The sequence below is a fragment of the Barbus barbus genome, assembly GCF_936440315.1.
Source record: "Barbus barbus genome assembly, chromosome: 2".
Lineage (NCBI taxonomy): Eukaryota > Metazoa > Chordata > Actinopteri > Cypriniformes > Cyprinidae > Barbus > Barbus barbus.
The window spans coordinates 2224523-2296611 of NC_136730.1; the positions used below are offsets into that span (position 1 = coordinate 2224523).

Below are 72089 nucleotides of genomic sequence, written 5' to 3' on the forward strand. Positions count from 1 at the left end.
TTCAAACCCATGTCACAAAAAAAAAAGAACAAACCTTTATAAAATAACCAAACCAATTCACATTATTTTTAAAGCAGGTTGGTTATGCGAGGTTTATTAAATATTCTGCATCTTTATGAAGGCTGAAGATCTAGGGACAAAATGATCTTACCTGTGTCAGATGTTGCAGTAGAATTGATAATTTTGTAATTTTGAAAAAATAAAAATAAATAAATATATATATATATATATATATATATATATATATATATATTTTCATTTATCATTTTATCCAGGGAATATGATTTAAAGAGACATATACTGCACCCACGGTTTTACAGATGAGGCTTAAGCTAGTCCCAGACTAAAATGCATGTTTGAGCTGTCTCAACTGAAAATATCTTGCTCTGACATATCTTAAAATATGTCAGTGTCATTGTTCTGTGTCAAGATGCACACCTGCAATGTTTTCTTCTAAGGCATTTTTATAAAAGTTGCTTAAATATCTTAATTTAACTAAAGCCTAATCCTGGCTTAAGCTAAGCCCCATTGTCTTTTGAGAAGCGATCTGTTTTACCATCTTTGAGCAGACACAACACACGTCTGTGAGCGGAAGCTGAATTATTTCTTCTTAATAAAAGTAAAATATATTTAACTAAGCTTTCCTGTAGCTCAAATAGTATGTGGAGCTGCTCTGATCCGACCAGATTAAAGGAGTAGTACTTGTAGTCCGACAGAGTCCAATCCAAATGGTGGAGGGTCCTGCCATTTAGCAGATTATCGTTATCTTGCTGGTTGCTAACGGTGGCAAGATCAGTGTAATGCTGTCTGCAATACATCTGCACATCGGTCCAGTTCACTTTCTCAGGCACAAAGAAATAGTTATGAAGCTGTGAGAACATCGCATGCATCGGAGCTGAAGAATACAGAAAGAGACAAACATTTCAGTTTATGCATCCAAATTAGTCCTCATGGTGACAGATGCACAAACTGCTCAGCTGGGACAGGAAAGCTTGTGTGGGATCCTTCCACTTTGTGAAGTTTGTGTTAGAAGTCTTGCACTGTTATTCTTTTATGTGTTTTCTATGTGACATCAATTATTCTATGTGGCATCATTGTTGATGCAACTGTTGACATTTCCCAACAGCACAGCTGTAATGACTTTATGAACTATTTTACTTCCAAAATTGATACTATTAGAGATCAAATTGTAACCATGCAGCCGTCAGCTACAGTATCGCATCAGATAATGCACTATAGATCCCCAGAGGAATAGTTCCACTCATTCTCTACTATAGGAGAGGAAGAATTGTATAAATTTGTCAAATTATCTAAACCAACAACATGTATGTTAGACCCTATTCCATCTAATCTACTAAAAGAGCTGCTTCCAGAATTCATAGATCCTCTTTTGGCTATTATTAATTCAGCATTGTCATTAGGATATGTCCCCAAAGCCTTCAAATTGGCTGTTATTAAGCCTCTCATTAAAAAAACACAACTTGGCCCCAAAGATCTAATTAATTGCAGACCGATCTCAAATCTCCCTTTTCTGTCAAATATACTAGAAAAGGTAGTATCCTCACAATTATATTACTTCTTAGAGAAAAATGGTATTTGTGAGGAATTCCAGTCAGGATTTAGACCATATCACTGAGACTGCTCTCATTAGAGTTACAAATGACCTGCTCTTATCATCTGATCGTGGTTGTATCTCTCTATTAGTGCTACTGGATCTTAGCGCTGCGTCCGACAGTATCGACCACAACATCCTTTTGAATAGACTAGAACACTTTGTTGGCATTAGTGGAAGTGCATTGGCATGGTTCAAATCATACTTATTTGACCGCCATCAGTTCGTAGCAGTGAATGAAGAGGAATCATATCGATCACAAGTGCAGTGTGGAGTACCTCAAGGCTCAGTACTAGGGCCGATACTTTTCACGCTTTACATGTTACCCTTGGGAAATATCATCAGGAAACATGGTGTTAGCTTTCACTGTTATGCTGATGATACTCGGTGAAACACACCAAATTGAGAAACTTATGGAATGCATAGTCGATATAAAAAACTAGATGACGAGTAATTTACTGCTAAATTCTGAAAAAACAGAAGTGTTAATTATCGGACCTAAAAGCCCCACAAGTAATAACCTAGAACACAGTGTAACACTTGATGGCTGCTCTGTTCAATTCAAGTTTATTTGTATAGCGCTTTTTACGATACAACTCGTTGCAAAGCAGCTCTACAGGAATTTAAGTTTCCACAATATATATTTTTTTGTCATTTCTTCTTCATCAGTTAGGAACCTAGGTGTGCTGTTTGATAGCAATCTTTCATTTGACAGCCACGTTTCTAGCATTTGTAAAACAGTTTTTTTTTTTCATCTTAAAAATATATCTAAACTGAGACCTATGCTCTCAATGTCAAATGCAGAAATGTTAATTCATGCGTTTATAACCTCAAGGTTAGGTTATTGTAATGCTTTATTGGGCGGTTGTTCTGCACGCTTAATAAACAGCTGGTCCAAAATGCAGAACCAGGAAGTATGACCACATTAGCCCGGTTCTGTCAACACTGCACTGGCTCCCCATCAAACATCATATAGATTTTAAAATCTTGTTAATTACTTATAAAGCCCTGAATGGCTTAGCTCTTCAGTATTTGAGCAAGCTCTTATCACATTATAGTCCTCCACGTCCGCTGCGATCTCAAAACTCTGGCCATTTGATAATATCTAGAATATCAAAATCGACTGAGGGCGGCAGGTCCTTTTCCTATTTATGGAGTGATACAAAGAGAAATCCCATCTGTAAAAACCTTTGACTCTAACGTGTTAACAAAATCAAACAAGAATTTTGAACCTGGCTTTATCCAGTTCATTCACACATTTAAACATAACATTACAGGAAACTTGTACAACAAATAATGTTTGCAATTCCTAATGTAATAAATCAAGTGGGGAAGGATGGTAAGTATCTACTGGTTATTGTTTACCCTATTGCCCTGTGGTGTCTTGCCTTAAATGGCCGATTATACAGTATAATATGCAGCATCTGTAGTACAGTAGGTATTGTGCTCTCTGCAGGTACGCTGGTTTTTAAAGTGGTTAAAAGTTGTTTTTTTTTTGCATTTTTTTAAAGTGCAGATGGATTTATTAATAATTGTTACACCATTTAATCAGTTTGAATGTATTGCAATAAATCAATAAAAAAATATATTTTATATAGATTGCCTGCTACACAAATTGACTGACCAAATGATTTCTGTAGTTATTTAATAGGGACAGTGCACGTTAATGAACATCTGTATAAAAATACAAAATGTGCCAGATTATAACAACATTGTTCATTTCCATCTGTCATCCCTGAAAGAAAAACATGAAAACATGTGGAAGTAAACCCTTTAAGACATATTCTTTGTTGGTCTCTAACACTCGTCATTCTTCCATTATCCTTACATTAATAAAGGAGCATTTGAAAATAAATAACATTAACAAAACATTAAGTGTTAACATTTCAAATTCAGAACTCCTAAAAGCACATTCTAAAGCACAGCTGTAGTTTAAAAATTAATGTATTCATCATTCACACTTGTTGAATATATAAATTATTTTTAAAACTGAAAATACACTAAAAGGCAGATGGGAGTAAAATTGTTTTAGAATCGTAAGAATTTTTTTTTTTTTCCAGGAATATTTTGTTTTGCTCAATATATCTGATCACTATTCAAAACCATTTGTGATTTTGCAGATGCTGCCTGTCATTGTCTTCCTCAGCTTGTCTGTGTTCAATCCTGTTGCTCCAGGATGAGTTCTGTGAGCCGATTGACGTCTCTGACGGTCGGGTGACACTGCAGGATCATGATAATCACACTTTCCTGGCCTGGGAAGATCTGCACTAAAGTCTCCCGCAGCTTCAGCGTCTCCTCTGCTGTCCTCTCACTGACCTCCTGACGCCCCTCGTCCCACTGACCCCTGCTGTGACCCCCCGGGGTCCAGTCTCGGTATTGGAGCACTTCGGTGTGAGCACGCGGTGCTGCAGACGGAGGAGGGACGGATGCAGACACACCTGCGAACGAGTGACTGCCGGGAACAGGTAAAGGACTGCGAGAACAGAGACACAATAACATGAAAGATATCATTTTACAAAGTGATTTTTATAGACTGGCTCAACACTACAGACATGAAACTTTTGATTTCATGACATCATTAATAATTTATGTGACAGATATATAGCATCATTTAGTGGATTTCCTAAACAACAAACCCCAACAATCTCATTACATCAGCGTGTGTCAATGGACTGTTTGCAATTTCAGCGTCAATATTACATGGATTAAAACAAATATGAAAATATATTATACTGATGAAAATACATTTAGTTTGCAAACTTTGCCTAACATTATAATTTCATAATAATTGTTCATATTTATTTATACTGATTGCATTATGTTTTTGTGTTATTGTGTCTAAAGCAGAAATATATTGTGTACTGCACTGTACCATTCAAAAGTCTGGGGTCAGTAAGATTTCTTTTGAGAGAAATTATTAGTTTTACTCATCAAGGATGCATTAAATTATAAATTTCTTTACTGTCATTTGTAATTAATGTGACAAAATCAGTAGTCAAACGATTAATCGTGATTAATTGCATCCAAAATAAAAGTTTTTGTTTGCATAATATGTTTGTGTGCTGTGTAAATTTATTATGTATATATAAATACAAATACATGCATGTATATATATTTAAGAAAAATTTTAAGTTTATATATTAAATATATTTATATAATATAAAATATAAGAATATAAATGTATATATAAATATTTCCAAAATATATGCTGTATGTGAGTGTATCAATATATACATAATAAATATACACAGTACACACATATTTTATGTAAACAAAAACTTATTTTGGATGCGAATAATCGTGATTAATTGTTTGACAGCACTAGACAAAATATTTCTATTTTAAATAAATGCTGTTCTTTTTGAACTTTCTATTCGTCTGTGAATCCTGAAAATGTATCAGGGTTTCCACAAACAATATTGTGCAGCACAACTGTGTTCAACATTGATAATAATGATACATGTTTCTTGAGCAGCAAATCAGTATATTATTATGATTTCTGAAGATCATGTGACACTGAAGACTGGAGTAATGATGCTGAAAATACAGCTGCAGATCACAGAAATACATTACACTTTAACACATATTCACACAGAAAACAGCTATTCTGAATTGTAAAAATATTTAACTATGTTACCATATTTTGGATTCAATAAATACATCCTTGGTGAGCAGAAGGGACTTAATTAAAAATATATAATTAATAAATAAATAAAATATCACAAGACCCCAAACTTTTGAACAGTAGAGCATATCATTTCACAGACACTTGAGTGAAAAATAACTAGTATCATAAATCCAAAATCGCTGATCTCTAGAAGACGCACAGACAGCATGATTTAGGGTGGATGTTAGTACCTGTTGTGTTTATGCAGGAAGTCTTTCAGATGAGGTCCACCGCGGCCCAAAGGATCGTCAGGTAACATGAAAAGATCGCTGGCAAACACGTACTGAAGCAAACTGAAACAACGCTTTCATCAGTACATGACAGCCTTCATAATTGGATCATTTAAGGTGCTTCAGGGGCACTTCAAATACAAAGACCTCGCTTTGCACATAAAACAATCACATAATATATTATACCAAGGTTTACAAAAAAAAGATGGGGGATGAAGAAAGAGCAAAGGACTATAACTATACTTTATTCAATACTGAAATGCATACACTGATTACAAAAGTCTAATTCAGAAATATTCCACTATGTCATGCATGCCCACCTTTTCTTTATGATGTCTCTCCACGCGGGCGACTCATCCACCAGATCTCTCAGGTTGTCATTTGTCACAATCACTCCATTCGTCTTCTGCGCCAGATCCAGCATGAATCTAACCAACAAACACTTGTTAGCTAACAAAACAGCACTGTTTTCTTTCCAATGCGTTTGCTTTTTTACATCACAGCTGCAAATGATTTGCTACACACTATTGCACTCAAAAATATTCAGACCTAAATTTACAATTGATGCGTTTTAATTGCATGTAAAATATCGATTACACAGTTTAAGATAACCTTGACCCTTATTTAGAGGGGTTGATTCATTACCGGTCATCATACGAGTTGATTCTCTTGCCCTCGACCTCTCTGGATGGAGTGTATTTGAGGAAACCCAGATCAAAGAGTTCGTTCATGTATTGCCTTTCTACAGAAAACACCAGAGCCACATGATGTTCACTCACTGCTCTCACAACACACGGAGATGACCGGGCATATAAAGGGAGTCTCACCTTTAACCTTTGAGTTGTTCTTCTGCCTCCACTGAGGGACGAACACTGTGATTTCACGATGACCTCTTGCCCAAAAATGCTGTACGGCCAGAGCGATGCCTCGACAGGAGAAAAACACCCCCAAACCGTGACTGCGGAGGATACGAATCAGATTTACAATTCTGCTGCTCTTTACCCTGGGTGTGTTTCATTTCACTCCCCAGCTCATGTCAGATAATAGCAAAAACAACCCTGAACTAGTGCTCTGAAACGCTCACTCCCTGGAAACTCACAAAACATCACTGACTGCTCACTGTATTATCTGACAAGACATTTCCTCTGTATTTTAGTCTTGTCAAATATACAAACCTTCTTAATTCAAGATGCATTTAGCGAAGATGCAAAATGACAAAGAACACGCAGTTTTGTTTTCTGAGAGAATGATGAAAATGAAGTGAATTTGTGCTTAAAACAGGATCAAATATCAGAGAAATATGCTAAGGGAAAAACCTTTTTTTCATGGACAGGCCAAATTTGACATTTTGTGCTATTTTGCTTCCTTGACATATTGCCTCTACCACAATACATATCTCTAAAGGCCATTTGAGTTCTTATCTCCTCTTCAGCTGCACTTACACCAAACTTAGCCGTTTTATTTCTATCTATATTCTGAAGGTTTTTACTGAGTGCTTTGTTCATACGGCCTTCCTCTGGTATTATCATTGCACTTTATCTATTTGTGTCTGTACATTACAGTTACACATATCTCTAAAGGCCGTTTTCTCAAAACGAGTTTGCTTCTCCGCTTCAGCAGCACTTACAGACAACAACATTTACAGGTTTATTACACTTTATATTTTGAAGGTTTTTATAGAAGGGTTTGTTAATATATCACATGACTGATTTTATACATTTTATTCCTAAAATTAGATAAACTTGATTTTTTTTTTTTTCCATCTGTTGACAGTATTTTCTGATTTTTGAACTGATAAAAAGTGAAATCCAAAATCCCCTCTGGAAAATACTTTAATATGACGACAAAATCAAAGGAGAAATTTGAACTGATTGTCTGGCTTACATCTCTTTTGTTAAACATTTAATTTCAGAAAACTTGTAATTCAAAACAACGGACTGTGATTAATCAGCTGGTCAAAGTACGGTGATATCTGTAAATATTTGACCATGTTCACCTGTGGTATCTTGCCTGAACATTTCATTGTGCATCTCAAATAAATGTTTCTTGTATTAAGAATGTTTGTACTGCAAAACAAGGAAAAAATGTCTGTATGTTAATGGATGACGAAGGAACTTTCACGGCACTGTAGTTTTTAATGGCTACAGCAATTATTCCTGCAGTTAAAAAAATGACAATGCCAAAAGATATCAGTCACTGCATGTTAAAATCCAATCAATACTAGCTATGTGTTAAAACATAGCTGAAAGCCAGGAATGCATATGATGCGTTTAGCGAGAATTAAGGCATAGATCGAGACACACCCTCTCTGTTCTCATTCTGAACACTATGAGACGCATCATATTATGATTTTTACCTCATTGCAACATTGCTCCCATCGATGATGATCTGACGCAGCATGGGGTCACCAGGCTCATCTGACAGCTGCAGTTTGAAGGGCGTCTTGAGGCTCTCGAGGAACCGCTGAGGTCCGGTGACCACAGACGCCGCAGCACCTGGTCTGCCGTGGTTAGGTTTAGGCACAGTGGATTGGTTGGAGATATCTGGCGAACTAAAATCCAAGTTCGGACTGATAGTCTGTGGAGGCGATCGGACGGGCGAAATCATTGGTTGCACGTCAGAGTCCAAGGTTTCAAAGGAGTATGTAGTCTGCGGTGGGCCTCTAACTGATGAAGGCCTGCCGTTAATGATCACCGGTTTGGAAGCTTCTAGTTTTGTGGTCCTCATCTCGGCCTTTCCGCTCACAGTGTCGAGATCTGGCATTGAATTTGGGGCAATCTTCCGATCAGCTTTTTTGCTGCCACCTCTCGTCCGGTTGGCCTCTCCTTGTTTCTGCAGTTGCATGAGCAGCTCATGTGGCTGGAGCTCGGGTAGATTGCTGCACACTTCTATTACTCTCTCCTCGGCGTAGCCGCAAGTGGCCGCGGCCTTCTTCAACACGTCCAAGACAAAGTCTTCCTCTTTTCCTTTACTGGCCTCTAGTATCTGAAGAGCCTCGTGCATTTCTCCACCAATTCCCGCCACATTTTGGGACTCGCGGCTGCGGTTTCGCTGACCAGTTTTGTCCTGCTCCTGCTGGATCAAATCCAGAAGTTGTGAGGCTTCTTTGGGGCCAGTTCGGGTTAGAACGGCTTGCACCACATGATCGGCAAATCCCATCGCGGTGAAGAACTTGAGAAAGTGGTCAAAATCTTCTCTGCTCCCCGCAGACAACAAGACGGTGTCCTGCGGCGTCGGCGGTGTCTCTGATTGGGTTTCTTGTGGAGAACCTAGTTCTGGAGACTCTGGGATCTCAAAGTGTGTTGGGTCAAGGGTGAAACCTCTGGAAAATGGATTGTTGGATTGGCTGCTGAAATCATCCATGCCGTTAATTCTGTGTGAGGATTGTGGGAAAAGACTGCAATGAATAGGCTGCAGGGAATGGGAGTTCTCTGCTTTCTGATTCGATCCTCCAGAGCCTTCAAAAACAATTTCATCAACAGTTCTTTGCATTGCCCATGATCCATTGCCTTCGACAGGGATCGGAGCCTCTTGGGCCCGCATTGCATGGGATTCCAATCCGGACTGCTTTACCAAATCCAGCAGGACCTCTTTCACAAGCACAGGTAACACCAGCAGGTCCAGTGTGTGACGGTCCTCCAGACTCTCCACAATGACTTTGAAGGCCCGACGCGACTCCAAGGATTTGAGTCCAGCCTCGGAGCGCCGTCCCTGGCTGCTCTTGTACTTCTCCACCAGGTCTGTAATAAGGGAATAGGCTTTCACCACAGGTTCTGCCAGACCGGTTATGAGGACGAGGCCTTGAGATCCCACCTGCAGGAGAGATTTAGTCACATAATGTTCAGAAGCTGGATCTTTACATGCATTCTCTAACTACACAATGGCTTATACTATGGTACAGTAAGAGTGCATAAACCTTACAAATTAGGGATTCAAATTAGAAAAAAACAAACAAACTGGTGTCCAAGTAATCATCAGGGTAGAATAAAGAAAGCACAGGTCTTTTTTTTAATGTAACATTTATTTGGCATTTTAAGCAGTTTGTTTTGATTCTCCTGTTACATTTATCTTGACTTGTGCACTTTATCTTGCATTTTAATTTTGTCTCTCAGGTAACCTTTGTCTTATCTTGCGTTTAATGCATTTGTATTTTTGTCACTATAAGGTAACATTTATCTTGCATTTTATGCATAGTTATGTTTCTCATGTTACATTTATCATGCATTTTTAATTTGTTTCTAATGTAATCTTTCTAATGTATTTTATGCATTTTTATTTTCTTTCAGCTTGTTTTTATGTACGTTTATGTATTTTTCAGGACAGCAAGATAGAAAATGTCTTTTAGCAGTGAAATATCTCTCTTTTTGGGCTCAGAGGTCCATGTAGTGTGTATGACAATCTGTCTCACCTTCTGTTTTCCTAGTTTCTACCAACAAAGGTGACAGAATGATGTTTGGATGGAAATATGCATATGGAAATTGTCATGCATAATAAAAAAGGCGTTGCTGCAAGGAGGTGGGGTGGAAAATCAAGCTTGTTCATGCGCGCACCATCTTCAGATATTTGTGCAAGTTAGATGGGTGGGAAAAAGTTAAAAAAATAAAGTCCTGCCTTAAATGTGGTATTTTCTTACTGAGAAAAATCGCCTTTGGCTGTGATGTTTTAGTGCTGTGCACTGGGCAAAGAACTGTATGCATATAAAACAAAAACATTCAGCCATATAATCTGTAACAAAGGTTGTATCACAGCATCATATAGTACAAATGCTCCTGTACTATAAAATACTGCATTGGCACAAATGACGTTTAGAAAAAAAACTTAACTCACCACTACATGAGCAGATGTATTTTTAATCAGGCAATCCATAAACAGCCCTTTAGCACCACAGAAGACACAGTGAAGCACTTCAGGAAACTGGATCTCCTGCTGGGCTTCCTGATTGACGACACCTTTCACAAAAAGCTACGAGTTGCATAACATATAAGGTGAGTAAACGCTCAACAATTTTAATAGGAAACATTTATATTATAATTGTGGCTTTTGAATCCATAAACCAATACATGCATCTGTGATGAGAGGAAATGAACTAAAACTAGTGTGTGTGTTTTCAATACACATGCAGTTTACAGCCATGCAAAGTGATGCAGTTAGATGTTGCATTACAGTGTAGGCTTGTTCGTCCACATTGTACAGGAGTTTATAAATAAATGTTGTTGTTGTTTCACTTTAGGTACACAGAAACTGAAAGTCTAGGTAGGTAAAGCACCTTGGCTGCCTGTACGTCTCCTGCAGTCCCCCGCAGCTGCAGCCAGATCTGACCGCTCCGCGCAGACAGACCGTCCTCTCCTCCGATACTCAGCTTCACCCCAAAGACTCGCTCGACGCTGGGCTGCAGCGCCAGCAGCGCCCCCCTCAACACACCTGCACAGGTGAACTCGTCCTCAACCTCCTGCTGCCCCATCCGCTGGGATCCACAGCCGTCCAGTGTGAGACCTGAGACAGCCATGACGCAACTCACTGGAGGAGACGTGAGAAACAACATGAGTCCATGCTTGTGATTCAGCATTGACCTACCCTGAGCCAAAATGGAATATGATCTGGAATATAAACCTTTGTAGTTTATTTGGTACCAAAGGCTTCATACAAAATTCTAAGTGCCTGTCAAAAGGTTTAATGCTGCTACCATTGTCACGATGTAATTATACATTTAAGAACAGAGTAATATTAATTAACTACATGTACTTATTATATGGTTAGGGTTAGGATTTGGCTTCGGAGTACTTGCATGTAATTATGCATCATTTATTGCTATAATAATAGTAAGTACATGCAACTTTTGTAACAAGGACACCTTAAAATAAAGTGTTACCGATTTGAGAAGTGACTGTAACAAAGAAAGGGTAACAAATGTTTAGAACAGGAACAATCTGAGAACGTTACAGTAACGTTAATAGAACGTTCTCCACATGTTCGCTCAAACACAGTTCATGGAACGCGTTTAGTTGAACGTCTAATGTTTTTAAACTTTACTACTGAAACATTTCAGGTGTTTTAGAGAACATTCAAAAGTAATGTCACTGTAATGTTTGGAAAACAGTCAAATTGAACAGTCCACTTATGCTAACGTCCAAATAACTAAGGAAAACGATTATAACATTAAAACACTGCACGTTTTGAAAAAAACATTCAGAATAAACTTGTAGAACTTAATGGGAACGTTAGCAAACGTTAATCAAGTACTATTCGTGTGTTTCGTAATTAAAATCAGCCGAACGATTAAAGATGAACTGGTTCCGATGTTCTACTCAAAAACAGATTCCTAGGAACAATCGTGTTTACTTACAAAAACACAAGAACAAAACAGAAATGTGTACGATATGTAGCACCGAGCAACAGTAAAGCTGCGTTCTTACCATAATCGCGTGAACTCTGCGCTGTTTCGTGTTTACGAAGCGCTCGCGATAAACAATCCGGAGCGAGTGGGAACGGTCTTCTGCTTCACTGCAGATTCAGTCTAATGTTAGTCCTGCTCGGTTATAAGAGGCTTCTTTTGGTTTAGAAATCACCAGTGGTTTCGAGAGACTCGTTAATCCACATTTTGGACAGGTCATGATGATTGTTGATCAAATGAAACCAAAGGGAAACTTCGCGTCTGTCTTCTACCGTAAAGATCATAAAGAACACGCATCGGTAATCTGCTGAGGCGCTTTAACGCTCGCTCACGCGCATCTGCCGACAAAACACGCAGAAACAAGCATGAGCTTAGAGCAGAAACGAGCTAAAGACACGTAACGAAATATAATACATGAAAACGAGTGAAGAACAGCCGAACGCAGAGTTTATTATGTCTTTAGTCAGAGAGTGACATCATGTGGGAATTTCCAGTGACGTGGAGCCACATCCGTTCAAGAAATAACCTCCAGCTCCAACAACCAATCCATTTAAATTCACTTACGTTTCACTTAGATATCAGAATGGGGACGATTTGTTATTATTTGATCCTTGTTTTATCATATAGCTGCTACTACTACTGAATTTATAATTCTATTGAAGAACAAGGTTTAGGATGAATAGAATAGCCTACATTAAACGCATATCAGTGAAACACTTAAAAAACTAAACAATAAGCCCAATAGAGACCATCACATAAATTCCAATGGTTTCAGTTAAAATACCATTATGAACCATTAGCTTTTTCCAGTAAAACCATTACAAAATTCCTTTTGCAGTGCAAATCCATTTTGGGCATTTTCCCAATATAATTTAACATCCCACCAATATAATTTAACATCCCACCAATAGAATTTAACATCCCACCAATAGACTTTAACATCCCACCAATATAATTTAACATCCCACTAATAGACTTTAACATCCCACCAATAGAATTTAACATCCCACCAATAGAATGTAACATCCCACCAATAGAATTTAACATCCCACCAATAGACTTTAACATCCCACCAATAGACTTTAACATCCCACCAATAGACTTTAACATCCCACCAATAGACTTTAACATCCCACCAATAGAATTTAACATCCCACCAATAGACTTTAACATCCCACCAATAGACTTTAACATCCCACCAATAGACTTTAACATCCCACCAATAGAATTTAACATCCCACCAATAGACTTTAACATCCCACCAATAGAATTTAACATCCCACCAATAGACTTTAACATCCCACCAATAGAATTTAACATCCCACCAATAGACTTTAACATCCCACCAATAGACTTTAACATCCCACCAATAGACTTTAACATCCCACCAATAGACTTTAACATCCCACCAATAGAATTTAACATCCCACCAATAGACTTTAACATCCCACCAATAGAATTTAACATCCCACCAATAGACTTTAACATCCCACCAATAGAATTTAACATCCCACCAATAGACTTTAACATCCCACCAATAGACTTTAACATCCCACCAATAGGGCAGATGCTATTGATTTTTTTTGTTTACAGCAGGGACTGTAACTCTTCCTATTTTTCATTTAACAAATAAGAAGTATGCGTGACGAAGTGAAGGCTGGGGATGTGGAAAACCCTCTTATAAAACTGTATATCTAACAATGTTCTCAGGACGTTCTGGAAAGGTTAAGTTAACCGTCTTTAATAATGTAATCAGAAGAAACATTGATGGAACATCTGAGAATCTCGCTGGTCAAACATTGTTAGTTTCACGTGTTCAAGAGTAACATTAGCAAACATTATACACTGTTCACGGAACGCTTTTTAAATGTTTTCAGATGCTTCAGAAACATCCCCATAATGTTTGAACGTGATCAAATGAAAGTTTCTCTAAACGTTTGATGTTTATAACAGAAAAATAACGGAGGAACATGACATATTTAAGCTTTCTCGGGTCTTGATTGTTTATCTGTGTGAGTAGATCAGACGAGGAGATGGACGAGTCTATCAGGATCGAGGTGATCCAGGATGAATGCATCGGAACCGGCGGGTTCTGTCAGATCTACCGAGCGAAGCACATGAGCTTGGAGATAGACGTGGCCATAAAGTTATTACATTATAAAGACGGGTAATTACAGCACGTGGACATTGACCTTGAATGTTTACCTCGATAACAGCCCAGTCCGACCTTAATATTGTACAATTCACATGAGATGCGATCATTGTTTGATTCTTGTGTTTAATGGGGAGGTCGGGGCACACTAGGAAGTTGTCAGTCTCACGTGAGCAGAGTGAAACCATACTGACAGCCCTAACATGACCAAAATCAGTCTTTCAATCCAAAGAGAAACATTTAGACAATTAACAATAGTCTACGTTGTTATGGCTTGGTGTTTGTGTTTTATTTCCACTCTTGGTGTTGCATGAATAGCATACTATAGTGACTGATGTGTGTGAGTATTTCATATTTAAACAGTACTCTTACTGTAAAAAAGTTATTTTCGATTCATAAAAAAAAGTGATATAATCTGTGAAAAGTGATAAAAAGAGTTATTTTTCACTCAGAAATTGCTAATAAATTTCACAAATAACGTGGCAAGTAACTTGAATTGGATGTAAAAGTGTTTAGTATGAAGACAAACAGTATATTTTCTTGTAAAACGTACTCCAACACACACACACACACACACACACACACACACACACACACACTCACTCACTCACTCACTCACTCACACACAGACACTCGCACACACAGACACTCGCACACACACACACACACACACACACACACACACAGACACACACACACACACACACACACACACACACATGCACACACAGTTTATTACATTCTGCTCTAGTCATCGTGCTTGAATAGCAGGTTTCCATTGTGACAACTTACCCCATCCAGTCCGCTGTTGGTCATCCCTACCATATTCCCACAGTTTTAGTGTAGTAAAAGCAGTATTTTGGCAGAAACTGGGTTACCGTGCTACACTTTTTCATAATGTAATTTAAAAAAGGCATGGCTATTTGCACTAAGTGATGCTATTGACACTAAGTGAAAATAGCAGTATTTTTTTGTGATATGCTATTAACACACAGTGCAACTAGAATCTATAGCTATTTGCACAATGTTAAATTAGCAGGATTTTCTGTTATTTATACTACTTATTGCAAATAGTGCCAATTATCTGCATCTCAGTATTGTAGTACATTATAAAACAGTACACAATAATAACGTAAATTATAATTTAATTTGAAATTATTAAATGGATGCCACCTTATATTGGGACACTAAAGCCCTCCCTACACCTAACCGATACTTCATTTTCAACTTTTTGATTATTTCCTTCATTTTTATTGAAGATAAATGCTTTTCTGATGTGATTTGAAATTGGAAAAGTTCACCAAAAGGCAGATTCGATCGCGTCAAAATGAGTACGACACACATTTTACCATCTGTGCCACTGAGCTGACGACAATTGACAGTGTTTTGTAATGTTAACTAGCCCAATCACACATTAGTGGGCGGAGTTAGTGTAAATAGACACTCCCTTAAACAAATGGTTGATTGCCCATAAAATTGTAAATGCTGTGGTTGGTGGCTGGTTTCAGACTTCGACTTGTTTGTTTCTTCTCCTCATGAAGCAGATCAGCGTCCTCCATCCAGAGAGAAGCTCACCTGATGTTACAGGGCGGGAATCCGAACGTGATCCGGATCCTGGGTCTGTATGAGGGCCGCATGGGCGGCGCACAGCTGCAGTCAGGGCTGGTGATGCAGTTCATGCCCAGGGGTTCGGTGGCTGATCTGCTGCAGACGCTGGCCGAGCCGCCACCATGGCCTCTGACCTTCCACATGGCGCACGAGATCAGCGTGGGCATGAACTTCCTCCATCATCTGTCTGTCCTGCATCTGGATCTCAAGCCCAGCAATGTGCTTCTGGACAACCATCTCAGTGCTAAAGTGAGTCCAGCAACGCTTATTTTCCCCCAGATTCTGTGTTTTTCATTTTCTGGATTCCGTCTTAGTGGTTTTATTGAGTTTTCATAATCAAGAAAGGCTATCTAATCAGTTTAATAATTTATTTTCATAATACAAGTGCACTATGAAATGCATGAAATGTATTAATGTAATAATTAATTTCATTTTTAACAAAAATGTTATATTTCTCCCCATATAATGTTTTCCTTATTAATTTGAATGGTTTAACTGAGTTTTAATAATCACAAAAAGCTGTCTAATCGGCTGTATTTTACTAATAAAAAAGGATGTTTAATAAATTTTTTTTTATCAATGATAGTGCCCTATGAAATGTCGCCCCCCCCCCCCAAATTCCATTTAATTTTTTTAATAATAAAAAATGTTGTTTAATTCATAAAACTTCATAATTTAATAATGTCTTTCATTTTTAACAAAACATGCCCTATGAAATGTTTTATTAAATTCTGTTTTATTATGTTTCCTTTTTTTTATTTTGTCATGGTTATCAATGCAATCCAATAATTTATTATTATTATTATTATTTTAAATACTAGTACCCAATTATTATTTTTTTTCTCCCGAATGCCATTTTATTTTCCGCCAAATTCTGTTTTCCTTTTTACCCCTTTACTTTTTTCTTAATTCAGTTTTAATAATCAAGAATGGATGTCTAATCAGTTGATCTAATAAAACTTTAACAATGTCATCAAGTATGAAATGTTTTATTTTTTGCTTTAAATTTCTTTGGATTCTGTATTTTATGATTTAATATCAAAAACTTTAATTTGGTAATCAAATTAATGCATAAAACTTTAACCATATAATTAATCAAATTAAATTTGAACAGCAGAGGTTTAAGAGTTGTATGGATTAAATGAATTATTTCAGATTATGTGTTTGCATGTAATCATAGCGGCTGTAAAGTGTGGATCCGCAGCTCTTTCAGTGTTGAAGCTCATAACAGTGTAGGATACGATACAGCCAGGAAATTCCCTCATCCATAAAACCATCAGCTGTGGCATCTCTTACCCTCCACATCTGCTGATTTAATTCACTCCTTCAGCAGGAGAAACCCCTCCAGGTTCATCAGCTCGGGCCTTTAACTCATCCAGACTCTCACATGATGAATCACGAGACCAGAGATCCTCCTCGAGACAAAGACGTAAAACAGACTCCTCCAGGAATGACACCTTTTGACCTCTCTTTCAGAAACAGGACTGAGAGCTCAATGTGAGCATTAATTTTCTTAAAGAGACAGTTCACCTAAAAAATACCTTTAAAAGCTGGTATTGTTGCATTGCTAAAAAACACATCTGTCATTAAATCCAGGATATTACTGTTGATGGCCAACCGATGCAATATCCCTTCTGGAATCAACGTTTCTATAAGCACGATTGTTAGTCCCCTTTGGGTGTGAAACAGGCCTAATGCATCAGACTTTTCTAAACCCTTTCTTTGTTTTTCCTGCAGCTCACAGATTTTGGTCTGTCGCGAGTGGCTCGAATCGTTTCTAGATGCTCCAGAGAGGAAGACGGCGATGATGGAGGAACATTGAGCTACATGCCTCCTGAAGCGCTGCAGTCCGTCAACTACAAACCCAGCAAAGCCACTGACGTCTACAGGTAACCACAGAAACATCACAAATACTGAAGCAGGGTTTTTAAAGTTTTAACCTCACCAAGGCTGAAATTATTTGATTGAAACTACAGTAAAATTGTGAAATATTTGTAATATTTAAAACAGCTGTTTTCTGTGTGAATATCTGTTAAACTGTAATTTATTTCTCTGATCTGCAGCTGTATTTTCAGCATCATTACTCCAGTCTTCAGTGTCACATGATCTTCAGAAATCATAATAATATACTGATTTACTGCTCAAGAAACATTTCTGATTATTATCAATGTTGAACACAGTTGTGCTGCTCAATATTTTTGTGGAAACTGTGATACATTTTATTTTTCAGGACTGACAGATGATTAGAAAGTTCAGAAACATTTATAATGTTACAAAATATTTCAAATAAATGCTGTTGATTTATCTAAAATAGAAATCTTTTGTAACATTATAAATGTCTTTACCATCACGTTTAATCAATTTCATGCATCCTTGATTGATAAAAGTATTAATTTCTTGAAAAAATGGCCTGAAGTGTAAAACTATTGGTTTAAATGGTTATATTGCTTAAAGGTTTTTTAAAAAATCTGGAAAAAATACACAATATGTATTTTCATTATCTTAATCTATGTGCAATGTTTTTTTTTTTTTTACATGTAATAAAAACGCTTGCTTGAATGCAAAGGGTGTTGCAATTTAGCTTAAATGGTTATGTCTCTTAAAATATTATTTTACAAAATTTGAAATAAGTAAATAAAATAAAAGTGATGAATCTTTACAATGAATCTAGACATTTTTAAGTACTGCTCCTGGTTCAAAACGGACTCTAATGAAATAGGAGGGTTGGGATCCTTCATATCCAGTCACCTGCTATGATCATGCATGAGATCCAAATAAAAGTGTAATGTGTAATAATCTGTGGATGGTCTGCTCTGCAGTTACGGCATTCTGCTGTGGTCCCTCGTCACCGGGAAGGAGCCGTGTGAAGGTAAGCGTCCCTCAGCGCTCTCTGGTACCCGTCCGCAGCAGCGTCTCTCTCACTCGTGTCTGTCCTGCAGATGCTCGGTCCAGTCTGGTGCGCTTCCGGACCCCTCAGGGGGACAGACCGGACCTGACGTCCATAGACCACTGTGGGGTTAAAGGTCTGGAAGATATGGTGAAGCTCATGACTGAATGCTGGCATCAGGATCCCAGCAGGAGACCGTCGTTCCTCGGTGAGACTCGAACCTCCACACGCTCTCACCTCACCGTCTCCTGCTTTCAGATTGTGTTCATGCGACTAAGAAGATCTTTGATATGCACCAACATGGACTCACTGATGCCGTCTATAATGTTCTGAAGCAGCTGGTACAGTTTACTTTCCTTTTGGGTTTTTAACCAATGTTTATTCACCATTTCCATCACACGATGAAAGTAAAATAAGTTGAAAACGGAGTTTCATGTTGACTTAAATGCCATTTTTTCAAAAAATATAAATTTATTGTATATTTGAACGCTTTAACCCTTATTTTTATCCTCAGTTAACCCTATATTTTCTTTTGAGCAGGATGAAGACATTTCTTCTGGTTTGAAATCAATCCAGATCAGCCGTAAACCACACAATGGTATGTTTTTATTTTTTTGTTTGTTTTGTTTATTTCCATGGTAAATAAGTGAATTATTTTATTTTAAAGTAATTATTTTAAAATATAAATTATTTTATTTCCGTTGTTTGCCAAAGAAACTCTAATTTTGGATCAGTTTAACATTAAATACTAAAAGTAAATCAACTAGAAACAAACGTCAAAAACACACAACAAAATTACGAAAACTTTAACTGAAATTGAAGTTAAAACAAAATATTTTACATTCAAAATATTAACAATATTTTTTAAAGGTCCCATGACATGCTGTTTTTTGGATGCTTTTATATAGGCCTAAGTGGTCCCTAGTACTGTATGTGAAGTCTTTTTCCTGAAATTCAGCCTTGGTGCAGAATTTCAGCCACTACGAGCCAGTCCCACAATGAGCTTTGCTAAGGACGAGCCGTTTCTGTGTCTGTAGCTTTAAATGCTAATGAGGAGGAGAGAGGCGGGGCATGGTGGAGGGTGGGTGTGGCCTGCAGCTAATGTTGACAGTGGATGTATGGCAATGGCTCGTAGACACGCAGTCCTTCAAGCTTTTCAGTTTGACCCAGAATCTGATGCTGATGGAGAAGCACCAGATGAAGAAGTTGCAACTCAGCGGCTAAAGCAGGACGTCTCCGAATGGTTAGTTTAAAATATTGTGTCTGGATACGGTCAGTGTTTCCCACACATAGACTTTAACTGGACGGACCAAAACAATATCCACCATCCGCTGCCATCAGCTCCGTGTCTCACACACACGAGCGCGACTTTAGAACTATATTTAGTCACTTTCAGACCCTTTAGGCGGCTTTTTCCCCATAACAGGTACATAATAACAGACCTAGCGACTTATAAAAAAAAAAAAAAACCTTATTATTCAGTTGTACGATGTCTCCAGTACTGCCCCGCGAGCACGAGGTCTCTCTCCCGGCGCAGTGTCCCTCTCTCGGCGTCTGTTCTGAGCAGCGAGCAGCAGACTCATCCATAAATCATTTACAAAACAGCGTTTACAAGCACTTGTCTCTTACTGACTGTTTGGACTTTTAAATATGAACATAATTTGCCTGTTAATATGCGCAGTTTATTACTCAGACGCAAAACAGTGCTTCGCTCGTTTGCAAGCCATGATGTCTCTCGCTCGCCTCGCACGGGCGGAGCTCATTTTCTCATGGGCGGGCAAAGCAGAGAAAGGGGAGGTAACCTTTCCCTGTATGACGACATAAGGGGAAGATTCCAGATCGGGCATCTGAGCTTTCATTTTCTCAAAGGCGAAGCAGGATACCCAGGGCTCGGTTTACACCTATCGCCATTTCTAGCCACTGGGGGACCATAGTCAGGCTAGGGGAACTCATATTAATGTTAAAAAACCTCATAACGTGACATTTTCATGCCATGGGACCTTTAATATGCAACATTGGCCGTATTACAAGTGATGCAAGTTACTTAATCAGATTACTTTTTTCAAGTAGCTAACACATTTACAAGAAAATACTTTTTCAAATAAGTAATGCACGTTACTTTGTTCAGTCACTATCTCTGCTGTCCAGTTTTTTTGTAACGTAATGTATTACTTTACATAAAAGTAACTAAGCAATTCAATTAGCTACTTTTCATGGAGTAACGCAATATCGTAATGCATTACTTTTAAAGTAACTTACGCCTGTTTTGTTCTGTTTCCACACTAAGGAAGCATGCTGAAATATACAGAAATCCCTGTAATTTTACATCCAATCTCCAATTGTGGAATAAATTGTGGGAAAAGTCCTGCTCTACTGTATTATTTATGTTAAATGGGTTATACATTTCATTTTGGCTTACAGAATAAATGTTTATATATATACACACACACACACACACACACACACACACACATATATATATATATATATATATATATATATATATATAAATTTATTTTTTTTGGCTCACAGAATTAGGATTTTTGACTTCTTGATCCTCTGTGTTTCAGAAGCACATCCTCAGGTTTCGTCCTGCTTCACTGGACCGCTTCCTAAACAGGTCATTTATACTTCAAATCTTATTTAAATTGTATACTCCTAATTTCTAACTAACTGCACTCGGCTCATTAAGGTCAATAATCAGCTCATAATTTGTACAATGACCTTTTTAGTACATAAAACAAAGCATTAGAGAGTGATTCAGAGCTGTTTTATTGTACATATTATTACATTTTCGGTTTTGAAAGGGTTGAAACCATTTTCAGTTGGAAAATAAGACTAGATCAATTCCAGTAATTATATATTTAAACCATAGATCTTGTTTTTAAAGGTTTTTTAAAATGAATAAACTAAACAGTATACAGTGTATCGTCTGAGGATGTTTATTAACTTTATCTTGCAGGAAACACAAAATCCATAAAGAAAGGTAATCTGAGCTCCAGAGATGAATTCACAGAACCTCGACCTGCTCCACCTGTGATGGCCAGAACAACACCGGTCTGAAACAAACAAACATATCTGCTTCATATTCCTGACCTCTCCTCTCCTGACATCGTCTGTGTGTTTGTTCTTACAGCGTCAGATTTCAACACCAGGTCAGTTTTACTCTGTTGGAAGTAATTATACACAAATCATTATGGAGAAAAAAAATATGATTTAGTATTTTTAATTTACAATTTGGACTTTATTTCTGAGATAAAGGCCCGGTTTCACAGACAGGATTTAGACTAAACCGGGATTAGGTCATAGTTCAATTAGGACATTTAAGTAATTTTTATAAACGTGCTTAGATAAAAACATTACTGGTGTGCATTTGGAGACAAAATAAAGGCACTGATATATTTCAAGAGCAGTCAGTGCAAGTTTCTTTCAGTTGAAACAGCTCAGACTTACATTTTAGTCTAGGACTAGGCTTAAGCCTTGTCTGTGAAACCGGGGCAAAAGTCTGAATTGTGAAATATAAACTCCTATCACAAGAGGAAAAGTCAGAATTGTGAGGGAAAATAATTGCATGTACCTTTTCTGTTCCAGAGGAGATATAAACTCTGAGTTCTAAGAAAAAATAGCAATTACTTTTTAAAATGTTTTACTCCATGGCAGAAACTGGCTTTCATAAATAATAGTTTAGTGTATTTTGTTCTGTCTTAAAAAAACATTTCCACGTATTGTCCTTCATAAAATAAAGCTAACAGAGTGAACAGTAGAGTTGCCTTTATTTACAAAAAAGCCTTTATGGTCAGAAGTCAAGATATTGAGTTAGATATAGCACAAGTCATCAAGCTGTCCCACATCTCCCACTAGATGGAGCTGGTCCTTTAGATCCTCAGTCGTGACAGATTTAGTCAAATCAGGAGCATAAAGCGTCTCACTGGTCTGTCTTTCTGCTTTCTCTCAGGTGGAGTTCAGATCGGCAACCACAACGTCATGAATACTGAGAAACCGCGGCAGAGACACCGAACAGCTCCTTCCAGGGTCGGCACGTCTTACTCAAACCCCGAGAACTCACAGAAAAAACCTCAGTGACGTCTTCACACAGGAATCAGCTCTCAAGAGCTGGAAGTGTTTTAGGTGATCAGACTATAACTGAGTCAAAGGGAAATCGAATTTTAATGCAGCTGAACACTTTAAGAAAATAATCAGGCCTAAATGTAAAATGTATCTATTTGAACTGCATATAAACTGTCCATGCATTTGGATTACACCGTATATCATTAACTAACCAATAAACTTAATGAGATGCATATTTGTTAGTCATGCATAATGTCAGATTAGTAATAAACTATGCAATGTTTTTGTAACTTGAAATAATTCAGTTAGTGTTAAATATATATATATACATAACGTGTTTGTATAAATAGTATATTTTTATATGCATTTAAATTTTTTTTAAATGCATTTTATTCTCAATTTCATTTACTTTAAACTGGGAGAAAAAAAAACAAAACAAAACAAAAAAACTGAGCGTAGAAATTCTATGGAAAAAAACAATAATAAATAATAAATTATAAGATGTAATTACAATTAAAATGAGAAAGGAAAGTATAAACAATAAAAACTAATACAATAGTATCTCTATGATAATAAAATAACACTGGTGCAGAAATCTGACCTGTTTCTGTTTCATTTATGTAAGACTGACACATATGGGCTCATTAACCAAAGTTAAAACTGCATAATCCAAATGAATCTAAATGTTATATGCAATTCAAATACGCAAGTCTCAAAGTGAAGGGAGGTGAAACCGGTGAAGAACATTTCCAACTCAAGTTTTACCTCAAAACAAAGAAATAAGCATGTGTTTTGCATGCAGAAAATCTATTTTTAGAACTACTATTTTGTATTGTGACATATTCAGGACAATTAGGACCATCATCCAATTGCCAGTAGATGTAACACAATCAAATAATACAATAAATAGGTTTCATAACTCTAATGTGAACATCATGGCAGTGGTTTTTGTACTGAATTTTATTAATGCTGATTTTCACGACTGTATTACATTGGTGTTATATTAATGAAAGCAATAGGAAAATGTGCTTAATTGTCACAATGCAAAAACAAACAACTAAATAAATGACTTGATGTTGGCGTGAAATTCACATACAATTGTGAGTATGTGATTCAGATCAGGTGAGCACTGTGGTAGCGACAATCAACTACTGTAACTTGCTGCAAAATACATTGCTTACCTTTAAATACATGTTTATATTGTTTTGCAAGATTTGACTGCATGGATATTCCCAGCGTCTTACTATCAGATGGCGGAGGATCCATCGCGCTGATCAGAAGTGACAGCTCGTGCCGTTCAGTCAGCGGGATCCTGGCCTTCAGATCGTTCCCAAGCCCATCTCTCCATCTGTCTCACCGGAATCTAACGGGCACGGATCCGCTCGTGTCGCATCTCTCCCGGTGATCTGGACAAAACGCAGAGGAATGAGTGGGTGGATGCAGAAATAACTGACCGTAGTTCCCTTCAAAACCATCTTGAGCTCTGCACATTACTGTAGTTTTACATGCAGAAGAGCAGTTTTGTTGTGCTTGTTCTGAGCTAGCAGTCATTCAGACGAATGCGTAACTATTTTACGATTTGGCGAAACTCGTGTGAATTCGATCTGCAACGCATAGCTCCTATAGATGGACCTTATAAGTTCACCCATAATGGAAAGTGTAATAATTTACTGACCCTCAAGTGTGAATCCAAACCTGTATGAGTTTCTTTCTTCTGTTGAACACAAAAGAAGATATTTTGAAAAATGTCAGTCACAGCTGACGGTAGCCATAGACTTTCGTGGACCCTTTTCACAATACTGTGATGACACATTTCAACGGTCACGAGCATCATTAAACATTTTTTTATCGGAGTGGCTATTTACATTAACTCCGATTGGATTAGTCAACGATAAAAACAGATGTTAGCTCAGTTTCAGTTTCAGTGGTGTAGATGGTAAGACACGTGCTTTTTGACGCAATCGACCCGAGTTCAAGTCTTTTGCCGAACTTTTTTTCTCCCTTTTTAAATCTCATATCGCATCGGAAAGGCATTTATTTTCAGTAAAAATGAAGGAAATAATCAAAAAGTTGAAAATAAAGACTTAGGTTAGGTGTAGGGAGGGCTTCATTGTCCCAGTAAGGTGGCATCCATTTAATAATTTGAATGAAAACTATAATTTACACTCAATACATTATAATTGTGTACTGTTTTATAATATACTACAATACTGAGGTGCAGATATTTGCCACTATTTGCAATAAGTAGTATAAATAGCAGAAAATCTTGCTATTTTAACAGTGTTATATCTATATATATAACCGATAATATCTATCACTAAAAAAATATGCTATTAGCACTTAGCAAATAGCTGCTGCTTTATATATGTAACAGTATTATATCACCTTTGCATCAAATGACAAAAAAACTAGTTAACACTAATGTGAGGGAGTTTCTAATGCCACATCTATGGGAGGGACGGAAACATTTGATATTATTCTCTCTTCTGACTGCCCTTATCAGTCTCTCTCATTTTTTCTCTTTTGATTAAAAGTCGTGTAAAAACTATGGTGGAGTTGGGAATGCAAGAAATATCCCATTCACCACTCTCGAAGTTTAAAGGATAAATCACCCAAAAATGAAAATTCAGTCCTTAATTGCTCACCCTCACGTCATTCCAAAACATTCGTTCATCTTCGGAACACAAATTAAGATATTTTTGATAAAATCCGAGAGCTATCTGATCTTCCATAGACAGCAATGCCACTGCAATTCTCCTAGGTCCAGAAACGTAGCATATTCAGTGCTGATTACGTTGATTATGTTCTGGAACAACCTGGTCTCACAGAATCCCGTGTAATGACCACGGACCCTTAGCTCCGAATCTGTGGTGGCATCACGGAATCGCCGAAAATTCCATTATGGGCTCACAGAAGTGATACCAATGTAAGTGTCACCAACGCGATACTGGGAATTTGATCATCATAATTAAATTATATATTGGGTAACAACATTGCCATTATTGCATATATGTTTGGGTGTGATGTTTCAATGTAAACAGCCACAACAGTTTTATTTACATTACACATTTATGAGCACGTAACCCAACCCCTGCCCCTAAACCTAACATTTGTTAATAAAACATAACAGATAGACAAACTAACGTCATAATGTATTCAAAAAGTATTAATGTTCCAAGTCTTCCGAGGCAAAACGATTGATTTGTGAGAGGGAATAGACATGATCGCTGTCTCCGTCCTATGTGCTGCAGTCTCTGTGCTTAAATTCAAAAAATGCCGCCAGAAGAAGCTTTACGTCAGCTTTGGTTGTAAAATGCCATTGGCTCTTGTGTGTCTTGTGACCAGTTGCGTCGTGCTACGGGACGGGAGGACGGGAGTATCTTTTTGAATGAGATGTGAGCGCGTTAACGGAGCGGGATCATTTTCAGCGATTAAAACCTTATGTTTTACTCTCTTCTTCACATAAAGACTTCGTATGGCTTCAGAAGACTTGGAATGCAACACAACTTTTTTGTCATGCTTTTATACTGCTTGTTTATGGTCAGTTTTTGCAATAAATACCTGTGACTGCACTTATCTTTGCCTGTCACGTGTTTTATATTGTTCAGAGGTGGGTAGGTTTAGGGAAGGGGTGGGTTAGGTGCTCCAGTAAAAGTATAAATTTATATACAAATATAACTGCATCGGAGTCACTGGTCCACACACGTCAATTGAGGCAGCATGGTGTTGAACCAGTGGATCCATGCAATCTCCCCACATCGTGACGTAGACATGTGGGGCGTGTTTGAACGAGCCGTTTTAGGGGGGCGTGGTCGAGGCTTAAAGAGAATATCGCTTTGGTTTTGAGACTAGTCTTTGCAACTTCAGGGATCTTTTCTATGCATGAACAGCTTGTAATACTCCAAAGAGAAAGGAAAACTTGAATATTGTGTTCCGAAGATGAACGAAGGACGTACGGGTTTGTAACAACACGGGGTTTATCCCAACTATGACAACTTCTGCTGCTGACAAACCAGGAAAAGTGAAAAAGGTCTATTGTATTTTTTTTTTTTTTCATACTATGGAAGTCAATGGCTACCGTCAACTGTTTGCTTACCAACATTCTTCAAACTATCTTCAGTTTTGTGGGAGCTGTCCCTTTAATGCTTCCTTAAAAAAAAAATATATCGTATGGTTTCATATGATTCACATCATGAATATTTGAAGCCAGAAACAGAAAGAGAGCATATGCTTTGGCTCCCAGACCTGCTGTCCTCGAAAGGCCTGGAGGAAGTCACTTTTTTGGCTCTGACGTCTGTAGCCAGAACAACAGATGGCGGATAATGAAGATAAATAGACGCTGCAGCCACTTGTGTCCATTTACTCTCTGACCTTCATGGCAGAATGAAACCAGATGAATCATGACACGTTATACAAGCAAGACACTACAGGAGAATAGAGTACTAACTAATAAATGTCAACATACTTTAATGTGATTAATCAGCAGGGGAAGTAAGACAATTGCTTTGCAATAATAATTCAGAAAATACTGTCAAATCAACAGAAAACAAATCCAATTTTTCCATTAGGAATAAAATTTTGTATAAAATCAGGTAAATGATATATGAACAAACCCATCGGTATATAGCTAAGAATAGAACTGTAAATTTTAGTGCATTGAAGTGCTGCTGAAGTGGAGAACCAAACTATAAAAACCATGTAATGTATTTGAAATCTACAGATGCATATAGATGAAGTGTAATAAAATAAACATTTATAGTTTGGGTGTTTTTTTTCCCCCACTAGCTTGAAAGAATATTATGGAAAAGTCTCAAAATTGACAAATATATTAAAATTGATAGTGTTGCATGTAGTGTCTCTCCTTAGAATGTTTTATCTATGTATACCATGTAAGGATTCACTAGAATATCAATTCTAGCCAATAAGGATGATCAAAAATAGTTTTTATAATGACATAATGGCTAATATTATAAATCGATATTCTTTTATCTGTTGTTTAAAAACAAAGGAGGCTCCAATTTAGGATCATTCATGCTTCAAAATAACAGAATTTTATTGTACAGTTGGAATCATTTGTTTTAAGCATCAGTTATGTCCAATTCAACCTCAGACGTCGCAACTTTCACACCTGCATCAAACAATTATAATCAAACGTAATCTGCCCAATGGATATATGCTTTGTTAGCAAAAATATAATACGTTTAATCACTATAACAAGTAGTATTTATCTGGATTTCTTGTGTGCAGCCTGCATGAATTTAAATGTTTCCCCTACCTAGTGTGTTTATGTGTGTGGTTGTGAAATTTTCAGTTTTAATCTTTATTTAATGCTTTGCAAATTTGCAAATTCCAAATGAAAAGAACAAAAGATATTATGTAATATTTAGTTTGACATTTTGAGGTTGATGATCACCACAATCTGAAGGTTTAGCACTGTTCACTGATTATTTGTCAAAAAAGGAACATGTTTATACCCCATTTTGTTAGTGGAAAGTGCCATATAACGTGCATCCCTGACCTCAACAAGGAGGTTCATGCATATAGAAAAGATGCAGAGGAAGAAGCCCAGCAGAAACACCTGTCTGAACATTTATGAACATGTCCTTCTGCTGAATGTGCGTTTTTTATCAATGTCTCTATTTTCTGCGTGAACTTCTTTCTATGAGGGGAAGACCAGGAAGCCGGAGAAGGTGGAGTATTTCCAGCCGCCCATCAGGTTTCCTCTCTCCAGTTTGAGGTAGGCCTTGTCTCCTCTCTCCATCGTAACCAGACCGGCGTTAGTCGCTGCCTCACGCGTCACGTCCTGATCGCCAGCGAAGGCCGAGATCACCGGCCAACCGTTCAACACCAGACTCACCTGAACGGAGAGCCGTAAAATACTGACTTCTCACAATCTTTAATAATTATAACAGGATTTTAATGACATTCATGTAATGAATAATTCTTGTGCAGTGTATGGTGTCCGTTTGATGTCAAGCTGAGAGGCCAAACCAGTTGAGAACTGCTGAACTAGGCAGTTTTGATTAATATGTCCTTTTTTGTCACTACAAAAGTAAAAAAAAGTGTAGCCTTCCATTACTTGTACACCAGTAGATCCTCTGCAGTGAATGGGTGCCGTCAGAATGAGAGTCCAAACAGCTGATAAAAACATCACAATAATCCACACCACTCCAGTCCATCAGTTAACATCTGGAGAAGACAAAAGCTGAAACAAATCCATCAAGACTCAAATCATCATTTAATTCAAATCAGAGTCCATAATCCATAATAACGCTTCCTCCAGTGAAAAAGTGTTCTGGTCTGAATCAGGAGAGAAATATGCGCAGATCAAGCAGCGTTTACAAGACAAAACAAGCTTCCTCCAGTGAAAAAGTGCATGCTTGATCTGCAGATTTCTCTCCTGATTCAGACCAGACCACCTTTTCACAGGAGGAAGCGTTATTATGGATTATGGACTCTTTTTTTATCAGCTGTTTGGACTCTCATTCTGACGGCACCCATTCACTGCAGAGCATCCATTGCTGAGACACATTTCTACAAACCTGATGAAGAAACACACTCATCCTGATCTGGGATGAACTGAGGGTGAGCACATTTTCACCACATTTTCATTTTTGGCTAAACTATTCCTTAAATATTCAGGAAATGTTTAAAAGACAATAAATATTCATATAACAAGGTCTTTTTTTTCTCATGAAACTCTTTATGCGTGGTGTTCTGAATGGATGATTTGACTCACCTGTATAGTTTGTCTGTTGTAAACTTTCACCACATTGAAACTGAAGCTGTACACTCCTTTTCTAGGAGCCACAAAAACGCTCCGTGCTGGATCGAAATGGCTCCCAACGTTCACCAGAACCTTTGAAGGAATACAGAAAGACACATGGAAACTAGGAGTGTCCGGTCACTGGCTGCCTCATACGCTGCTGATAAAGCAGCTGAAGGAAGGAACAATCATATGTGTGACCCGTGCTGGCAAAAAGTCACAATAAGCAAATTTTCAAAAATTTGTTATTTGTATTTATTAATTTTTTTATTTAAAGACCTTCATATTGATGTACGACTTGTTGAAAGTGGAAGAAAATTGACTGAGAAACACCTGTTTGAAGTCGATAGAGTCAGCAAAGTCAGTTTTGAGAAAAATCTAGTTAAAGTTTTCTGAATATTCCAAACCAAAATCATTGCACAACGTTGCACATTTTCCTCCAGTTCTTTTCTTAATAATAATAATAATTGCTATATTAATAATCACAATGTAGCTATTTTTACCTTTACCTTTTTCATTTTACATCTAAACAAAAGCATTCAAGAAAAACTAAATCAAATGTAAAATCCCTTTAGTGTGTTCATTACAAATAAATCATTTTTAAAACTACAAAAGCAGCTCAATCAAGAGCAGCGAGTGATTCCCTCTTTTCTTTTGTTAGATTACATTCATGTGACAGACGGCCTATATATAATACGTAATTCACAGATCTAATATGATGTCACATGTCTTTCCCCAAATGTTCATTTAAAACATAACAGATTATGTTTTCGTGAATACTTAACTACTGTAATTCTGTGTATGTGTATATTTATCGAGACTGCGCATTGCCGGAAGCACCTTGCATGCTCTTTGGATGACATTCAGTGTGAAAAGCAAGCGGAGAAAAGGTACTCCTCTTAGAAAACATACAAATAAAGATCACTTTAGATGTCTGATTGCTATTTTTGCGTGTAGCTCAAAATTAGACCACAATATTTCTGGTATTGTGATAATGATATCAATGAAGATAATTCAGAGAATCCTGTTTCTTTAGAAGAGAAAAGTATTATCTTTCCTATTTTTTACCCAAAATAGGGTGTTGTGTGCATTACTGAGTACACACATAATGTAAAGAGAACTTGAAAGAGCAGAAACTCCACATGCATCACAGAAGTAATACTACTGAAGACGCACCAGGAAATCCCTAATATGGACAAAGGTATCAGTTATCGCTGAATAAAACGCACAACGGAGATAGATACATTTTAACTGATGAAGAACTTGAACTTGAAGACAATAAACATACAACTGCACAAAATATATGGTTTATCTGTGTTCTTCAAGCAATCTTGTATATTTTTTATAAGAAAAGTATATTTATAATGCAATGCTAATCGACATAACCTTCATCACTGTATATAATACTATCATTCTGTAACATGAAACCACCTCTGGTCACAAAAATAAGTTATTTCGAACACTCGATTATGTTATGAACTTAATTTGGAAAAAGCATGTCAATAAATTATATCTTTGTTGGACAACAGGTTTGTAAACAAGCTCATACACATGCAAAACTGTATCGCACACATGCTACTGTAGTATAATTATTCAGACCAATTTTTGGTGCACTGTACAGCCCTGACCAAACCAGTTCCAGATTGTAGAAGCAGCTCCTCATGTAGCGATAAACTCCTCCTCAATTTCACATCCGACTTCCACGACTCACTGTTGCACACAGAACTAGACTTTATCGTTATTATCGCAGGAAGACGAATTCTTATTGTGGGGAGAATTTTTACCGGTATATCGCAAACGATAAGAGTTTGCCCATCCCTACCGTACGCATTCACACTGATTTTGCCAGCATGGGTCACATATGTTCCATGCATCATTACACTGTAAAACATGCAACTGCATATTTTCCAGTTTATAAAACATTTTGAGTCTCAAATACTAAAAAAAGCTTTTTTTTTTTTTTTTAAACAGATGACCAACCAACCAAGAAAATGACCCCAAATGTTGTCCCAACTAGTCAAACACAATTGACTGAAAAAAGAATTTCATATTGTTGAAATGTTAAGGCTTTGTGAGTTCCCAGCATGCATTGCAGCATAAATAAATTATGCAGTTACTGTTTTAGGATTAATGTTTTGCTGTTTTCTGACTTCATTTAAACTTTTTTTGTTTTTGTTTGATCATTATTGTTTTGTTTTGGGGTGTTGTAATGTAAAGAGCTCATCTTTTTAACATTTCTTAATTGCCACCGTTCTTGAGGTTTGTGTGTCTAGTTTTGAGGCCTTATAGAATGTTCAATTACTTACATCCCTTTCCTGGATGTCTTAATCTTGTAAGATGTTTAGAGACGAAGATTATATTGTTTACTTATTTGACTGAAGTATCTGCCTAGGTTTGTATAATAATTCACTGTTATTTGTAAATAAACACAAAATTGTTAATGTAGTGAATTTTGAAAAAAAAAAATTTGCTTATTATTAGCAAAATAAGACAATCAGCATTGCATGAACAAACAAATTCATGTTGGCTAACCAAAGTATCTTTACTGAGAAGAACTAAAAAACTATTGTTTAGAGAACTCATAAGTCTTACTTCAAGTTGCCATATTTTTATTTATTTTTTCCCGTTTTCTCAACTATTTATTTTTTACAGTGTACCTGGTCGAAGTATATGGTCATGGTGCGGTTGCTCATCTCAGACGGTTCGTGGTTGTTGTTCCTCACAGCCGAGAAGGCAATGCGGCCGCTTCCAGAACGCACCGACATTCCCAAAGCGTTCCCGGTGGGTTCTGTGGTTGGAGTGGAGTCGCAAACCACTAAACACTTCCCTTCCAGCACAATGGGCTCCGTGTCATTCTGGCCCCAAACCAGCAGGGGGCCCATCAGACAGAGAAGGGCTAACCGTGTGCCGCTCATCTTGCTAGATCAGTAGCTGAAAATGTTGTTTTAATTCGTCCTCTAGCTGTTTCACTGCCCGCCTCTGCTGCTTTATCTGCAGGTTCAGAGCAAATGCAGAAATATCCGGCAGTGATCCTCTAGTAAACAAGGGACCACAAGACCAAGAGGAGATATCAGCACATGCAGATCGAGAAGAGCACATCGGAAGATTTGTGTGCAGTTACACATTCAACTATTTGGCACTTCAGAGTTTGTGTGTATTGTGAGATTAGTGCGTAAGTCATTGGACCACCACAATACACACTGGCCATCTGGACCAGACGTCCCTTATGAAGAGACCATCTGCCTTCCCATCATGCTTCCAAACATTCCTACACACACACACACGCACACACACACACGCACACACACACACACACGCACGCACGCACGCACGCACACACACACGCACGCACACACACACGCACACACACCAGTGTTATTTTAGTATCATTGAGATACTGTTTTATTACTACTTTGAATTAGGTTTTATTTTTATACTTCTGGCTTTCACTTTAATTTTAAAGTTTTAGTTTCAGTTAAACTAAATGTAAATAAACATTACCAATGATAAACATTGCCAATAAAATAAGTTTAATTAATTAATTGATTGATTGTGACCCTGGACCACAAAACCAGTCATAAGTAGCACGGGTTCTAGCATTTGCCAAAAATGCATTGTATGGGTCAAAATTATATATTTGACTATTTTATGACAAAAATCATTAGGATATTAAGTAAAGATCATGTTCCATGAACATATTTTGTAGATTTTCTACCGTAAATATATCAAAACTTAAATTTTCATTAGTAATATGCATTGCTAAGAACTTCATTTGGACAACTTAAAGACATTTAAAGAATCAATATTTATTATAATTATAATTTTTTTGCACCCTCAGATTCCAGATTTTCAAATAGATGCATTTCAGCCAAATATCGTCCTATCATAACAAACCATACACCGATGGAAAGATTATTTGTTCAGCTTTCAAATTATGTTTTGTTTTTATTACAAAATAAAAATGTCCCTTATGACTGGTTTTGTGGCCCAGGGTCACTCTTAATTAATTAATTTTTAAGCATAAGTTTTTTTTTTTAGTTAACTGTAATATGGATTTTCTTATTATTCAGTATTTTCATTCAACACAGTTCCTTAACAACCAAAAGTAACAAAAATGTCCTAAATATAATATTAAAATATTATTAAGTCTTATTATATATATAAGTTCTGTTAAACCACAGATGCTGATTTTTACTGTACATGTCAATCACAACCATCTCTCTGTAGGTCTGAACCAAAACCTAGAATGTTGATTACGTAGGCAGTATTTTAAGGCATCATGGTGCTCCTGACGGAAAAAAACTGTTCCCAAAACTGGGCAGCAAAGAGTTTCAATGTGAATTTGGGGTGAGATGGAGGAAACTCTCTCCTTTTTAAAAAGATTGTAGAAAATAATTGATGTTGGTAAATTAAGTAACTCTGCTGGGTTGCTGTTGGAGACTTTTAGTATTTAATAATAGCGGACACGTGTAGGGTTTCTGTTTTTTATTTTATAGCATCACAGCAGGGTTTGGATCAGAGCTGTTCTTGCCAAAGTTCCCCACCGTTCAAACAGATTTTAAATACAGCAATGTTTCTACTCTTACGTGCCCTGTTATTATGATAAAGTACACATATGCTGTCACGTTCTGTCCATCCTGCTCTTCCAAACACAACACAATACAATATTTTGCTCTCTGGACTGCAGTCAATGGTTAAGTGGTGTCTGGATTGAACATAATAGTAAATTCTATAATAGTGCTGAGAAACGTATGCTTCATATATGAAATCATGAATATAGAAATCTGAAATAAAATATACAAGTCTTCATGACAAAAGCAAAAGTATAATTATAATATATAACTAAACAAATTTGATGTGTAACATCGTTCTGCCTCTGACTTCTGCTGATGAGTGAATCTCATTGAGTTCAAGCACAGTCTTTGGAAACTCTCATTCTGGTCGTACGGCACTTCAGCGGCTGTGGTTCTTCCCGTGTCGTGTGGGCCAAAAGTAGCCGCAACTTTCCTGTAGCTCAAATAGTAGAGCATGGTGCTAGCAATGCCAAGGTCATGGGTTCGATTCCCAAGGAAAGCAAGAGCTGATAAAATGTAAAAACTGTAACTTGAATGCAAATGTAAGTCACTTTGGATAAAAGCGTCTGCTAAATGCATAAATGTAAATGGGTTGTACACATCAGGCTGCACTACCCCCTGTTTGTGTTGTAGGCAGCCGTCTCCCCTTGCACTTCAGCACACTGAAAGAGTAATTTATAAAAGAGAATTCACGGGTGGACGTCTTTCAAAGATGCCCTTCCACCTGTGCGTTTCTGGATGCGTTAGTTACCTGGCACCGGGTGATCGCTGCCTCACATGTCTGGGCATTAAGCAATCTGAGAAGGTGTTCTTGGATGAGTTATGCTCCCATTGTGGGAAAATAACTGTAAGGTTCTTATTTAGCACAGTGGCTAGATTAACAAATAAACAGACGCCACCCGATCTAAATATTCCCTCACAGTTTAATAGTAATGACTTTATGAATTTCTTTACTGATAAAATAGATAACATCAGAAATACAATATCAAATGTAGATTCTACTGCGTCTAGTATTTCAGCTTCATTCATCGCACCCAAAGAAAAACTGCAGTGCTTTACAACTATAGGACAGGAAGAGCTAAATAAACTTATCAGTGCATCTAAACCAACAACGTGTTTATTAGATCCTGTACCCACTAAACTACTGAAAGAGTTGTTACCTGTGGCAGAAGAACCGCTTCTCAATATTATTAACTCATCGTTATCTTTAGGTCACGTCCCAAAACCATCGCCTTGCCGGACTTTGGCCTCCCCAGTTTCTCGCTGACGATTGGTAACAGTTGATAAATTAAACTTTTCCCAAAACCTGTCGGGAGTAGGGCCACAACATTACCTCCATTCAAAATGTGTACCAAACACTCTTCTTGTTTGGGCTTCAGTTAGCAAATGCCAGGAATATTCTCCACAACAGAGCGAATAGCATCCCGTGTCTCCATGTCCGCTGTCGTATTAGATTTCCCTAACCTGAACTACAATCTTAAATTCGGCACTTAGCGTCTACGTCACAGCTCTCAGCTCACCCTCTGTTCGTTGGTTGGATGACTGGTGCGGAGCTGGAGATAATGTGGGAGCTGGTTTGCAATATCAGACTGAATACAGAAGCGAACTGAAATTGAGCGGAAGTACGAAGTCTGACGTAGTCAGGCTATCAACACACAATCGTCTTCATTAAAAGTAGTGAAACTAACCTATCTTTCCAGTGCTGATCTCACGCTCTCTCCTGTTGCGGTCTCTGATATTGAAATTAGCTGATAATGAATAAAATGCAGAGCCTATGTATTGCTTTCATTGACGTGAGCTCCGTTAAATTTGCATATAGCATGGAGAACGGATATAGAACGGATTTATATCCATTTTGCGAAGACACATTTATGTGGCCAAGTGTAAATGGAAACGTCTTAACAAATCAGATAGATATCCGATCAGTGACAATGCAAGAAGTGACCAGGTGTAAACCGGCCCTTAGTTACACTCAAAGTGGATTGGTCTCTCTAAGCGAGATCCCAATTCGTCGGTCATCATCCGACGTGACGTCTCCGTTCCCTCCAACAGGGAACAAGGGTTACATGCGTAACCGAGACCTTTTCTGTGCACACACCCAAAGCACGCACACAGAGGGCTGTTTCCGACCCCGCGAACACTCTGTTGATTCGTTTTTCGCATCTCCTTGTGTTTGAACAGACACAGATAATTATATTATTAATATTATATAATGTATCATTATACTGGCTCCGAGCAGACGTTGGTTGTAAAGTGACAGCAGCCTATAAATACGTGCTGCTGTCTATATGTCACTAATGTTAGTCAAACAACAAAGCACATTTAACAAAGATTAATCTAAATTTCATTCATACAGTGAATACTATGCAGTGTTATTTTACACTTATTTGATTACAACTGTTAGATTTTATTTCTATCTGTTATATTTATTTTATCTATGTGTTACGTGAGTACAGATCTAGACACAGGGTGAGCATGAACAATGAATGGTTTATTGAATAGATAGGTCAGAAATGAAGACGGGGAACTTGAGGTGAGTAATCCAACACAGAGTTTGTCCAGGGAGGTGAATACTGGGAGTAACAGGAATCCTTTGCCTTTCAGGAACTTGTGGAGATGGAGACAGATCGGACAATGGATGAAGCTGAGGTGTGTGCTTTTAAACTGTGCCTGATTGATGAGGTGATGAGGGACAGCTGCAGGTGATTAGTATTCAGAACCTGACCGACTTGTAACACTATGCTTGAACTGTGTATTTCTTGTTTTTTATTTTTTTTACTGACTGTTCACTTGCCTTTAATCATGTTTTCTATAAATTTTACTGTGGCACTGAAGAAGTACTTAAAATACTTTATTTAAAGTGTAAAGCAAAGATACATTTGTATAAAATAAGTAGCACTGACTTTTGTTTTGTTTACATTGTGTCACGCTCCCTCTGGGAGCAGGGAAAGGCAGAGGCGAGCAACTTCTCTTGAACACAGGCTTTAATAAGGCAAACTTATAACTCACAGGAAACGTGGAGACAGCAACTGTAGACAAGGGTTTGACGGTCAGACTGGACACAGAGGCAGGGAAACACAGGGTTTAAGAACACTGGGAAATTAACGAGGAACAGGTGTGGACTAATCAAACACAGGGCTAGGGACTAATTAAACAATGATGACAAACGAGGACAGGAACAGGGAGGCCAAATATGGACACGAGAGGAGGGGAACCACAAGACAAGGACTGACATTACGCCCCCCTCCGGAAGGCGTGTCCTCACGCCTAACACCATCCAATGGGGAGGGGGGGTGGGCGCTCTGGAGGCCTCCAGGGCGGTGCCCGTTCCAGGGACCATGGCGGGTCAGGGGACTCGGGAGGCCATGGCGGGTCAGGAGACTCGGGAGGCCAGGGCGGATCTGGAGACTCGGGAGGCCAGGGCGGGTCAGGGGACTCGGGAGGCCAGGGCGGGTCAGGGGACTCGGGAGGCCAGGGCGGGTCAGGGGACTCGGGAGGCCAGGGCGGGTCAGGGGACTCGGGAGGCCAGGGCGGGTCAGGGGACTCGGGAGGCCAGGGCGGGTCAGGGGACTCGGGAAGCCACGGCCTATTTTTTTTGGGTTGTGTGGCCTTGGCCCTTGGCCCGGCCACACAGGCTGTGACCCTCTTACCCCCCCCCCAAAATTTTCTTGGGGAAGCTCCCCCCTGGGAGCCACAGAGGAGCGGGCTCTGTCGGGCGCTCTTGCAGCGCGGACTCTGTCGGGCGCTCTTGCAGCGCGGACTCTGTCGGGCGCTCTTGCAGCGCGGACTCTGTCGGGCGCTCTTGCAGCGCGGACTCTGTCGGGCGCTCTTGCAGCGCGGGGCTGGACGGAACCAGCGGGAACTCAGGAGGGCACGTGCGTGGAGCCGGCACGGGAGGGCACGTGCGTGGAGCCGGCACGGGAGGGCACGTGCGTGGAGCCGGCACTTGGGGGTGCTCGGGAAGCGCGGACACTTGGGGGCGCTCTTGCAGCGCGGGGCTGGACGGAACCAGCGGGAACTCAGGAGGGCTGGACGGAACCAGCGGGAACGTGCGTTGAGCCGGCACGGGAGGGCACGTGCGTGGAGCCGGCACGGGAGGGCACGTGCGTGGAGCCGGCACGGGAGGGCACGTGCGTGGAGCCGGCACGGGAGGGCGCTCGGGAAGCGTGGACACTTGGGGGCGCTCTTGCAGCGCGGAAACTTGGGGACGCTCTTGAAGCGCAGCCACTTGGGGACGCTCTTGACGAGCTGGGCTGGACGGAACCAGCGGGAACTCAGGAGGGCACGGGCGTGGAGCCGGCACGGGAGGGCGCTCTGGAAGCGCGGACACTTGGGGGCGCTCGGGAGGCGCGGACACTTGGGGGCGCTCGGGAGGCGCGGACACTTGGGGGCGCTCGGGAGGCGCGGGGCTGGATAGAACCAGCGGAGACGAAGGAGAGCCGGACGGAACCAGCGGGAACTCAGGAGGGCTGGACGGAACCAGCGGGAACTCAGGAGGGCTGGACGGAACCAGCGGGAACTCAGGAGGGCTGGACGGAACCAGCGGGAACTCAGGAGGGCTGGACGGAGCCAGCGGGAACCCAGGAGGGCACTTGCGAGGAGCAGGTACAGGAGGGCGCTCTTGAAGCGCGGGGTTGCGGGGGTGCTCTGGGCTGAGGACAGCAGCAGTGCTGGGAAGAGTTGGGTGGCCGGAACATTTGGCAGGGCATGTGGAGGTTCCTGGCGAGCGGTGAGCTGGTGAGGCCGGGTTGTTCTCGGGTTGGGTTGGACGAAGATCGGTTTGACATTCTTCGACTTCGAAATCAATGCCCTGTACATTGAGGACATAATTTATCAGCCCGATAAGGGAAAAACTGGACGTGGGGATATCGCAGCTGATGACATCTTTGTCCAACCCAAACCGAAAACACACACCGAGCGAGGCGTCAATCCAGCTCACCTCGTTGGAAAGCTCAAGAAACTCCTCAACATACTCTACCAACTCCCGACCATCCTGCCGCAGACACCAAAGCCTGTCCTCAGCCATAGTTGAGTTGTATGGGTCCAGTCTTCTGTCACGCTCCCTCTGGGAGCAGGGAAAGGCAGAGGCGAGCAACTTCTCTTGAACACAGGCTTTAATAAGGCAAACTTATAACTCACAGGAAACGTGGAGACAGCAACTGTAGACAAGGGTTTGACGGTCAGACTGGACACAGAGGCAGGGAAACACAGGGTTTAAGAACACTGGGAAATTAACGAGGAACAGGTGTGGACTAATCAAACACAGGGCTAGGGACTAATTAAACAATGATGACAAACGAGGACAGGAACAGGGAGGCCAAATATGGACACGAGAGGAGGGGAACCACAAGACAAGGACTGACACATTGATGTTAAAATTATATTTTCAGATTTGTGAGATTATTTTTATGTAATCCTAAAACACTGCTGGTCACTTTCAGAAGTTGCAGTGATGTTTTCTTTTTCAAGAAAGAATGTGACATTGTTTACATTGTTTATATAATTTTCCTTTTTTTAATATTTTAAAATATAAATTAAATAGATTTTGCACACTTAAAGCAATATCATATTGCATATTGAGTATCGCATTATTTAACAAGGTATCACATTTTTCTTTATTATCACACAGCCCTAATATGATTTATTAATCATTAAAAAAAACCAACACATTTGCATGTTTATGGTTCTCTGATGTTAGTTAATTGTCACATGACATGCAGGTAAACAAAACATTTTTGTCAATTTATTTACGATTTCTTTAATTATTTGCTTTTAATCAACTCATCACTTCCCCCCGTAATTCCCTCCTGAACCAGTTGTAGATAATAGATTAAATCTAATTAAATGGTCCCATTCTGTTTTTTTATTTTATTTTTGGCCAATAAACATCATAATAATTTAGATACACAATAGTTCAGGTCAGACCTACCAGTGTTACAGAAGAAATAAAGAGCCATAGTGCAAAGTCTATCTTCAATTGTACGCCAGTAATCTATAGTAGTGCAGTCGTCGTTCCACCCGACAAGTTTTTGAACAGCATTTTGGGTTGAAGATGTAAAGTTGGCCCAATCTGACCACTTCCAAGTGTCTCTGTACAATCCTATTCAGACCGGAATCAGCGAACCGTATATCACCTTGATTATCTGGTCATTGTCATCTTTACTCCTAATGGTAGCCAGATGATAGGAGCAATGATAATAGCTTACTGCACAACCACAGCTGCACGGAAGTGTTAATGATGTGTGAAGTCATCTCCACAACATTATGAAAAATACCACTGTATTTGAAGCATACAACTAGGAGAAAACGGTAAGATTTGCACGTTTCCTTTTTAAAGTACTTTGTCAGTGATGTGCCGAATCAGACAATTGTATTTACGCTGCAAATATAAGCCAGTCTGTTTAAATAGTTAACAGATGTTCAATGGAATTTGATTTGAATCGTTTAAAATAATTGAAGTACTATTTGGCCAGTGGAAAAGAATGAGAGAAACTCTGTTTGAAATAGTTATCAGATAAATATTTAAGAATAGTTTTGTTTTTATGGATATTTGGATATATTTATTCTTAAACATAAGGATACTGGATGATTTTTAGCAATGAAAACTTGTATAACATGCCATTTATAGTCCGTATTTCATATTTCTTTAATGACTTGTACCATTGACGGTGTTAAACAGTGTCATGTGGATGGGAATATGAATGGAAATGATATGCAGATGAAGTTATGCATAGTAAAACTAGGCATTGCAAGCTCCATACATGGTGATTTCTTTGAAGAGATGGGGTGGAGATACACGTATGCACAATCTTCCCCTGACTGGGATTTATAAAATGATTTTTGGGCAGGTTCTGGCGAGAGTTTTAGAAATGAGACCCCAGAAATGTAGCAAGGACATTGTTAAAATAGTCCATGTGACATCAGTGGTTCGACGCATGTGTGTGCTTTTCCTGCACATAAACAATGCATGTGCATGGTGCTGCTGACGTAGAACACACATGTGCTGCTCTTTGTTTACATTCAGAGTAAAGCACGCCCATGTGTCGTGATACTCTCCAAAATGGTGCCAGGGTGACGCGGAGGAGGAGAATTGTTGAATAACATTGTTATTATAGTTTTATTTGCGCACAATGCATTCTCGTAGCTTCATAACATTACGGTTGAACCACTGATGTCACATGTACCAGTTTATCGATATCCTAACTACGTTTCTGAGCCTTGATCTTGGTAGGACCCTTGCTGTCTATGGAGGGTCAGAAAGCTCTCAGATTTCATCAAAAATATCTTAACTTATGTTCTGAAGATGAACGAAAGTCTTACGGGTTTGGAACGACATGAGGGTGAGTAATTAATGAAATAATTTTTATTTTTGGGTGAACTAACCCTTCTTAACAATTTATTTTATATTATATAGAATTTATGATCAGTGATGATTCACACCCCTAAGAGTTGTTTAAATATGACCAGTATTCTTGTTGCTTTTACAGTAGTTTTTCTTCAGCGTCAAAGTGTATGTACTTCATGCAGTAAATTTTATTTGTCTACAGATTTTATTTGTTTCATTGACTTCATTGTTGGTTGATTACTGTAACTGATTATGGTAAGAAATACTGTAAGTATTGAAATAAATACTTGAAATATTCAGTCTGCAGCATCAGTGTTGTGCAGTGCTTGGTAAGTTTATACTAGGCCTATTTGTGTACATTCTCCCTATATCTCAAACTAATCATGAAGAATATTGTGGGTTTGTCACTATTTTTTCATCTAAATTATCCCTTACATAACAATGTCTGGCAAAAAATCTAGCACATGCTTTTTCCTAAAATTAGTTTTTTTTTTACAAATGTGTTTATTATCACAGCAGTGTGAAACTGGCTGCAATAGTGTCTGATCATTGAGGACTGTGTTGGTTAAATGAAAACTAATAGCATTTTCAAATATATGTGTATATGTTTTGACTGAAGTGTGTCATTTTGCAAACAATCTAGGAATTCTGCAAACTGAGTGTGGTGTTTGGATAATTGTGATTATATTTTGAAAAAATGAACCCGGTCTTCAAAATTACGTGTAAACAATTGAAAAAAACTGTAAGACTGCCTTTGTGCTCCAGGGTCACATGTGTCATTCACTTCATAAATAGCACATGCTGTCTTCGCAACTGCAATTTTCTATTATATACATAGGAGTTAAGTGATTAAAGTTTGGAGAGCTTTTTAGTAGTCAACTCCGTAACATTCATATATTGTGTGTTCAGGGTTAAAAGATGACTCAGACAATCATGGTCATATTTCAGTTGTTCTGGATAAATATACATCAAGTCATTCTTGAACATCAAACAACACAATAAATTAATAAATTAATGTAATAAATGTAATAAATTAACTGATACACAATCCCATTAAAAATTGTGCCTACTCACATTGTCAGTAGTTATGGTGCATGATTATTATTTGAATCATCCTTCAGATAAACTGCTATATTGATGAAATGACCATGTGTTCATTGGTGAAATAAACATATAATAAACATACTGTATGTACATTCGGCTAAGTACTTGTGCATATTTATACAGAATGTTTCAAACCAATTTTATGAACCACGTAGAACGAGATAATGAATATGTCAGCTGAAGTCAATTAATTACGAAAATAAATTCTAAATTAATGTCTGCTTGAAAGATTCAGTCTGTGGATCCAGATTACCGTTTATCAGCACAAGTCCTGAAAAATAAAACATAAATATTGTGATAATCATATTCTCCAGCATGTCCCTAAGAGCCCGTTGAGATTCAAGGAAATGTGTTTTACCATGAATTCATCTGATTAACTGCATGCCAAATTATTGATTCAGAAATATGCAATATCTTTCCCAAACAGCAAAAAACAATTTTGTAGTAGTTTTGGTTTATGTAGTGAAGTATAAACCGATGTCTACACATAGTGTCAAAATAAACCTGTCCTATACTAACATATGAAGAATATACACTTACCTTGCTGGTTTCTTCTCATGTGTTGCGTCCTGGTAGGGGAGTCTCGACCAGGACAGTTTAACATCAGAGACCGAACTCAACCCCAGAGCAGACCGCAGCTAAAACACATCCACAGCTATTACAGCAGGTTCTGTTTAGTGTAAACAGACTTTTATCCATTTCATTTGAATTGTATTATCTTCTTATACGTTTCCTTACCTGATTTAGAAATGCGTTGCCCACTGCAGTTGCGTCAACACTGGAGGATAATTTCAACCTCAGAAACACTTTCTTTCTATAAGCTGGAAAACGCAAAACAACAAGCACGTCAAACAGAAACAAACACAGTGAGCAGATCCACATCAATATTCTGACTGATTTGATGCACATAAAACCTAAATTATTTAGGCTTACAAATGAATCCAATGCATATTGAAATCGCGGCATTAACATTTCATTATATTGTATTTAGTTGTGGCATTATGTTTTCAACTCTATTATTAGTTTACTCATTTACTTAATATTAAATGTGATTTGCTGCCAACTCGTTTAGAAAAAATGTATAATGTTAAATAAGGCTACACTTTAAGCCGTTAAATGAATAACAGTTCTGCAATCGGGGGCAATCTGCAATCATTAGGCAGTCATGGCCTAATGGTTAGAGAGGCGGACTTGTAACCTCAGGTCCGGCAGGGATTGTAGGTGGGGGGAGTGAATTTACAGTGCTCTCAATATCATGACTGAGGTACCCTTGAGCAAGGCACCAAACCCCCAACTGCTCCCTGGGTGCTGGAGCATAAATGGCTGCCCACTGCTCCGGGTGTGTGTTCACGGTGTGTGTGTGTTCACTTGGATGTGTTAAATGCAGACCACAAATTCCAAGTATGGGTCACCATGCTTGACCACGTCACATCCTTTCAATTGTTTAACCATTGCTTATCATGTAATATTTACTTTGTTTGCCGTGTTTTCTCCGACATGCTGTGCCTGACAATAGAACCATAAAAAAACCAAAAAGCATAATTATAAAAGGATTCCATTCATGCACTGTAATCCAAATCTTTAGAATCCATACGACTGCGAGGAGCAGTTCCAAACTGAAGCCTTTATATGGCGTGTCTATCCTGAGCAGTGACCGGAAACAGCAATACCTGCGCTAACGCGCTTGTTAAAATTTCTAAAATTTCACTGCTTCAAGAAGCTTTACAACGTATTTTGCTGCAGAAAAATCGAATGTTCATTGGCTCTCGCCTGCTTTGTCACAGATTGCAGCATGCCATGTGTTTGAATGAGAAATGAGCGCCTTCACGGAGTGCATCAGGAGTAATACTCTAAGAGTGAATGGACATCGAACAAGAAGAAAAAGAGTGGATCATGATAATCTGGATAACATGTTCAGCAATGAACAAGTCCTGCTCTGCATCTCGTTGCCTTGTACCTTACATGTGCAATGACAATAAAGATGAATCTAATCTAATCTAATCTAATCTAATATATTCTAATCTCTCACAAACCTACTGTTTTCCACCAGAGAAGACTGCAGCTGCAATGCATTCTCTGATGAACTCATTTTTTAAATATTTTTGCAATTAATAAATTGTTGTCATTGCACTTATCTTATTAGTTTTTCTTTATACTGTACCTATTTTCAAGAAATAGTTATGGATAGGTTTAGAGTGGTATTAGATACTGTTAAAATATACTTTAATGCTACATGGTTACTACAATGGTCATATAAAATGGGTAGGTTAAGGTTTGGGGATTAGGTGTTTATTAGTTAGGTGCTCTAAAATTCTAAATCGCTTAATACAATTATTAAAAAAATGCATCAATACAAATATCTTATATCTTATTCACGTCTTTGTGAGCTATCCTTCATACATCTATACACTATAGACATTGAATGTGTCTATTTTTTCCACTTGAGATCTCACTATCCTTACAAAAATTAACCATGGCTTTACTACAAATAAAACCAAAAAGAAAAAAGAAAACATGGTTCCCTGATAGCACACATACAGTACATCATGGAGACGTCTAATTTGATGTCTGCATTTATATCTGCAAGACACATTTTTTAGAGTGTTTGCTCATCTGCAATACATCTTTCGGACATTTCCTATCAGATGTCAAATAGACGTATATTAGATGTCTTTAAGATGTTTATGATTTAGAATGTATGTAAAACTGACACCTGAAAGACGTCTGTCAGATGTTTGTAGACAGCAGATGCTTTCCAGATCAGACGTACGTGTGCTATCTGGGCTATAGTTGAACCATGGTAACCACAATTTAACCATGGTTTTGCTTCACTAACCATAGTTTAACCATGGTATTTGAGGTCAAATTGTGGTTATACCAATCGTATTCAATACGCCAATATGGTTACTACATTGGTTACTAAAACCATGCTTATTTTTTAGTAAGAGTAATATGACTGCACCTTAACAGTCTAGAATTAATTAGGTGTCAGAAATTACCTGTTCCATAGACCTCCACCTCACACAGTGTGAGATGCGTCTGGATGTTAGGCAGGTACATGTTTACATAACGGCCTCCCATTCCGTTGCAACTGAAACTGACAGTACCGCCTAGTGGAACATGTGAAGTAACCACAGCACATCTGCAGAGGGAAAGAGAGAAACCACAACACAATCATTTGACCTGCTCAAATCTGGTTCTTCCGACCCGGTCATAACTGTTTTTGTAACTTCACCTGGGATTGTTGTTGCCGTTGTTTTCCAGAGAGTTTCCGATGCGGATCTCTACTCCAGTCAAACGCTCTGAGTCGCTGTCGGCTCTGTTGGTGATGGTCACTTTGTAAATGTAGTAATATTGCAGCAGGTCCAGCCTCCACCACTGGTTGAGCCCGTTTAATGTGATGGAGCAGGATGAGGCTTCACCTGGAGCATATCTGATGCCGTCGATGGCGTTTGCCGCTCCCCACCTGTAATATGTGGTCGACTGTACAGCCGTTCCTTTTAATGCCAAATTCTCTAAAACATTTGAATAGACAGTGGGTCAAGACTCAATGTGTAACGTTTCAATACATTTCACTTGGGTTAAAATATATTCCATTTGATACGACATCAAATCACCAAAGTTATTATATGGATGTGCGCTTACACAAACTAACAATGAACAGTTGTATGTAATTAACCAACAATAACAAATATATATATATATATATATATATATATATATATATATATATATATATATATAAATACTGTATGCTGTGCAATGGTCAATATTAGTTAATAAATTAACTGATGTTAACTAATGGGACCTTAGCTACCATAACGGTTTACCTTCCATGTTTTCAGAGCTGCCTTGAATGGAAAAGACACCTGTTACAAAAATAAATATTTCCATTGCTTTCGGGGAAGTTTACATTTCATTTGATTCTTTTGTATAAAGAAAAGGTAAACAGCATCTATAAATGTACATCATCTGACAGGCGCGTGTCATTTGTACTCACCCAAAAGTAAAATCAGGTAATCGAGTCTCTCCATCTTGTTTTTAAAGACGATTAACCAGTTTTGTGATGGTCAGATATGGCAACGATATGACAGCTGACAAGTTGACTTCAGCTTTTTAATTTCTACCATCCCTCCCTCTTTTTATATGCATTTCTCTTAGCAGCTTGAGTCTCCACCCTTAGAAAATTCTCGCTGGCAGCTTGCTGAATATATTTCACACTTCATAGGATCTCCAGAATTGCTTTTCTTAGCACACCTTCACATAAGGTCAAGTCTGATTTACAAAACAAATCTTGCGAAATGCAAATGAAATTAAATGCAACACCCCCCCCCCGGCTCCAGAAAAGAACAATCAAATTCTTTTTCATACAATTTTTTTTCCCTTTCCATGCTTGTCTACATCCATCTAAATTACTGATATTCGAGTCAAAGAAAACATTAACATTATCATGTTTGGAAAGTTTCACCTATCCTTGAGTTTCATTATTAGTATTAGTTCAAAATAAGATCAGTTGCTAAAAGGAATAATCTAAAATAAGATTATTTATTTATTTAGTCATTTAAATTGTTAAATTCGCTGATGATACTGTGGTTCTGGGCCTCATCTCCAACAACGATGAGACCGCATACTTGGATGAGGTAGAGAGACTCACATCATGGTGCCAGGACAACTGTCTCTCACTGAATGTGGGGAAAACTAAAGAACTGATCATGGACTTTAGGAAGAGACAGCAGCGGCCCTACACTCCTCTTATGATCAGTGGGACCCCTGTGGAGAGGGTGAGTAGCTTCAAGTACCTCGGTGTAAACATCTCAGAGAACCTGACTTGGACTACACACATCCAATCACAGGTTAAGAAAGCCAGGCAAAGACTGTACCATCTGCAACAGCTGAGGAAATTCAGGGTCTCACCAGCAATCCTGAAAACTTTCTATTCAGGGACCATAGAAAGTGTATTGACTCAGTGCATCTCAGTGTGGTATGGAAACAGCTCCAATCAGGACTGCAAAGCACTACAGAGAGTTGTGCGCTTAGCTGAGCGCATCTCAGGGTCTGCTCTCCCCTCTCTGCAGGACATCTACCTCAAACGCTGCAAAAGTAGGGGGGGGGGGGGGGGGGTTGGGGGAGATAAATTATTGGAGAGTGCTGCAGGTGTAACATTGTCTTCTAGTTTGATCCAGGTCTCTGTCAGGGCCATGAGGTTTAACCTTGAATGACTAGTAATGGAAGTAATGAAATCAGCTTTGTTGACAGCAGACTGACAATTCCAGAGACCAAAAGAAAAAGAAAGTAATGTATTAGCAGACATAGGCAAAGTGTGCAGGTTGATAGGATTGCGCTGTCTACAGTGTGTGATGCATGGTTTGCGAGTGGTAGTGATAGTAGTGATCTGGAAACACATAGTAAGAATAGGTTATATAAGCTAAAACAGAAGTGAAACAAGTAGTAGGAATGAGGATAATTAAAAGTCGATACTTATGTCCTCTGCCGGTGTCCCTGTCCGGTGGAGTCGCACGGTAGAGTCGATGGTATTTACACTCTTCGGTCTTCACACAAGGGCATATCAATGCGATTAATCAGCATAACCATAATGTTTGTAGTGTTGTGTTTGTCAGTCCTCTGTCATGTGTGTCTTGTGTTCCCGCCTCATGTTTCCATATTTGGTTTGTTTCCTGTCATCGTTTAATGTGATCATTAGTTAATTCTTGTCTAGCCGTGTTTGTCTAATTATCTTGTGTATTTAAGTCCTGCCTGTTCAGTTTGATTTTGTCTGGTCTACTCGTTACTCCCCGGTGTTCCTGTCTGTGTCAGCCTTGCCTTGTCTTGCCTTGTTTGGAGTCTGAGACTGTTATTTTGAGTTTACTCCTCGTCTCCGTGTTCTTGTATACTCCTCGTGTGTGCGCTGTGACAGTGTTGTCCTAGATGAGGCAGTTTTCTTTAATCATTCAAGTAGTTTTTACTGAATGAGAAAAATGATTGTCGTAAAGTATAATAAAATGAATATGTAGAACATCCGAATGAAAGCAATGGGATAAATAGACAACAAAATATTGTGTGATTAAGAAGATATTCCAAAATAAGGAAAATGTTTAGTTTTATTTACCATTGTCAGCTTGACATGGGCAGTAATTTATGCAGTGTAGAGGGAAATTCTCTATGCGTTTTTATTCCAATGTAAATTCAATTCATTCGTATTCTGTATGCATTAATCAGACACTAGATTATCAACAACATATTGACTTATGACACTGTACAAAGTATTTCTAGTCTCACACCAGTGATCAAAATTTGTTTATATTGTCACGTCCTCACCAGTCTAGGGTTGGTAAGGCAAGATTGTGTGTCTGATTGGTCAAAATGCTACAACAACAACAACACTCCTCCCCTCCTGTCCAAGCTCACAATGACCACAACAGGGATTATTACAAGTTGACAAATTTATTTTTTCTTGAATCAAGAAGCACATCTCTTCGGAAGGGTATCCAGGCCAAAATAACAAACCAAAGTACTAACTAGGGGTTTAAAGACTAATTACCTAACAAAGAAAATTGCCAAAATAAATACAGAAGTCTTCCCTAACTCCCTAGCTAGACAAAACAGGAGTAAACAAAGTTCACAAAAATAACTTTGTTATTATACTGCTTCAGGAATAACGTAATAATTGTTCACAGATAACGAATCAGAATCAGAACCAGAATCAGAATGAGCTTTATTGGCCAAGTATGTTTACACATACAAGGAATTTGTTGTAGTGACAGAAGCTCCACAGTGCAACAGAAAGACAGCAACAGGACAGGACACAGATAATAAAAGTGTAATGTATTTGAGTTGTTACAATACCTGAGGGCCACTTGGGGGCACCCCCGTGCTTTGGTTGTTGTTGTTGCAGGGTGCCGAATAAAATCAGTTGAAACAGTGCAGTCAGATCTCCGGTCTTCCTCGTGTGTATTCTGAAACACAAATAGAATAATATATGTTATTATAGCATATTGTGGCATACATAACATAAATTGGCGACGAGAATAAAGTTCCCACTACAAATTTCGAGTCATCGGCCGAGCAAAAGGATGGCTACTACGATCATCGGACAGATCGAGACATTCGACGAGGCAAGAGAACAATGGCCTACGTATGTTGAACGTTTTGAACACTTTGTGGAGGCAAATGACATTAGTGAAGAGAAAAGAGTGTCAGTGTTCCTCAGTGTAATGGGAGCATCGACGTATGGACTGTTGCGTAGTCTAATTGCACCAGTTAAGCCCGGGACGATGAAATATGAGGAGATTGTGGACACGCTTCAAGCACATTTTACCCCCAGGCCCATTGTGATTGCAGAGAGGTTCAAATTTCACAAACGAAACCAAGCATAAGGGGAAAGTGTCGCACAATATGTGGCGGTGTTAAAGAAACTGGCGGAGCACTGTGAGTTTGGTGACAATCTAAATGATGCACTGCGAGACCGATTCGTGTGTGGGCTGAGTAGCGAATCAGTTCAAAGGAAGCTATTAACTGAATCGGAGCTCACGTATAAAAAGGCTGTGGATATAGCGATGTCAGTGGAGGCGGTATCTAGAGAATCACAGCACTTGAGCAACTCATTGAAGGTAAATGCCATGTCTCTGTCGTCAGAGTCGTCAAAAGAAAAATGTTATAGATGTGGAAAGCTCAACCATATTCAAAATGAGTGCTTTTACAAAGATCAAGTGTGTCACAAGTGTGGGAAGAAAGGCCACATTGCACGAATGTGTAAAGGTAATAAGATAGAGGAGAAAACATCTAAAACTACAGTGATGGGAAAAAGTGCAAAATGGAAGGAACAGAAAAAGAAAAGACCAGTTCACAGAGTGGATGCTAATATGGAAAAGAGTGAGGAAGAGACAAATTCGGACACGGATACCGAATTGACTTTACACAAAGTAACAGCAACACCGCACAATTCTCCACAGGTGAATAAAATGAAAAGTGAAACTGATTTAGTGTCATCGGTAATAAAAGTGCAACCAAAAATTGAAGGATTGCCAGTCGATATGGAAGTGGATACTGGATCGGCGGTCTCTATTATCTCAAGTGAACTGTACAGGGATAAACTGAGTCATGTTCGATTACGCCAGACGAACGTTGTTCTCAAGACGTATACAGGCGAGGTCATTCCACCAGAAGGCGTCATCAAAGTGCGTGTCAAGCTAAATAGACAAAATGTACGTTTACCTTTGTATGTTGTTTCAGGAAATGCAGCTCCTCTGTTGGGACGAGAATGGCTTCGCAGAATTCGTCTAGATTGGCGTGAGATAAAAACTGTAAGAGCAGTGCATCAAGTTAATGAAGGAACATTGGAAAGTCTTCTAAAAGGGTATGCCAAAGTATTCAAAGAAGACTTAGGGACATTCAATGAGTATACAGCGACCTTGAGTCTGAAACCAGGAACCCAACCAAGATTCTTCCAAGCTCGGGTGGTACCGTACGCCATCAGACCCAAGGTGGAAGAAGAAATTGATCGCTTACTGAAGGAAGGAATCATTTCACCTGTGCGATTCAGTGAGTGGGCAACCCCGATCGTACCTGTAATAAAAAAGGGTGGCAGTGTTAGGATCTGTGGTGATTTCAAAATAACCGTGAATCCAGCTCTGTGTGCAGAACATTATCCATTACCCCGGATTGAAGATCTGTTCGCGTCACTGGCTGGAGGACAAAGATTTAGCAAACTAGACCTTTCACATGCCTACCTACAGATTCCTGTGCATGAAGAGTCACGTAAATATCTCACCATCACGACCCACAAGGGGATGTTTGTGTATAACAGATTACCCTTCGGTATCACTTCAGCTCCATCGATATTCCAACGAGTCATGGAACAAGTGCTACAAGGGCTACCGGGCGTACATTGTTTTTTGGATGATATCCTGATCACAGGAAAAGATAATGCTCATCACTTAGCTAACTTGAAAGCGGTGTTAAGTCGGCTGGATGCGGACTTCGTGTAAAAAGAGAGAAGAGCGAGTTTTTCAAAACTTTAGTAGAGTATTTGGGACATGTGATCGATGCATCAGGACTTCACAAGTCTCCAGACAAACTGCGCGCCATCGCCGAAGCACCAGCTCCTGTTAATGTTAACCAACTACGATCTTTTTTGGGACTGGTTAATTATTATGCAAGATTTGTGCCAAATATGGCCACAGTTCTTCACCCCCTGAATGCAATGTTACACAAGGAAGTAAAATGGATGTTGTCGCCAGAGTGTGAGAAAGCGTTCCAAGATGCTAAAACTCAGCTGTTAACACCCAGTATACTCACACATTATGATTCAAGACTACCTGTTCGTTTGGCCTGTGATGCTTCACCATACGGGGTGGGAGCCGTACTTTCCCACATGATGCCGGATGGGCGGGAAAGGCCCATAGCCTTCGCGTCACGAACTCTGAGTAAACCTGAGCAAAACTATGCGCAGCTAGAACGTGAAGCGCTAGGAATCATCTTTGGAGTAAGGAAGTTTCATACTTACCTATATGGACGTCACTTCACATTATTAACAGACCATCGTCCGCTTACTACCATACTCCATCCGAACAAAGCAACTCCATCCATGGCTGCTGCAAGACTTCAGAGGTGGGCTCTTCTGCTAGCTGCACACACCTACACCATTCAATATAGAAGTGCTAATGACCATGGGAATGCGGACGGGTTATCGAGATTGCCACTGCCGGTACAACACAGAGACAAGAAAGATGCAGTGGACACTTACCTCATAAATAAAATGGATGCACTTCCAGTGTGTAGCAGCGACATCAGTAAAGGAACCAGAGCAGATCCGATCCTCTGTAGGGTGAAAGAGATGGTATCCACGGGATCATTTCCATCTACAAAAGATTTAGAAAATGCACTGAGGCCATACCTCACAAGAAAGGAGGAACTCTCACTGATGCAGGACTGTCTGATGTGGGGACAGCGAGTTATCGTTCCATCTAATCTGAGACAACGAGTGTTGGAGGATTTACACACAGGACATCCAGGTGTAGTAAAAATGAAGGCTCTAGCACGGAGTTACATCTGGTGGCCAAATATTGACTCACAAATTGAAGAGAAATCAAAGACATGCATGTCCTGTCAACAAAATAAAAAATCTCCGTGTCTCTCACCTCTACATCCCTGGGCATGGCCAGAAGCTCCTTGGCAGCGAATTCACATCGACTTTGCGGGTCCATTCGAAGGACGAATGTTTCTGGTAGTTGTTGACGCACACTCAAAATGGCCAGAGGTTCATGTGATGGATTCGACAACTTCCTCCAAGACAATTCAAGTGCTGCGTGGTCTATTCAGTCGCTACGGTATACCTGAAACACTAGTTAGCGACAATGGCCCACAATTTACTTCAGAGGAGTTTGGATGTTTTCTGAAATCAAATGGTGTTAAACACGTCCGCTCTGCACCATTTCACCCAGCCACCAACGGGCTAGCTGAGCGGTTCGTGCAGACTTTTAAACACTCACTTAAAGCATCTAAAGAACCAGTATCATTACAGCAGAGATTGGACTCTTTCTTGTTACAGTACAGGAATACACCACATAGCACAACAAAAGAAGCACCTGCTATGTTATTCTTGCATCGCAGATTAAGGACACGGCTGGATATACTGAAACCGAGTGTGAAAATGACTGTGGAGCAAGCACAAAAAGAACAATGTTCTCACCGTGCCCTCCATGCCAAACACAGAGACTTCACTATGGGTGATTCAGTGCTGGTCAGAGATTATCGATGGGGAGAGGAGAAGTGGAAAACTGGTACTGTTTCTTCTCAGTCAGGACCAGTGTCGTACACAGTTCAGGTGGACAGTTCACAAAGCTGGAAAAGACACGCAGATCAAATGTTAGACTGTCATCCAGAAATTACACAAAGCACCGAACAATTGTCAGCCGAAAATAGTACATCAACCACACTGGATGTTAAGGGGCAAGAATTGTCTTTAACAACTAATGATACTGAACCAAATGTTCCAGATCAACATATAACCAAGCTTGTTGAACCAATTACTGGGTTTTCTCCAACTGTGAGAAGATTTCCCGTTAGAACCCGTAAACCACCTAACAGACTTGATCTGTAAAATGCGTAAATGTTCTATGCACAGTTGTATATGTTAAAAGTGTTACATACGTTTGAGTAAGTAGTCAAGTGAACATTGCCAATAATATTGCTTAAGGATTAGAGGTTCTTATGTTAAAAAAAAAAAAATGAAAAACGGGATAGACTGAAATAAGGAGGGAGAGATGTAATGTATTTGAGTTGTTACAATACCTGAGGGCCACTTGGGGGCACCCCCGTGCTTTGGTTGTTGCTGTTGCAGGGTGCCGAATAAAATCAGTTGAAACAGTGCAGTCAGATCTCCGGTCTTCCTCGTGTGTATTCTGAAACACAAATAGAATAATATATGTTATTATAGCATATTGTGGCATACATAACAAAAAGAATAACAACAATTAACCAAAAGGCAATGTACAAAGCAGCAACAACACAATAAATTATATAGACAACTATGTATGTGCAGGTCAAGTATGTGCAAATTAGAAATGAGAAAATAAAGATAAAATTAGTGAGTGTGGTGAATGGATAGTGTATTATAGTTGTGTGTTCCACGTTTATTGTTGAGTGTTCATGAGATGGATTGCCTGAAGGAAGAAACTGTTCCTGTGTTTGGTCGTTCTGGTGAACAGAGCTCTGTAGCGTCGACCAGACGGTAACAGTTCAAAGAGGGAGTGTGCTGGGTGTGAGGGGTCCAGAGTGATTTTACCTGCCCTTTTGCTCACTCTGGATAAGTACAGTTCTTGGAGAGTGGGGAGGGTTGTACCAATGATTCGCTCAGCAGTCCGGACTACCCTCCGTAATCTTCTGAGGTCAGATTTGGTAGCTGAGCTGAACCAGACAGTTATTGAAGTGCAGAGGATGGATTCAATGATGGCAGAGTAGAACTGTTTCAGCAGCTCCTGTGGCAGGTTGAACTTCCTCAGCTGGCGAAGAAAGTACAACCTCTGCTGGGTCTTCCTGACAATGGAGTCAATGTGAATATCCCACTTCAGGTCCTGGGAGATGGTGGTGCCCAGGAGTCTGAATGACTCCACTGCAGTCACAGTGCTGTTCATGATGGTGAGTGGGGGGAGAGCAGGGGGGTTTCTCCTGAAGTCAGCTATCATCTCCACAGTTTTGAGCGTGTTAAGCTCCAGGTTGTTAAGACTGCACCAGACAGCCAGCTCCTTAACCTCCTGTCTGTAAGCAGACTCGTCACCGTCCTGGATGAGGCCGATCAGTGTGGTGTCGTCTGCAAACTTCAGGAGCTTGACAGAGGGGTCTTTAGATGTGCAGTCGTTGGTGTAGAGGGAGAAGAGCAGTGGGGAGAGTACGCAGCCCTGAGGAGCTCCAGTGCTGAAGGTTCGAGTGCTGGATGTGAATTTACCAAGCTTTACTAACTGCTGTCTGTCTGTCAGGAAGCTGTTGATCCACTGGCAGACGGAGGTGGGGACGGAGAGCTTGGTTAGTTTATTCTGAAGGGTTTCCGTGATGATGGCGTTAAAAGCGGAGCTGAAGTCCAAAAACAGGATCCTCACATAAGTCCCTGGTCTGTCCAGATGCTGCAGGGTGAAGTGCAGTCCCATGTTGACTGCATCATCCACGAACCTGTTTGCTCTGTAGGCAAACTGCAGGGGGTCTAGTAAGGGTCCAGTGATGTCCTTCAGATAAGCCAAAACCAGTCTTTCAAATGATTTCATGGCTACAGACGTTAGGGCCACAGGTCTGTAGTCATTAAGTCCAGTAATTTTGGGTTTCTTTGGGACGGGGATGATGGTGAAGCGTTTGAAGCTCCAGTGATCTGTTGAAGATCTGTGTGAAGATGGGGGCCAGCTGATCAGCACAGGTTTTTAGGCAGGCTGGTGACACACTGTCTGGGCCTGGTGCTTTCCTTCTTTTGTTCTTCCTGTAGACCTGGCACACATCTTCTTCGCTGATTTGAATCGTAGGTGTGGGGGAGAGAGGGGTTGCTGGAGGTGTGAATGGTTGTGTGGAGAGGTGTTCAGGGCAGGTGTGGGGTGATCTTTCAGCCATTAACAGATCGTTTGTGACTTTAATGAGTGCTGTCTCCGTGCTATGATATGGACGATAGGCAGACTGAAATTGCTCAAACAAGTTATTCTCAACTAAATGAGTATGAACCTGCTGAGCAACATTTTTTTCCAATACTTTAGAAAGAAAAGGGAAATTAGAAATGGGTCGAAAATTTTCCGGGTTATTACAGTCCACACCAGGTTTCTTAAGTATGGGAGTTATGGCCGCTACTTTGAAAGATGAAGGAATAGTACCAGTAATAAGAGAAGAATGTATAATTTGAGTTATCAAAGGTAGTAAAGAAGGTAAACAGAACTTAACGAGATGTGTGGGAATAGGGTCTAACTGACAGGTCGTAGATTGAGATTTTTGAACACATTCAGCTATGTCATTCGCCGTAGGCAAATGGAAACTAGAAAAAGCAGTTAGAGTGGAAGCATCATGAAGAGAGAAGAGTGAACCACATGCCCCATTATTGGGAGGTAAATTCTTATGAATGATTTCAATTTTATCGCAAAAATAATTCATGAAAGTGTCACATGTAGTGTTAGAATGTGAATGTAATGAAAAAACATCTGGTGGTCGCAAAATATTATTCATTGTAGAGAATAATATTTTTGTATTCCCACCAGTTTATCAAATTAGCATAATAATTTGTTCTAGCAATAGAAAGGGCATCTTTGTAATCTTTGATGTGGTGATCATACATTTCCTTGTGTACAATTAAACCAGATCTCGTATATAAACGCTCTAGTTGACGTCCCTTAGCTTTTAACAGGCGTAACTCAGGAGTATACCATGGAGCAGTATGAGCAAATGAAACAATCCGAGTTCTAACAGGTGCAACAACATCTAAAACATTCTGCAACCGGTCGTTGTAGTGAGAAGTCAACTCATCCAGGCTAAGTAATCCATCGGTGTTCAACAAGTTACCAACTTCATTAGAGAACACAGACAAATCAATATTCTTGATATTGCAAAATGTGATAATACGGCTTTGAGCAATTTTTGATACAGTTAATTTGGCACTGAAAGACACAAGTTTGTGATCAGATATAGACAGGTCACGTGCACTACAATCGAAAGGTGTTAATCCAATACAACAAATAAGATCAAGTGTGTGACCTTTTGAATGAGTTGGAAAATCAATAAACTGTTTCAGTCCAAAGCTATCCAAGCATGATAGAAAGTCTTTTGTATCAGTAGCAGTAGCTTTATCAACATGGATATTAAAATCACCGACCATAATCACATTTGGAGAAACAGAACATAATAAAGTTAAAAAAGCAGAGAGTTCAGTTAAAAAGTTAGTATTAAATTTAGGTGGATGGTAAACAGTTGTTATGATAGTAGGTACCGGACCATTAACTTGTAGCACCATGGATTCAAAAGAAACATAAGAAGGTACAGCTATAGTAGAGACTTTCCATTTCTTATTATAAAGCATTGCTAGACCACCGCCGCGACCCGAGGCTCGGGGTTGGCAAGCATAAGCAAAACCTGGAGGAATGGACTGATTCAGCTGAGAAAAGTCATTGTGTTGCTGCCATGTCTCAGTCAAACAGAAGAAATCAAACTTACAGTCCTTCAATAGATCCCAAACCAATGACGCTTTGTTGTTGATTGAGCAGATGTTTAGTAATCCAAACGAAAAAACGTTCGTTGTAGATTTGGTGGTTGTTGACTTGCCTAGATGGGCTAGCACAGAGTGATCTGCAGTTCGATCCAATTTCCTTATCGAACGCGAAGATGATGACCATGGAGTCTAACTTGTGGAGTTAGAGTCATCGTAGTTGTAATTCCGTTTTGATCCGCGATGAATATATTTGCGACGAGGCTTAAAAATGTCAGTGTGAAGATACAAATCCGGAGGAGACGAATAGCGATTGAGACGAAACTGAAGAAGTTCTTCGGCGCTGTATTGAAGTACTGACACAACAGGCTGAAATATTGTAGGTAAGATCATCCAGTACAAGATGCTCCATGGAACCATCACAAAGAGCCTCATTTCTCCGATCCTAAACAGCCGGGAATAACACAGAGAGCAACGAAACACTCCGTGTAACAACTGAGTTGAATAGAGTCGGATCCTGATTTTACTGGAAATAATGCTTATAATTTTTAGACCATAAGCCAGTTCGTTGCAACATCAAAAACAAAACTCAATAAAGATTAAAACAATTTAAAACAATAAACATCCGAGAACAGCGGCAGCAACAACGCTCCAGCGTTCCACCCGGAAGTCTCAAAACAGATTTTTGAGAGCAACGAAACACTCCATGTAACAACTGAGATATATGGTGTTACAGTCTCTGTGAGCTCGTCCAGATCGGTGGCAGCAGCTTCAAAAACAGACCAATCAGTGAGGTTGAAACAGACTTGTAGATCCCGCTCTGTTTCATTAGTCCATCTTTTAACAGATTTTAATACAGGCTTTGCAGACTTAAGTTTCTGCCTGTAGGACGGAATAAGATGAACCAAACAGTGACCAGAGAGTCCTAAAGCTGCTCGTGGAACCGAGTGATATGCGTCCTTTATTGTTGTGTAACAGTGATCCAATATATTACTGTCTCTGGTGGGGCATGTGATGTGTTGTCTGTATTTTGGCAGTTCGCGGGAGATATTTGCTTTATTAAAGTCCCCGAGAATGATTAAAACAGAGTCTGGGTGTTGTTGCTCACTCTCTGTGATCAGATCAGCGAGTTTCTGTAAAGCTGTGCTCACGTGCGCTTGCGGTGGAATGTAGACACTCACGAGAATGAACGAGCAGAACTCCCGCGGCGAATAGAACGGCTTGCAGTTAATGAAGAGCGTTTCTAGATCTGAGCAGCACATCTTCTTTAACACAGTTACATCTGTACACCACCTCTCATTGATGTAAAAGCACGTCCCGCCACCGCGCGATTTCCCCGTTGATTCTGCGTCGCGATCTGCTCTGATCAGCTGATAATTAGGCAGATGTAGTACGCTGTCCGGTATGTCGCCATTCAGCCAGGTTTCCGTGAAACACAGAGCAGCAGAGTTAGAAAAGTCCTTGTTTGTCCGGGAGAGCAGAAGGAGTTTTGTTGGGTAGAGCGCGGAGATTCGCCAGATGGATGCTAGGCAACGCCGTTCTAAATCCATGCTGACAAAGCTTCACGAGCGTTCCAGCTCTCTTCCCCTGCCGCCTGCGCCTCCTGTAGCGTTTGACCAGAGCTACGGCTCCGCCAACTACAATGTCCAGCAAAACGTCCGAAAAATCAAAAGCCGGTAGAAGATTTTGTGGTGTGTTCTGCCAAATGTTCAGCAGGTCATCCCTGGTAAAACTGATCATATTTGAAAAACAAAAAACAGGAAAAACAAACAAAAAGAGTACAAACACTGAAGAGCAACGCACAATAGCTGCCATCATCGGCGCCATTTTTTGGCGCTGTATCATTTATTGATAAATGACGGCATCGGCACCATTTATCAATAAATGATACAGAGAACAAATATATAGCTTAGTCCTTGCCGTGCAGGAAACGCTGTTTCCGCGGCACAACTCAGAAATGATTACTCACTAAATTTTAATGGCAAGTCAACAACACCGTCGTTTAACACACTACACAATCAAACATTTTCTGGGGCAGGAGACAGAGGACGGAACAGCGAGACACCAGCGGCGGAGCTTCACGACACGCACACTACAGAAGCTCTCCAACAATGCTCCGCTTCCCAGAATTTAAACGCTCGCACTCACAACGTAATCTCTTGCAGCTGGTCCCAATCAAGCGCTACCAGAAAGAGAGAGGGCGAGAGAGAAACGGTGCACAATATAGCATGCAACACAACACTGAAATACATCACATTGAATAAATGCAAAAATAAATACAAATAATAACTTTACATCCAGAGACGTAACAATACGAGGAAGTCGTGGCCTAATGGTTAGAGAGTCGGACCAGTAATCCAAAGGTTGTGAGTTCGAGTCTCAGGCCGGCAGGGATTGTAGGTGGGGGGAGGGGTGAATGTACAGCGCTCTCTCCACCCTGAATATAATACCACGATGCAGAGCATGAATTCCGAGTATGGGTCACCATACTTGGCCGTATGTCACATCACTTTCACTGTCTCTTTCATACTGTTCGTGTTCTGTGTCTGTTTTTATATACCTTTTCATTGCTTTGCCAGGCTGCGTCCAGCCGAATGTATAACTATGTGTAACAGCAGAAGGCTTGTAACTACTATGCAAAACACCAATAACATGGTGTGAAACCACAGCTGTAGAGAGTGGCTTTTGTTCTTTGTGCAGTGATGAATTTTGCTGTGTGTGATGTCAGTAACTTCTGATTTAAATCCTTACAGTATGTTGATCACAGCAGCAACAGACCTCAGTTTATCCTGATTTCCACTCCACACTGTAAAAAAAAAGTTGAGCCAACTTAAAATTTGAAGGCAACCAGCTTCAGCAGATTTTTGAGTGTTCTCAACTTGTTGTTTTAAGTTTATACAACAAAAAGTTGACAATCTCCTACAAAAATAATTTGAGAGAACTCAGAAATCTGCTGAAGCTGGTTGCTTTAAAAGTTGCTTTCTTTATTTTTTGTATTTATTTTTTACAGTGCATAAGTCCAATCATTGATCATTTCCAAGTTGTTTTGTGTGTATTTGAATGATCTCAGGCAGCATGTAAATTGGGAGCTTCACAGGAGTCCATCATCTTCTCAAACATCAAACCTAGTCACTCCATAAATAAATCTCTCAGTCTGTTTTGTACGGTGGTCGAGAGAGTTCAACGCGCTGCAACTTCAGAAAACGCATGCAAATAGACAAAGCACCAGCAAATCAAGAAAACATCTTTATCAGTTTGACAGCAGGTGCTGCAAATGCTCACAACACAACCAAATACATTTTATTTGCAAGTCAAGTCAAGTCACCTTACTTATATAGCGCTTTTTACAATGCAAATTGTGTCAAAGCACTGCACAATATCAAAAAAAAAGGAAAATAAAGTGTCAATAAGTTTGAATAGTGTCTTTGCAATAAGGTCGGCGATATCGCTGGAAATGAAGCGTCCCCAACTAAGCAAGCCAGAGGCGACAGCGGCAAGGAACCAAAACTCCATCGGTGACAGAATAGAGAAAAAAACCTTCGGAGAAACCAGGCTCAGTCGGGGGGCCAATTCTCCTCTGGCCAAACAAACCAGCAGTTCAGTTCCAAACTGCAGCAAGTCAGGTTGAATGGGCTCAGCTGGTTCCAGTGGTCTTTTCCGATGGCTGTCTAAGTGGCGGGGTCCTCAATGGGGATCTGTCTCTGGCGTTCATCCAGGTGTTTGGCCTCTGCCTACGATCAGGGACACATACGTCATCTCCCGGCGCTGATCCTCCATCTCAGGTGTTCGGTCATCTCAGATCATGTAATGGTTAGATCCAGACTGAAGTTCTGTAATTCCTGGCTACCACGGGATGTTAATCCCGTGGCAGAAACGTAGAGACAAGCAGAGACATGATTAGCGTAGCTGCTGTTCCATCTAAGCAAAAATAAATTGTTCAACCCAAGCTAAAGAATAATAATAATGTACATTTGATCAGATATAACTGCAGTACAAGATTATAAAATGCATTATGTGTATGCTTGGCTAAAGAGATGTGTCTTTAATCTAGATTTAAACAGAGAGAGTGTGTCTGAACCCTGAATGTTATCAGGAAGGCTATTCCAGAGTTTGGGAGCCAAATGTGAAAAAGCTCTACCTCCTTTAGTGGACTTTGCTATCCTAGGTACTACCAAAAGTCCAGAGTTTTGCGACCTTAGAGAGCGGGTTGGATTGTAGCGTGGTAGAAGACAAGTTAGGTACACAGGAGCTAAACCATTTAGGGCCTTATAGGCAAGTAATAATATTTTGTAAATGATACGGAACTGAATAGGTAGCCAATGCAGAGACTGTAAAATTGGAGTAATATGATCATATTTTCTTGATCTGGTAAGAACTCTAGCCGCTGCATTTTGGACTATCTGTAGCTTGTTTATTGAAGATGCAGGACAACCAGCTAACAGTGCATTACAATAGTCCAGTCTAGAGGTCATGAATGCATGAACTAGCTTTTCTGCATCAGAAACAGGTAGCATGCTTCGAAGCTTGGCAATGTTTCTAAGATGGAAGAATGCTGTTTTTGTAACATGGGAAATATGATTTTCAAAGGACAAGTTGCTGTCTAAAATAACACCCAGATTTTTGACTTTAGAGGACGTAACAGTACATCCGTCTAGTTGCAAATTATAATCCACGAGATTCTGTGTACGGTTTTTTGGTCCAATAAGTAATATCTCTGTCTTATCTGAATGTAGTAGGAGGAAATTATTGGTCATCCAATCTTTTACACTTTTTACACAATCTATTAGCTTAGATAGTTGAGAAGTTTCATCTGGTCTTGTTGAGATATATAATTGAGTATCATCAGCATAGCAATGAAAACTTATCCCGTGTTTTCTAATAATATTTCCAAGAAGCAACATGTAAATTGAAAATAGCAGAGGACCTAGGACAGATCCTTGTGGTACTCCATACTTTACTGGTGATAATTGAGATGACTCCCCATTTAAATGAACAAAGTGGTAGCGATCGGACAGGTAGGATCTAAACCATCTTAAAGCCTGTCCTTGAATACCAATATATTTTTGTAATCGATCTATGAGTATATTATGGTCTATAGTGTCAAACGCAGCACTAAGATCAAGTAATACTAGCAATGAGGTGCAGCCTTGATCTGAAGCAAGTAGTAAGTCATTCGTAATTTTAACAAGTGCAGTTTCTGTACTATGATTGGGCCTGAAACCTGATTGAAATTCTTCATAGAGATCATTTTTTTGCAAAAAGGAGCATAATTGAGTAGACACAACTTTTTCTAAAATTGTTGACATAAACGGAAGATTTGAAATGGGTCTGTAATTTGCCAGTTCATTAGAATCTAGTTGTGGTTTCTTAATAAGAGGCTTAATAACCGCCAGCTTGAATGGTTTTGGGACGTGACCTAAAGATAACGATGAGTTAATAATATTGAGAAGCGGTTCTTCTGCTACAGGTAACAACTCTTTCAGTAGTTTAGTGGGTACAGGATCTAATAAACACGTTGTTGGTTTAGATGCACTGATAAGTTTATTTAGCTCTTCCTGTCCTATAGTTGTAAAGCACTGCAGTTTTTCTTTAGGTGCGATGAATGAAGCTGAAATACTAGACGCAGTAGAATCTACATTTGTTATTGTATTTCTGATGTTATCTATTTTATCAGTAAAGAAATTCATAAAGTCATTACTATTAAACTGTGAGGGAATGTTTAGATCGGGTGGCGTCTGTTTATTTGTTAATCTAGCCACTGTGCTAAATAAGAACCTTGGATTGTTTTGGTTATTATCTATGAGTTTGCGGATATGCTCTACCCTGGCAGCTTTTAGAGCCTGTCTATAACTGGACATACTGTTTTTCCACGCAATTCTAAAAACTTCTAATTTAGTTTTTCTCCATTTGCGCTCAAGAGTACGAGTTTCCTTCTTGAGAGAATGGTATAACGTTTTTCTCTAACCTTTTTCAATTTGAGGGGGGCAACAGCTTCTAATGTATTAGAGAAGATAGTGCCCATGTTGCTAGTCATTTCGTCTAGTTCATGCGTATTTATGGGTACACAGAGCAGTTGAGATAAATCAGGCAGGTTATTTGTGAATCTGTCTTTGGTGGCTGGAACAATAGTTCTGCCCAGACGATAACGCGGAGCCATATAACTAATATCAGTAATAGGCAGCATGCACGATACAAGGAAATGATCAGTAACATCGTCACTTTGAGGTACTATATCTATATCAGTAAGATCAAGTCCATGCGATATAATTAAATCTAGCGTATGATTAAAACGATGAGTGGGCCCGGTGACGTTTTGCTTGACTCCAAAAGAGTTTATTAGGTCAGTAAACGCAAGTCCTAACGCATCGTTTGTATTATCAACGTGAATGTTAAAATCTCCGACAATTAGCAGTTTATCAACATTAACTAGTAGATCTGAGAGGAAATCTGCAAATTCTTTTAGGAAATCTGTATATGGCCCTGGCGGTCTATACACAGTAGCCAGAGCAAGAGATAGGAGAGATTTCTTTTGCATATCTAACAGTGTAACATTAAGCAGAAGTATTTCGAATGATTTAAACCTCCTGTATCCTGTTTTCTGAGTAACATTGAGAATATCACTATATATTGTTGCAACACCGCCGCCACGACCAGTCTGACGGGGCTCATGTTTATAACAGTAGCTTGGTGGAGTAGACTCATTTAGACCAAAATATTCATTTGGTTTAAGCCAGGTTTCAGTCAGGCAGAGTACATCAAAATGATTATCTGTGATCATTTCATTTACAATAACTGCTTTGGGTGCGAGTGATCTAATGTTTAAGAGCCCAAGTTTTAAAAATTGTTTTTGTTCATTTATTTTGCGTTTTTCTGGTTTAATCACGGTCAGATTTTTTCTAGATCCTGCATTGAATTTATATTTTGATCTCGCTATTCGGGGAACAGACACAGTCTGTATAGATTGGACAACGCAATTACTTCTATTTTTTAAGTGGGTAGAACAAAAGTCGTCATAGCAGTTATTTGAGAATTGGCTTACTAGTCAGATGGAGCGTAGCGTCCTGGAGATGTTGTCCGACAGGAGTTCCGCTCCGACTCTGCTGGGGTGCAGGCCATCAGCACGGAAAAGCCTAGAACGCTCCCAGAAAAGATTCCAATTATCAACAAAGAGCAGTTTCTGTTCTTTACACCATGACGATAACCATTCGTTTAAAGCAAAAAGTCTACTGAACCTTTCGTTTCCTTGTCGATATGTGGGAAGCGGTCCTGACACGATGATCGTTGCCGCGGGCGATGTGCTGCGTACCGTCTCGATCAGGCTCTTGTAGTCCCTCTTCAGTGTCTCCGTCTGCCGCAGCTTGATGTCGTTGGCCCCTGCGTGCAGCACGACAGCACCGATGTTCTCGTTGCCCTTCAGGATCGCAGGTATCTGCGCAGAAACATCGAGAACACGTGCACCGGGGAAACAGTGAGTGTGCACTTTACCTTCAGCTGACGTAGCACGGACGTGCCGGACGATGGAGCTTCCCACGACCACAGCATTCCGTCTCGCGGAGGGGGGCGAAGCGGTTCCGGGTGGAGATGAAGGACATCTGGGAAGATCGCGTTCTGGGTGCACAGGGTCTGTGCAAAGAAACACACGGAGTAGAGGTGGTGGGGATGTTAGAAGCGTGTACTTTACCTTCAGCTAGCGTAGCACGGACGTGCCGGACAATGGAGTCTCCAACTATCACAACGTCGCGTTCTGTCTCGCGGAGGGGGGCGAATTTGTTCCTTGTGGAGATCTCGAAGACAGGGGGGGGGGGAAGTCGTCACCTGAGGCCTGGCTCGCGTCCTCCGCTGCTGCAGCACCCAGGGTCCGTGGTGTCCCGGCGCCGGAGTGAAGGACATCTGGGAAGATCGAGTCCTGGGTGCACAGGGTCTGTGCAGAGAAACACACGGAGTAGAGGTGGTGGGAGTGTTAGCAGCGTGCTGTATACTTACCCCGGACTTGTGAGCGTCAGCCCGGGATGTTTCCAGCGCAGCTCTTCGTTCCTTCAGCTGGGCCTTTTTCTCCAGCAGGTCGCGGATCTGTTTCTCCACGGCCTCCAGCTCCAGCTGCACCGAATGCAGCTCGAACGTGTCCTCACCTGCACTCAGAGGTAGACACAAATCCGCCATTTAAGCAAGTAACAGTGAAACGATAGTAATGTGTGTGAATAGAGGATTTGCAATGTAAGCGAGATTTGCGGCTGCCACGCTGCCGATGCTAACGGGCTATAAGCTAATAGCAGACTCGAGAATCAGAATAAAACTAGTAATAAAACTAGTGATAAACAGGCGCTCTGATCGGATTTGTTATAGAACGCTATAGTGGATATATTCACACGTTATAGAAAAGCCGTTTGAATAAGGCAGTCGAAGCCCCACTGTTGTCGTTAAAGCAGGTTCAGTGGCAAACGGTTCAATATAGCGCACTAACTAACAACCCGACCAAACGCGCCAACCCGTTTGACTAAGGCTGTCAAAGCCCCACTGTCGTCGTTAAAGCAGGTTCAGTGGCAAACGGGATCACGGAGGAAAAAAAACAAACGAAAAGGGCAAGGCCCTGTGTGTGTGTGTGTGATCTCAGTCTGGGTGTGTGCCGGAAGCGGAAGCGTTCTCTGGTGGCAAGTGTCCTCTGGTGGCCGGGAGCGAATCAGCGAATTGCGAATTTGCAGTGCGTTTCTTTGTTTGGTTGTGTTGTGAGCATTTGCAGCGTGTGTGTTGTAACATTTAGGAAGATGTTTTCTTTATTTGCAGGTGTTTTATCTATTTCAGAAAGACACTTTTTGTGACATGGATCAACTGAAATATTTTCCTTCAGCATTATTTTCCTTTACATAGGTAAATTTTTATTTTGTGAGGTCAATTATCCAATTACACTTAAGTATATTATTTAGGCCTAAATTGAAGATTGCTGCATATGGATTTAACAAACAAACAATTAAGCTTAATGTGATGCATATTTGTCAGTTAGAAATGGAACAGGTCAGATTTCTGCACTCCAAAAAAAAAAAAAAATCATTGCCTAGTTTATTAGTAATTGTTTTCAATTATTTGATATGGTTAAATATTATAAATTACTAAATTAGTTACAATGCTTTGAGTATATTTAAAACGTTCAGTTTATTGGTACTCTGACAGTATTTCTCTTTGGCAAGTTGTTCTGGATTAAAGGTATGATTAAATATAAATTAAAATTAAATGAAAAAAAAAGAAATGTACCAAGTGCTGGTACATTTTGTACCCAACAATCAATTTTAGATTCAAAAGAGAACTCATCTGTAAAACAAACGACCCCTGATGCATTTTACCACTCATAATAAAAATCACTGTAAGGAAATCGAGTTGAAGAATTGTAAATGAAAGATGGTTGTTGAAATCTTTGCTGTATCGTGCATGTATTTTAACCAGTGATGTATGGCAGTAATGCAACACCTAGGATGCAAGCTGCTGTCAAAACCCAAAGAAGAAGAAGAACCAATGATGTCCCAAACAATGATTAAAGTCAATCCGATGGCTGTTAGCTGAAATCTCTTTTGTCATTTTAAGAGCATAATTTCCCATTGGATAAAGCAGTGGTTCATTTATGTTTTGTGTCTGCAGTTGATGTGTGGTGGCTCGCTTTGCTGCTTTGTCAACTAGAGGATTACCCTGTGAAAATAGATCATTACATGTGCCGTGACCCATGACTTTGCAAACAAAATCATGTTGTCAAATAGGAACAATTCTGTGATCAGCTGATAAATTATGGGTGTGATGTGATGTTTGATAAAGCATCTGCTCACACAAACAGATTCGTTCTCAGAAACAGTATTTATATTCTTTGGGGAATCATTGATTTCGCATATATTTTAAGGAAAAGGTATACAGTACATCTTGTGTTTCTTCAGCATGTCATCACCAGTCCTTTTCTCAGCTTGCTTCTTTAGAGGAGGAGAACATTATTTACATAAGCAAAATCATTTTAGATGTACTTGTACATGTAGTCCAATGATTTGCACAGTCAAGTGTGTCTTGAGAAGTTAATTTTGAATCTTAAAAGAACTTGATTTGAGACTCACAGCGATGTCCTGGTGGTCGTTGAGGATCATTTGCACATAAAACATCCTCTGTATCAGATACAGCCAGTGAGGACAAGACAAACTTCTTTGAAAAACTTCTTGTTTTCTGAGAATCTGTCTTTCAGAACCCTCAATGTAAAAATGTGGGCAAATGTTGACATGGTGTGGCCCAATGAGAATGAGTTTCACAGGGACCATGTGATCATGCTGCATTTGATTACCTGTGCCATGTAGAACAAAACAGTTGATTACATTTACATTTAAAAACACTATTGAGAACATTTAGGCCTATACTGAATATTATAATTATAATATTATAACTGTGTTAGGACATAGATTAATTATTAAACATTTATAGACAATTAGACATTTATTAGATGTCTTTGACATATCTTTAACAGACATCTTGCAGACCTAGTGTGCCTCTGGGTAAGCAGCTCGATTCCACGGGAAAACCACAAACTTGACAACTTTGCTACTTTAAACCTTCGTAACGGTTTTTATAATAACATTGCAAAATTTTTGTGTTGAGAACATTTATTTTGTCACAGTTCACTGATATTTTTGAATGTCTGTCTATACTTAAAAGAAAAAGCCATATTGTAGTTCCAGCATGTAACAGCAGAGGCTGCAAGGCACTCACTAACCTGCTGCCTGAGTGCACTACAGAGTTCACAGATGGCTCGGTGGTCAGTCTATGAGACGATGCAACACAGTAAGTTACACAGTTGTAGAATAGAGTAGAGCATAAAGCTGAAGTCAAATCAGGATTTATTTATTTGTTTTTCCAACAGGATGTTTCATCTCAGGACAAAAGCAGCAATCAGCAGTTTTGCAAGCATCTGTCATTTGCTTTACTGAATCAGTGCTATTGATCTTACAATTAATTTCTTAGTGTTCTGTACGAGTGTGTGCATATGAAAATTTAACCTAAATACGTGGTTTTCTGGGATGTTCTGAAAAGTGTTTGGTAAATTGTTAACTTCGGCTGATGTAGCAGAACCTGTTACCCCGCACCAGATCACCGACGCACTGAACGCTCTTTGTTTGCATGTGTCATTGTTTTCTAATACATTTTACATTACGTTTTACATTTATGCATTTAGCAGACGCTTTTATCCAAAGCGACTTACATTGCATTCAAGTTACAGTTTTTTTACATTTTATCAGCTCTTTCTTTCCCTGGGAATCGAACCCATGACCTTGGCGTTGCTAGCGCCATGCTCTACTATTTGAGCTACAGGAAAAACGAGCTTTGTCCCGTTTCATAGAATAAATTTAATAAAAAAAAGTTAATCTTAACAAACTATACATCATTCTGAAGGTCTAAGCCTCAAGCATCGACGACAGATCGTTGTTTTCGATGGAAAGCTTATAAGGAATGTATTTGCTACATTTGTGTAAGCAGTACACATCAAAACAGGCAGAATAAAAAAGCCGTACGTACCAGATTCATTGTAATAACGAGCCACAAACGCGTCCACTGCTGAAATCCCAGTTTAGTTAGACAGGTAAGGGTCCACAGAACAACATCCCAACGAGCACGTTTAGTCCAGCAAAACTATAACGTTGTAATAAGGATGAATATTCCTTTGTTTACATTTCATTTCTTCGGGAGAGTTATTGTTCGCGGCCGTTATGGAATAAATTACGCTCAAAAACAGCGTCTTGGTGGTAAAAAAACAACACGGTGTTGTAGCATACAGTTTTACAAACAGAATGAGACCGTCTACAGAAAAAAAAGTCTCAGAAAAGCTGAATATAGTTTATTTGAATTTGGCGCTCTCTCCTGAAAGCGTGACGCTTCTGTGACGCAGCTATCATCTGAGCGGGGCGTAACTTAGCGATCTGCTTTTTCCTTAAAAAAAACGTTCTTTTTTTTCTTCTACATTTTTTATATATGTGTGTGTGTGTATTGTGTGGGGAATGTGGCCGTATCTGCATGATTATCATCTGTATGGACGGACATCAGCGTGTTTATTACCGACTCTATGACGGCTATCATTGTGATTCAATGATCAGCTATTATTGATTATGGCCCATCTGTATGATTATCATCTGAATGGAAGCACATCAGCGTGTGTTTACTGACTCTATGACCATGTCTGCCAATATCAGTTTATGTCTGGCAATCAGAATACTTCAGTATACATACTATATACAAAGCATTTCTTTTCTATTTTTTTTTTTACTTTTTTATTACTCAATTATTTTTGTATTTTTTAGTGCTCAAATAAATCACTTATATGATGTCTAAAATTCTGTCTATTATTTTATAATTGAAAAACTATGCAGGAACATGTATAATGACTAAAATAGCTTGTATAATTCTGCAATCCATTTGGTGGTTATTTTTCCTCAAACAGGGGGGTGGGGGGACTATAAATATTTTCAGAAAAAATATTGCAGGAATCTCATTTTTCATGGTATCTTCTTCAAATTTGAAATATGAACTCATGAGACACATGGCTTTCAATCCATTACTTTTCTGGATTGCTCCAGGACTTATTTCATGTATTTGTATATGAAATAAAAAAACATTCAGTGTGGAAAAATATTTTTCAAGGCACGTCAGTGCCTATAGTTATAGTGTTATAGTTATAGTGCCTATAACTTTTTATCTTTTTGAGCATTATCAACTCTGGATGATAGATAGTAAAGCCTAGAGTGTCTTCTTTCCAAAGATACCTAATTTGTTTGTGTAAGCACACTTTGTCACAAACTGTTACCATTTTAATTTAGATATGTTATTTTCACCTGTGAGGCCCCAAATTTGGGGTGATGGCTAACAGGCTAAGTCAGTCACTAATGTTGTCTTGTTGACTGTTATAAAGTTATGAAGTAATATAATAATAATATTGATTGGGTACACTGTTAGACATTTCTGTAATTTCTGCTGTTATTTACTGTATGTCACCTAGTATAATACGGTAACGCTTTAGATTACAGTCTGCAATGTACCGCGTAATTAAACAGAATTTACAGCGTACCTATTTTGTAACTATAGAGTACCTCCACAGTACCTACTCGTAGATATAAGGGAACAATATGCAACGTTTGGGGAATAAGGGTGTAATAACCTGTGGAATTATAAAGCATTCATACTGTAAGTATTTTATAACTAAAGGGTACCTATTCTGAAATTACGTGGTATGTATGACAGACAAAGCACAATTTTCCGCATGAGCATAATTTACAGCTGTATACCTGTAGGTAAACAGAAACAATGTGCAAAGTTTGGGGGATAAGGGGGTAATGACTTGGAAAATTAAAAGTATTTATACAGTATTTCATATGAAACTATTCTAAGATTATGTGGTATGCATGACCTACTGTGTTTGGCAACAATATTATGATTTGTAACAAGTTGCCTTATTGTAGTAACATAAAATCATTGTTATATTGATTTCTTTTAGATTTTATGTTGTAATATAATTTTCTTTTATATTTTGTTATAATATTTTATGTTAGTAGTCCATTATTTTAAATAAATACATATTGCTGCATTTATTTTAGAACATATATTCAAGTGTAAATAGTAATAACTACAATTATGTAATTGTAATATATTATAGTAATTGTTTTATATGATAAAGTATATATATATATTTTTTGCATATACCAAAAGCTAGTAATTATATTGTACAGTTGCAAATCTAACTGTTTACTGCTTTTAAAAAAAGTGTTTAGATGGGTAGACATGATGCAATGAGTTTCTCATAACTCGTTATGATATAATTGTGCCTCTAACCCTGTTTTGTTTTGTCAGAAAGGTGAAGATGAGTTTGGGAAGGTGGATGCCATCGTGGTTTCTGTTGGAGTCGATGAGGAGATCGTCTACGCCAAATCTACAGCCCTTCAGGTGCAAAAAAACCCTGTTTCTGAAAATACTAATACCACCAGAGATCATTGCATGTTCATGTGTTCATGTTCTCTGTCCGCAGACGTGGCTGTTTGGCTACGAGCTCACAGACACTATCATGGTGTTTTGTGAGACCAAGATCATTTTTCTGGCCAGTAAGAAGAAAGTGGAGTTCCTGAAGCAGGTCGCCGTCACGAAGGGCAACGAGAACGCAAACGGGATTCCTCCGATCACGCTGCTCGTCCGGGAAAAGGTATCGCACGCTTCACGCCCTGCAATCCTCTGAACCGCTTTAACATACTGATGGGAGAAACTCACCTTTTCAAAGCTTCCAATCAATCGAACCAATCGCTTCACAAAATGATTCGCTCGAAACACCACACGCTAGTGACACCTGCTGGTCAAAACTGTGTAGATGCAACAAACTCGTGCCAATAAATGCATAAAAACAACTTTTACAAACCCAATGCAAATGCTTTTCTGAAAGTGTAATATTAAATGCAGTTAAAATGCCATTAAATGTGAAGTGTCTGTAGCCTATATGTGACCCTGGACCACAAAACCAGTCATAAGGGTCCATTTTTTTTTAAATTGAAATTTATACATAAATGAATAAATAATATTTCCATTGATGTATGGTTTATGATAGGACAATATTTATCTGAGATACAACTATTTGTAAATCTGGAATCTGAGGGAGCAAAAAAATCTAAATATTGAGAAAATCTCCTTTAAAGTTGTTCAAATTAAGTTCTTAGCAATGCATATTACTAATCAAAAATGAAGTTTTGATATATTTACAGTAGGAAATTTACTAAATATCTTTATGGAACATGATCTTTACTTAATATCCTAATGATTTTTGGCATAAAAGAGAAATGTATAATTTTGATCCATACAGTGTAGGCTATTGTTGGCTATTGATACAAGTATACCTGTGCTACTGATGACTGCTTTTGTGCTGCAGGGACACATATGTTCATTTGCAGGGTTTGTTTATGGAAAGAGATTATGGTAACACTTTATAATAACGTCCAGTTATAAGTAGTTTATAAGTGATTAGTTAATGATTAACT

At 39.2% G+C, this 72089-nt stretch overlaps 4 protein-coding genes across 5 annotated transcripts; 1 reads left to right on the forward strand and 3 right to left on the reverse strand.

Moving 5' to 3' along the window:
* Positions 1 to 3119: 3119 nt before the first annotated feature.
* Positions 3120 to 12382, reverse strand: khnyn (KH and NYN domain containing). Of its 2 annotated transcripts, none has more exons than XM_079374167.1 (9): positions 11923 to 12382; positions 10776 to 11026; positions 10337 to 10471; positions 7866 to 9322; positions 6337 to 6467; positions 6155 to 6251; positions 5830 to 5937; positions 5471 to 5572; positions 3120 to 4085 (listed from the first exon to the last, which is right to left on the reverse strand). In XM_079374167.1, exons 2-9 carry the CDS (start codon positions 11013 to 11015, stop codon positions 3770 to 3772), a joined length of 2586 nt encoding a protein of 861 aa, XP_079230293.1. In that variant the 5' UTR covers positions 11016 to 11026; positions 11923 to 12382; the 3' UTR covers positions 3120 to 3769. The 2 variants fall into 2 exon arrangements, with proteins under 2 accessions (XP_079230293.1, XP_079230294.1); XM_079374168.1 differs by having other exon boundaries at positions 10337 to 10458; positions 11923 to 12193.
* Positions 12266 to 22630, forward strand: LOC306876813 (receptor-interacting serine/threonine-protein kinase 3-like; the record flags this gene model as incomplete). Its single annotated transcript, XM_079428226.1, has 9 exons — positions 12266 to 12297; positions 13921 to 14067; positions 15597 to 15909; positions 17398 to 17549; positions 18480 to 18529; positions 18600 to 18755; positions 18806 to 18888; positions 19088 to 19145; positions 22503 to 22630. The coding sequence occupies 9 exons, from the start codon at positions 12266 to 12268 to the stop codon at positions 22628 to 22630; spliced, it is 1119 nt and encodes a 372-aa protein (XP_079284352.1).
* Positions 22631 to 27052: 4422 nt separating this feature from the next.
* Positions 27053 to 32406, reverse strand: LOC306882907 (cerebellin-1). Its single transcript, XM_079437900.1, has 3 exons — positions 32039 to 32406; positions 29355 to 29474; positions 27053 to 28472 (listed from the first exon to the last, which is right to left on the reverse strand). Exons 1-3 carry the CDS (start codon positions 32294 to 32296, stop codon positions 28275 to 28277), a joined length of 576 nt encoding a protein of 191 aa, XP_079294026.1. The 5' UTR covers positions 32297 to 32406; the 3' UTR covers positions 27053 to 28274.
* A 9829-nt stretch (positions 32407 to 42235) lies between these two features.
* On the reverse strand, positions 42236 to 46519 carry LOC306878488 (fucolectin-1-like). Its single transcript, XM_079430899.1, has 7 exons — positions 46405 to 46519; positions 46235 to 46273; positions 45640 to 45919; positions 45404 to 45546; positions 43143 to 43225; positions 42945 to 43042; positions 42236 to 42675 (listed from the first exon to the last, which is right to left on the reverse strand). Exons 1-7 carry the CDS (start codon positions 46436 to 46438, stop codon positions 42654 to 42656), a joined length of 699 nt encoding a protein of 232 aa, XP_079287025.1. The 5' UTR covers positions 46439 to 46519; the 3' UTR covers positions 42236 to 42653.
* Between the last annotated feature and the right edge of the window lie 25570 nt (positions 46520 to 72089).

Bases quoted from the DNA above. Each gene is read 5' to 3' on its own strand.
- khnyn (XM_079374167.1), bottom strand. From the start codon at position 11,015: ATGGCTGTCTCAGGTCTCACACTGGACGGCTGTGGATCCCAGCGGATG. The intron at 9,323-10,336 runs GTGAGTTAAGTT...TCTCTCCTGCAG, and splicing joins ATACATCTGCTCATGTAGTG to GTGGGATCTCAAGGCCTCGT. The intron at 4,086-5,470 runs GTACTAACATCC...CTGTTCTCGCAG, and splicing joins TTCCTGCATAAACACAACAG to TCCTTTACCTGTTCCCGGCA.
- LOC306882907 (XM_079437900.1), bottom strand. From the start codon at position 32,296: ATGAGCGGCACACGGTTAGCCCTTCTCTGTCTGATGGGCCCCCTGCTG. The intron at 29,475-32,038 runs GTACACTGTAAA...ATTCCTTCAAAG, and splicing joins TGACCATATACTTCGACCAG to GTTCTGGTGAACGTTGGGAG. The intron at 28,473-29,354 runs GTGAGTCAAATC...CTCTCCGTTCAG, and splicing joins ACAACAGACAAACTATACAG to GTGAGTCTGGTGTTGAACGG.
- LOC306878488 (XM_079430899.1), bottom strand. From the start codon at position 46,438: ATGGAGAGACTCGATTACCTGATTTTACTTTTGG. The intron at 46,274-46,404 runs GTGAGTACAAAT...TTTTTGTAACAG, and splicing joins TTACCTGATTTTACTTTTGG to GTGTCTTTTCCATTCAAGGC. The intron at 45,920-46,234 runs GTAAACCGTTAT...CAAATGTTTTAG, and splicing joins CAGCTCTGAAAACATGGAAG to AGAATTTGGCATTAAAAGGA.